This window comes from Mus musculus, chromosome 11, assembly GCF_000001635.26.
Source record: "Mus musculus strain C57BL/6J chromosome 11, GRCm38.p6 C57BL/6J".
NCBI classification, from domain to species: domain Eukaryota; kingdom Metazoa; phylum Chordata; class Mammalia; order Rodentia; family Muridae; genus Mus; species Mus musculus.
Genome location: NC_000077.6, coordinates 53,550,019 through 53,607,924, shown reverse-complemented (window position 1 = coordinate 53,607,924; position 57,906 = coordinate 53,550,019). Strand labels below are relative to the sequence as shown.

The window sequence follows — 57,906 nt, the reverse complement described above, 5'->3', positions numbered from 1 at the left end:
GGAGAGACACATTTTAATTTTTATGATTTTTGTGTGTGCATGTGTGTGGTGTGTGTGCAAATGTGTGCATTTGCTTGTGTGGGCCCACGTACACAGTCCAGAGGATAACATTGGGTGTCCTGTGCTATCATTCTGCCTTATGTCTTTTTTTTTTTTTTTTTGGTTTTTTGAGACAGGGTTTCTCTGTGTAGCCCTGGCTGTCCTGGAACTCACTTTGTAGACCAGGCTGGCCTCGAACTCAGAAATCCGCCTGCCTCTGCCTCCTGAGAGCTGGGATTAAAGGCGTGCGCTACCACGCCCGGCTGCCTTATGTCTTTAAGACAGGATCTTTCACTGAAACTTGACTGTGTCTGCCCCAGCAGTGCTGGGGTCACAGGCACCCTTGACCATGCTCAGCCTTTAGATGAGTGCTGGAGATGTGAATTCAGGTCCTGATGCCACCTTAGTAAGTGTTCTTGCCCCACTGAGCCATCTCCCCAACCCCAAGATATACTCAAGAGGGCACCAGGGCACTTAAACATTGCTAGTGGCAAAGAAAGCTGGGGCAGCTACTGCAGGAACTGTATGGAGGGTTCTGAAGAATTAAATATTATATCTCTGTTGGACTGAGAACCCAACAGAGATGCTTGTACATTCACAATCATTGTGGCACTGCACAGTCATGAATATATGGAACCAAGGCATCAACAGATAACTAGATAAAGAATATGTTGTGCATAGACACAATGGAATTGTGCTTAGGCGTGAAGAATGAAGTCATGTTTACAGAAAGTAGATGTAGTTGGAGATTATGTTAAATAAAGCCAGATTGAGAAAAAAAACAATTTTTTCCATTCTATGCAGAATCTGGATTTAAATCTGTATATTTAGAGCATGTGTGCATGGTTAAAGTGAGAGGGAATTAAGAGAGGCAGGAGAGGGGCTGGAGAGATGGCTCAATGGTTAAGAGCAGTGGCTGGTCTTCCAGAGGACCCAAGTTCGGTTCCCAGGGCCCACATGGCAGCTCACAAAGGTCCGAAGCTCCAGTTCCAGGGAATCTGACACCCTCACACAGACATGCAGGCAAAACACCAATGCACATAAAAAGAAAACTGAGAGAGAGAGAGAGAGAGAGAGAGAGAGAGAGAGAGAGAGAGAGAGAGAGAGAGAGAGAGAAGAGGAGGAGGAGGAGGAGGAGTAGGAAGAGGAAGAGGGAGAGATCATTAGATAGGGTGGGCTGAACAAGGAGAGTGGGAGAGGGAAGCTAATTAAAGACATTACTATAATGGTATATGTTAGCGGTCCTTCTAGGCTCTGCCCCAGGGATGCCTGGCTTACTATAAAAGGGGCTGTTTGCCCCCTCCTCTCTTACTCTGACTTTCTTCTCTCTCTGACCCCTTTCTTCCTCCTTCCCCTTCCACCTCTCCCTCACCATGTGTTTCTGGCTGGTCTCCCCTTCTCTCTCTCTCCCTCTCCCTCTCCCTCTCCCTCTCCCTCTCCCTCTCTCTCCTTCCCTGTCCCTCCCTGTCCCTCTCCCTCTCCCCTCCCTTCCCAACTCCCTTTCCCAAGCCCTAAATAAACCCTAATCTATACTAAACCCATCTTAAGGCTGGTATGCTGGTACTTAAGGGGGAAGGGCTGCCTCAGCATGGGCCCACAGAGGCACCACCTTCCACCTTCACCATACCTCAGCTCTATCAAACATATCCTTACCTCTTTCTTTTTATAAAACACAACAGTATATGTATATCAGGATGCCACAGTGAGACCATTTTGTATGCCAACCTGAAGAACTAACAGCAAAAAGGAGGCGGTCCAGCCAGTGAGGGCCAAGCCTTGCTGGAGATTAGAAGTGGAGGCTAGTATAGGATTTCTGCAGCATCTCCGGCACCAACTTTTAGGTTGGGTTAGGCAATATCCTCTTTGTTAAGATTGATATCGGACTCTGAGAAAATTGTATTCGGCTGTAAAGTCCCAGTTGAGTTCTTAGCTACAATCAGAGAGATGCAGCCTTTGACTAAACTCAAATTTCCCCAGCCCTCCCAAGGGGCTGGGGGAGGGAAGCAGTGTGGGAGAGCGTCTGATCTGTCCTGTGCTTCAGCGAGAGCCATAACGGTGTTTGGGTAAGACGACGTGATGTTCTGATAACACTGATAAAAGTGACTTGAAGGTTGGGTCGCAGGAAGCCCAAGATAAATGCTGAGAGGAAACAGGCTGTTTTTGAAGTAGCCCTCCTCACGATCACTTTCCCACACAGGGGAGGGAGGGAGCGCTCGGCTTCTCGAGGATACCTCATTTGCTTTGCAAATCAAAGAGTTGAAGGAGGAGCAATTTTGCTAATCCACTCACCAATTTGTCTGGAGGCTCTGCCCCTCGACCTGAAGCTCAGGCCGGGGTCTCAGTCTCCAGACCTGCTCTTCCTGGACTTGGACTGTGATCACCATTCATTCAGATACTACCTAGTTTTACAAATGACTTTGAGAGATTCACTGGAAAAGACGAGGACAGGAAACAGTAAGGTGACTAGCTTTGGTGGCCTCTGCCTGTGATCTCAGCACTCAGGAGGGGGTGGGTAGAGAGTCAAGATGATCAGAAACTGAAGGCTATCCTTGGCTACATACAGAGTTGGAGGCCAACCTGGGCTAAATGAATCAGTCTCAAAAAAGGGTATCTGGGATGCTTTTCTGGAGGATTGCAATTCAGTTCCCAGCTCCCATGCTGAGCAGTTTACTACTGTCTGTAACCCCAGTTTGAGGGGACCTGACACCCCCTTCTGGTTTCCATGGGTAATTACACTCATGTGTACATACCTCCCCAACCCACCCCCATTCAACACAAAAATAAAAATCTTAAAAGTGGGGAAGGGGCATGGCTGGAGAGCGCGCTCGGCAGGTAAGGTGCTGAGTGTGCCCCAGTGCTCTTGTACAAAGCTGAGCATGGCAGTATCCAGCCTGGGGAAGCAGAGAAAAAAGCACCCTGGGACTGATGGTCTGCTAGCCCAGCCTAACCAGCGAGCCCTGGAACAGTAAGAGGCCTGCACCTGCACACATGTGAGCACGTTATGTGTGCACCCCCAAACTACTGTCATTTGTCCTAAAGAAGAAAGGGACTAGGAAATGGTGATTCAGAATCCACCAGGCAAGAAGTAAGGAGGCAACCATTAGATCTTAACAGTTCAATCAATCAAAGAAAAACTTGAGGGCTGTGGAGTCACCTCAGAAGTTAAAAGTGCACTGGCTGCTCTTGTGGAGGACTGGAGTTTGGTTCCTAGGACCCACGTGGTGGTTCATAACTGTCCCTAAGTCCAGTTCTGAGGGACCTGATGTTCTCTCCTGACCACTGCAGGCACCAGGCACACTCACAATACAGAAGCACAGATTTGGGGACATGCAGACACATAAAACCACCCAAAATCTTTAAAAAGGAAATGGAAACCGTGAAGACATCCTCTTCCCAGAGGCCTCTGGGGCTGTCTGGAGTCTCACCTGAGTGTCCAGCCATTCTCCCCAACCAGGTGTATGTAATTCTGCCCTAACTGTACATCTCGGGGTCTTTGGTGGGGAGGATGAAGGGAGATGGTCCCATCTACACAGCCATGGCAAAAGTCAGCATCCCAGCCCAGCCACACGGCACACATGTGGTGCACACACGTGTAGGCAGACACTCACACACGGCAAAATATAAATGAATAAAGATGTTTTAAAAGACATTAGGCATGGGGAGGCATTTATTTCTCATCCTCCTGGGCTGCACGTACACACAGCATTGATATATACAGCTTGGACAAGTACAATTTATACATTAAATACAGCTCAAGTGTGGATTTTGAATTAACACAGCCAACTTTCTGTACAGTTTGTTTCCTGGTCGGTAACAGCATTACAGTAACACTACTCAGGGTTTCACTGATTCTAATTAGTCAGACTGCAGGGTCAGCTCAAAGGCACTAAGAAGAACTATGGGTTCTAGTATTTTAAGAAAAAGGAAGACAGAGAACAATTATGTATGTTAAGAAGGGGTGGAGGCAAAGCTCAGTGTGGTGGCTGGTGCATAAGTATGATCCCAGCAACTGTTAGATGGAGGTAGGAGGATAAGGAGCTTAAAGGCCAACCTGGGCTACACAGAGGGTTTGTGGCCAGCCTGGACTACATTGGACTCTATTTCAAAATGGAAGAGGGGAGAGAGGAGAAACTGGGCAGACACAGGTGTGTGTAAATGTAAACTCTGCCCATTCCTTAATTCACAGCTCTATAAGGAAAAAAGGTGTTCCTTGTGTTAAGAGTTCAAAGAGAAAAGGGGGATGGGCCACATAAACTTAAAATGGAAATAAAATCGCTGAAACTATAATTATCACTTTAAAACATGTTGCAGATGAAGTAACACTTCCCCCTCTCCTTCCAAACTAACCCTGATGTTCTGGCTGCCAAAAACATAAATTTGAAAATCACCTTTTCCAGAATATAAATGAGACAGCTTACCAGAGGATTCTGGGGGCAAACAGCAGCTGCAGAGCCTTCCTTTAAGCCAAGACTTAAGATCACAGTGGACACTGAGTGGAGAGAGCCTAACTGTCAGGGTATGTAAATGCAAAGCCAGCCATAACACACTATACAGTTCAAATAAATAAATACTACCTTTTAAATCAAAGAAAAAGGGCTATGTATCAATAGCCTATTTATAGATCTGTTCCACTCATGTAAATCTGTACATTTATTTTAAACATTAAGTTTGTCCTACATCTCTATCCATTCATGGAATTAACACTGAAAATGATTCCATTTGCAGATGAAGACAGAGTCCATGAGAAGCAGCCACAGCATGGCTGTGGCAGAAGTGGGCTTCCTACCTTCTTCAACAGACCTCCCCACCTGGTGAGAATCGAATTTGGTTTTTCAGAAAATGAACAATGTCCACCTGATTAGAGTTTTAACATCAATGCTTTAATAAACATATGGCTTGGTATGATAACATGCATCTGCATTCTCAGCACCTGGGAGGCTGAGGCAGAAGGATTACGACGAGTCCCAGGCCAGCCTGGGCTAACACAGAGACCCTGTCTCAAAAAAACAAGCAAGCAAATAAAATTACTAAGTCAAGATGCTTAGAGAAGCTTCTAAATTGTTAGTTTTATGGAGTTACTTGTGTTACTGATTTAACTAGATTTAATTTCTCTCATGTTTTAGCTTAATTCACAGCAGATATTCCTTCTAGGCCAACTGAACTGCTAAATGATAGAAACATGGACTTTTAAAATGAAGGCATATAGATTCTTCTAATTACTAACATGTAAATTTACATCATTGCGAAATTTGACGTCACCAAGATGCTCAGCTCACATGAGCCTTTGCAAGACACACACACACACACACACACAGAGCTCATTGAGTCACAGCAGGCCACACTCACAATAGAAGATGCTGCCGCACGCCATGCTAACACCAGCAGCCTGCACATCCAGGATACTCAGGGCTCTAATTCAGGAGAGCCTAAAACTGTCCGGCCATGTTTTCCACCTCTCGCCAGGGATGCCCCTCTGATCAGTCATCCGCAGCCACACAGAGCAATGTAGCTGTAAGTCAGTATTTATCCAAACTTGTTAAAATCATAGCAATTTAATTTATCCTCACGTGGGAAGTCTCAAAACTTTTGGAATCAATAGCTCAGAGTTGATTGTATAACTTCAAACTTGGGTTTAGGAAGCACATGACCTTCAAAAAATTATATACGTAAACAACAAAACCAAAACTTCTCTATTACAAGTTACCCTACTATACAGTGAGTATTAACGTTTTTATGTAGAGGAATTCCATCTAACTGGATTAATCAATGCAAGAAATCCAGAAGAGTATTTTTATATATAAAATTTATATATACAATAAAGAAAATTAAAAGGTTTTTTTTTTTTTACTTTGTTTCATTTTCTGAAAAATGAGACTGGTCTCATTTTTTATTTTTTTTTTTTATTTTTTTTTTTTTATTTTTTTTTTTTTCTTTTTTCTTTTTTCCGGAGCTGAGGACCGAACCCAGGGCCTTGGGCTTGCTAGGCAAGCACTTTACCACTGAGCTAAATCCCCAACCCCTGGTCTCATTTTTTATAGTTATTTCCATCAAACTTAAAATTCAGACAAGGAAGTGTTTGTAAGCTGTATGTCCAGGGAATGTTTTAGAATGTGTGTGTGAGCAAGGGTAAGTGGCTAATGCTGGCTTCAGGAGAAGTGGGGAGCCAACTTAGTAACAACAATGGCTGAATGTGGAGTCAGAGCTACAGAAGTGGAGGGTGCACAGGCGAGCACACAAACTGCATCTTCAGAATGTAAGCCTGCAGAGCTGTCAGATTTTATAGTTTTCCACAGGAGATCAATCAAGGTAGTCATTGCACACTTAGATGCAGTCAGGATGAGTGTAAAGTTGGACTGCATTTAGACAGGTCAGGCAGGTACAGAATCAAGTCACTGCTTAGATGGGCAGCCCAGACTGGCACAGGACACAGGACACAGGACACAGGACAAGGTGATCTGCTATATGTTGTGTGCAAACAAGACAGACTTGGTTCTAGTCTGAGATTCTGCTTGTCTAGAGCCACGGTAGTTGAATACATAGCTAAGAAACGCACATTCACGTACAACAACGGAACCCTTACTTCCTGCAGAGCAGTGTGACAGACACAGTGCGCCATGCCCAACGACCATGAGCTGCGGCGCACTTACATGTTACAGACACTTAAAGAGTCTAAAAGATATTAGGAAAATTGCTATTTCCAGTCTCTCTCCATGCTTTACAGCTTCCATTATGTGAACCATACAGTTGTCCTCGTGTCTTAATTAAGGAGTTCTCTCCAGGCATGGGACAGCACTCTTTTTATTATTTTAACTTTAATTCTGTACATTTACTGAAGTAAAGAATCAATTACGGTCTCAGGCTTTGCAGAACGCTTTCTGTTAAGAGAAGAAAAAAGTGCAAGGTGAGTGATTTTTCCCAAGAGACTGAACTGGCAGCAGTTCTGTGGCGTGGGTCCACGAATGGACCAACACTGCCCATGATTGACCATGGCAAAGTTTGACTGCTACCCATTTTTTCAGAGTAGGTCACCGAGAGCAAGCACGAGAACACGCACGGCATTCTAGAGTGGTGAGGCGCTGAGCTGAGCGGGGCAGACAAGGTGCAGTAGTCAGGAGGCAGCTAAACTTATCAGGGTGCCCCTTGGTCATCTCCTCCAAGGATGCTAATGGTACAGGCAGCCTCAGAGAAGCAGGAAAAGAAGTCACATTTCCCAGATGCAGAGCCTACAAGAGTATCTATCTCATGGGCCTTCTTTGTTGCTGTCCAGCACAATCAACTGCCTGCCTCTCGTGAAGCACTGCATGTTTCTCATTTCTTAGGAAAACTATAGGTTTGTTTTTCTCCAGGCCTGTTACAGAGTTGAGTTTGCATCGTATGTTGGCCCACAAGAATTTTCTTTACCTTAAGTTAAACAAGAGGCATATATTTTACAGCAGTGCATTACAAAAACTATATCAAAACAGCTTGCCAAATTATTTAAGATCTATACAGTTTTAGAAATGTAGCTGAGTACCCTGGATCCTCTTTTCAAAGACAATAGTCCCGCAATAATGGGGCCTCTGTCCCCAAACTAACAAGAGACAGAACCACCCTCCCAGCTTGCTCCAATGGCCTCCTCTGCCTGTCTCTCTGGGAGGCCAGCCAACCATCTCATTCTGATTTGCCCCGTTTGACTTGCTCAGAGAAAAGCATCTAACAGCAGAATGGGGCGGTGCTCAAGGGCATTTGTTACCACTCTTCCAGAGACCTGAGCTCACATCCCAACACCCACATGGTGGCTCTCAACCACCCATTCCAGGGAATCTGACACCTAGTACACATATAAACATGCAGGAAAAGCATGTGTATATAGATAAAATAATATTTATATATTTTTAAGGATTCCATGTGTAGATTCAGTTGGCATATGAACATTTTTAATCATCCACATGTGCTAAAGTACAAAGATCTTGTGTATTTAACATGCAGCTGACTCCTTTAAGCCATAGTTTAATGATTCCAGGGATTTTAGTATTACATTTAAAGACTATGTAATACCAATTAACCACCCTACCTGTAAAACAAAAGTCTTGTAACTGGCTCAAATTAGCTCAATATAGAAACACAAGGAGCATTAGCCCAAAGCCAGGTTTCCCACTGCGCTTATGTGACGAAGCACACACTACACAACATCAAAACTGGTGCTAGAGTCACACACACTTCTTGTGAGATCTAGGAAATCAGGGTCCTTGGGCATCAGAAACACTGACCAGCTAAAGACAGTCTTTTGAGAGTCAAACTAGGCAAATTAATTAGCATTTAAGTAGGAGAATCAGCATACAAATTACTTGGGACCCTGAACCAGAGAGTAGGTGGAGGGTAACTCTAGGAAAGAACCAGGCCAGCAAGGCTAGTCCTGTCCCTCCCATGGTAGAGTGCGGTTCCTTTTCCCTTTGGTTTGAGACAGGCTCTTACTATGCAAGCCTGGCTGTCTTGAAATGTGCTAAGCAGATGAGGCTGGCCTGGAACTCAGATCTTCAGGCCTGTCTCCCAAGTCCTGGTGGGTGTCTGCCACCACAACTGTCCCAGAGTACAATTCTTTATCTTTATCTTGCTTATCAAATTGTAACTGCAACCCTATAGGTGGAACAACAATATGAACTAACCAGTACCCCAGAGCTCGTGTCTCTAGCTGCATATGTAGCAGAAGATGGCCTACTCAGCCATCATTGGGAAGAGAGGCCTCTTGGTCTTGCAAATTTTATATGCCCCAGTACAGGGGAACGCCAGGGCCAAGATGTGGGAGTGATATGCCCCAGTACAGGGGAACGCCAGGGCCAAGATGTGGGAGTGAGTGGGTAGGGGAGCAGGGCAGGGGGGCGGGGGGTATAGGGGACTTTTGAAATTTGAAGTGAAGAAAATACCTAATAAAAAATTGGAAAAAGAAAAAAAATGTAACTACATAAAGAACATAATTGCAAACTATGTGCCACTTTAACAAAAGTTTGACTGCCTTTGAGTGTAGCTAAATCTACCATCTCAATGCTGTCACCTCAGGACACTGGCTGTGCTCACCTTCGCCCCATCTTTGGCCTTGCTTTCCCCTTGGAGGTCCGTGGCCTTTCTAACTTCATCAGAGACTGACGCAGACTCTCCTCTGTATAGGCGAGGTACACGTGGGAAAGGTCGACTTCAAATGGCTACAAGAAACACATGTAAGGCAAGTTAAACCAGATTGGGGGAAGATTTAAACATGTTGGACACTAGGCAGAAGAACCGCTAAAGACAAAACCAAATAATCTAAAGGTGTCTTCTATGCCAGTATGTAAACTGTACTCAAAGCTCAGGAATTAGAGGTGGAAAGTGGTGAAGAGGGCGCAGCAGAGTGACAGCAGGCCGTGCTCGTGGAAGGAGAGGAAAGAAAGGTGACTTTGCTGGAGAGCAGGCCTGTTCTAGCAGCCCCACCCAAGAGCCTCTACACACAAACCAGAGTCATGCAGTGCCCCCATCCTATAAAGGCAGAGGCCGTGTTTAAGTCTCTTACGTCTCTCTCCTTCTTGTCAGGGACTGGAGTTTGTTTCCTCATGTTATTTCCTGTGTAGGCCACACATTTCTTAAAAAAAAGAAGAGAGACACATCTGAATTAATCCTGTGACCTGGGAAGGGTGATGTGAGACGCTGATGGCTCGATAGTAATTATGAGGCTTACCCTGGAGCCCCAAGGAGCCCCAGGCCTAACCTCCTTCCACAAACGCTCTCCACATTGCTGTGAATCAGAAAGATATTCTATCCGGTACACTGAGCTCCATCTGCCCGGTCCTGCACCCGCCTCCTCCCACAGCAGCCAGCACACTCTCCACGATGTAATGTCACCACGTATGAAGGAATACTCACTAGCTGCCATTCTCCTATGTCTTCATTCCAGTGGACGTAGTTTTCAATCATTTCCTTCAGAAAGAGTACAATCCTACTTTTAGTTAACAGTTAAGGTACTGAAAAATACTGATAGACCCGTGTGTATAAAAAACCACATGGCTATGTGTGACATCTTCCTATACCTATGACTGCATCTTGCTCATAAAAATCCCTTTACTTCCTCATGCCTTTAAAGGCCTTGCATTTATCACTACTGCGTACCGTACATGATGGGTAGGGCCATGTCATGGTGCTTAGGTGGAAATCAGAGAACTCCTCTGTGGAGTCAGTGCTCTCTTTTTATACCTTTAAGGGAGTTTCGGGCCTCAAACACAGGCACCAAGTTTATATAATGAGCTTCTACCTGCTGAACCATCTCACTGGCCCATTAGACCCACACTTTCAGTGTTAAGTGAAAAAAAGTTGTTTGTAAACATTCTGTACTGCATTTTTGGTTTGGTTTTGAGACCGAGGGTTTCTCTGAATAACAGCCCAGGCTATCCTGGAATTCATCCTGGAGACCAGGCTGGCCTGGAACTCAGAGATCCACCTACACCTGCCTCCCGAGTGCTGGCATTAAAGGTGTGTACTATCGCTACCCAGCCTGCATCAAGCATTTAAAAATATATACTCCTTGGGCTGGAGAGCTGGCTTACTGATTAAGAGCAATTGCTCTTGCAGAGGTTCAGTTCCCAGCACCTACGTGGTGGCTCACAACTCTAATTCCAGGGGCAGCTGACACCTCATCTCTGTGGGCACTGGTCACTAGTCATGCCCACAGTACACATATATACATATAGGGAAAACATCCATATACATAAAAATAAATTTAAGTACACACACACACACACACACACACACTTCTTAGGAACACATGCACATACTATTCAACTACATAAAAACAAAAAGTTAAAGTTGGGATCCCAGGAGTCAGAAGGACAGAAAGGCGGGGCTGGAAGAGACAGAGAAACAGAAAGTCTGGGAAACCATCTGGCTAAGAACAGGTTACAGTCTAGATTTCAGCTCTGATTTTGGGTAATGAGTTAATGGAACTAGGGCATCCTGAAGTGTCCCAGAAGCCCAGAACTGATTCTGGATACTCAGAGTCAAAGGGGAAAAGTTCAGACAAATTTCTCAGATCTACACTGAGATTCACAACACTAAAAACAAAAACAAAGACAAAACACACATTAAAGTGTATTGAGATATGCTAGAAGGTGGGCTGGAGAGATGGCTCTGGGGCTAAGAGTGCCCACTGCTCTTGCAGACAACTGGTGCTCCTAGCACCCACATCCAGCAGCTCACAATCTCCTGGAACTCCAGTTCTAGGGGACCCAATACTCTTTCCTAGACTCTACGCACAAACCCACATTCTCACATAAACACAAACTAAAAACAAAACACAATTTTTGCTAAGGAAAAGATAAGATTTTTAAAGTTATGTTGATGATAACAATTACTACATGTTTGAAAATGATGACGTCTGGTTGTTCAGGGAAGTAATACATTTAGTGTTATTTAACTGCATACATACAGATGACTAGAATGGGCAATTTCATGTTCTGTCTATTTATACAGAGAAAGAGAAAGAGAGAAGAGAGAAGAGAGAGAATGGAGAGAGGAGAGAGAGAAAGGAGAGAAAGGAGAGAGAGGAGAGGGGAGAAGAGAGAGGGGAGAGGAGAGAGGGGAGAGGAGAGAGGGGAGAGAGAGGGGAGAAGAGAGAGGGGAGAAGAGAGAGGGGAGAAGAGAAAGGGGAGAGGAGAGAGGGGAGAGAGGGGAGAGGGGAGAGAGGGGGGAGGGGAGAGGGGAGAGAGGGGAGAGGGGAGAGAGGGGAGAGGGGAGAGGGGAGAGAGGGGGGAGGGGGGAGGGGAGAGGGGAGAGGGGAGAGGCAGTGGGCAGAACACACCCATCAAGGAGCTTCGCTTACTTTTTTTTATGTGAAAGTTATTTATGCATGGATTCTGTATATTTGATTGTGTCTGTGAACTCCATGCCTGCCTGATGCCTGTGGAGGACAGAGGAGGGTGCTGGATATTCTGGGATTGGAATTATAGATGGTTGGTTATGGGGAGCTGAGAATTGAACCTGGGTCCTCTGGAAGAGCAACCACTGACCCACCTCTCAAGCTCCCTCTCTACTTTCTGATACAGCAGCAAATGGACTGCTAGGTCTGTCACCTCCTTAAGCATGCAGTACATGAACCAAGGTCCTTCCAATGGGCTGACACATTCTTAGATACTTAGACACTCAAAAAAGAGAGTTACATTCTACAGAAAATTAACATATTTTATGTTGGCTAGTTTTACCAACTTGACACACACTAGAGTTATCTGTAAGAAAGGAATCTCAGTTGAAAAAAAAGTACCTCCATAAGAACCAGCTGCAGGGGGGCTGGTGAGATGGCTCAGTGGGTAAGAGCACCCGACTGCTCTTCCGAAGGTCAGGAGTTCAAATCCCAGCAACCACATGGTGGCTCACAACCATCTGTAACAAGATCTGACTCCCTCTTCTGGAGTGTCTGAAGACAGCTACAGTGTACTTACATTAATAAAATAAATAAATCTTTAAAAAAAAAAAAAAAGAACCAGCTGCAGGGCATTTTCTTAATTAGTGATTAATGGGGGAGGGTTCGGCCCGTGTGGGCAGTAACCTACCTGGACAGGGGGTCCTGGGTTCTGTAAGAAATCAGGCTGATCAAGGCATGAGGAGCAAGCTAGTAAGCAGCACCCCTCCACGACCTCTGCATCAGGTCCTGTGTCCAGGTTCCTGCCCTGCTTGAGTTCCTGCCCCGACTCCCTTAATGGTAAACAGTAATATGGAAGTGTAAGCCTAATCAACGCTTTTCTCCCCAAGTTGCTTTGGTCATGGTGTTCGATCATAGCAATAGTAACCCTAAACAAGACACTTTTATATGGCGGCATTAGTTCAAGCAAACTTTACAGAGGACAGTTGGAATGTAAACACTTAACATCTTAGTTACAATGGCTTACTCTCTAGCCTTCACCAGTGACCTGACGTCTGGATCAGAGTCCCCCCTCACCTGGTAATCCTGAGGTATGAAGTTATCAATGATGAGCATCTGAAGACGGAGCTCCCGGCTGAGCTGCCGGATGTTCTCCAGGAGGCCTTCGATCTCCCTCTGATGCTCCTGCTGGAGATCAGCCATCTAGCAGAGAACCCACGAGTGTAAAGGAAACAAGACTTGAAGCACAACGCACCTAGCCCAGGACTCTAGTCTATGAGGCCCAATAAAAACTGGCCCAGTTCAGACAGACTGACACCACCATTGATACCTTCATTGGCTATTTCAGGTCACTTATCTGGGGGGGGGGGATGTAGGGAAGCTTAATAAGTAAAATTTAAAATACACAGAAAGAAGTGTTTGTAGTGCTTTAAAACTGTAAACACACAAAGCCAGGGTGGGGTGGCACATGCCTTTAGTCCCAGCAGAGGCAGATGGATCTCTGAGTTCAAGGCCAGCTTAGTCTACAAAATGAGTTCCAGAACAGCCTAAGCTACACGGAAAAACAACAAAAACCAAACAAAACTGCAGGCACACATTAAGACTCTAAACTGCATTATGAACAATTTTTAAGACATCAACCTCTGACTTTGCAGCCATCAGCATGGTCCAGACTTTCTTTAATTTCTTGGTCTTTCCTTGTGCCTCCTCTTGCAGACTGGTATATTTTTCCTCGATGTCCAAGCGTTCTTGCTGTGATAAAAACAGGCTAACTTCAGAATAATTTCCTTAAGCCACAAACTCAATGTAACAAACGATCTAGACATTTGGCAACTATTGTCTTCGAAATGATCCATAGTCTGCTTTCCGCTTCGTTTGGGATTTTGGGCAAGGAGAGCATGCTGCACACACCACACTCAACATGGCTACCTCCTTTTCCTCCAGCTCTTTCCGAAGCTGCTCAGCTCGTCTCCTCCTCTCCTCCAGCTCCATGTTGGACTCCTCCAGAAGCTTCTCTTGCTCCTCAGCCTTGGCCAGCAGGTCCACGCCGCCGACAATGACCTTCTTTTCCAAAGCAGACAGCTTTTCCAGCAAAGACTGATGCTCTTGTCTATAATTAAAAGAGCATCCTAAAGTCTTGTCATCTGCTGTTCTAATCTCACTGCCCCAATTTAAGTGGGACTGAAGGTGCATGTGTAGAGAAACTCAGTCATGATCTCTCTCCAAACCATGCCACTACATGGCATTAACTCATTGCCTAAGGCATGATTCTCATTGGCCAATATTTTCTCCTACACAGAATAAATGATCAGAAAGATCCAAGTCTTAGAAATAGATCATACTCAGTGGACCCATCCACCCCAGAACAGCTATGCTGGAGATGAAAATCAAGCTCTTGGTTGTTTTTTAATTGGTCGATCTTCCTGACACACAATCCTATGAAGAACACTTGAGCCCGCAGTCATGAGGCCACCCCCAGCCCCCGCCACCACACTCACTGGGCTTTCAGAAGGTCCTTCTCCCGTCTCTCTAGTTCAGCTCTAGCCTTGTTTCTTTCTTCTTCTTCCATGTCAAGTTTGGTTTCCAGTGCTTTTCTCTCCTCGTCAATTTTCGCTTGCATTTCCACCATCTTATCTGGGGAAACTTTCTTTTTACCTATTTGAGTCATGTAATTGCAGCAGTCACTAAAAGCAGTCGGTGCTTCAGACATAAGAATCAGCTTAGTATAGCCATGCCTACGCTCAGTCATCAACAGAGAATGTTAAACTTCCGCTTCCACTTAGTAGTTCCTAGGATTTTTTAATTCATTAATAAATCCAAACTGTTACCCAACTGTGTAGTGACATGTAAAGGAGAAAATGAAGAGGAACAAAACAGATGTGCAGAAAACAGGGAAAGAAAATTAACAGGAAAGCCAAATAAAAAGCAAAGCCTGTGAGCCCCAAATAGCACACAGAAGCGAAAAGGGAAATTTCTTCAGTCACCGGCACGCTCGAGCTGTAAGCTACTTATTTAAGGCAGGCATGTCACACTGGAAAGCTGCCCTGATAAGTCACAAATGGGCCACCAAAGTAACTTACTATGTCAAACTAGATCCTCAAAGTCCCTAACTCATATTAACCATGCCAAGTATGACGTCAGCAGAAGTGCTATGAGCTACTAAGGCTAAAAAGCAGCTTCCAACTGACAGCAACGTCCTAATGTGTGCAGACAGATGCAGCTTGCTCACACGAAGTTCACCAGTGAATCTCAAAGTCATGAAGTTATATGAAAACAAATAACAAAGAAAACAAGCGCTACCTCAGTGGTTCTGAAACTGAGCAAATGACAATTCATTTGTGGTTGATGCAAGTTCTTAGAATTGTGTTCCTTCAGAACAACAAGCGTTTCAGAGAACTGTCAGGCCTGAGGCTCTCCTGAAAGCTTGTCATTCTCTACTTCCTTCCCAAGGGACAAGGACAGAGGATGATAAACTAATACCTCTACCCCAAATCCAGCCCTCCTGCTGAGAAGGAAAAGGAACCGAAAACCAATGGCAAGGGGACTACAGATCTAAGCAGACTCTTGCAGGAGCCGTGAAAGGCAGGACCATGCATAGGCTTTTTCAACTCTTACGACAAAATCACATTAGGAATTCAAGAGTTGAGCGGCATCGTTCCTTCTTCAGAACCAAAGACTAAAGCAAAATCTAAGCACAAACCAACGAGGAGCTCAGAGCTGGGACCCAGGGGCTGGGGTGGTGTGATTCACTGCACTCTGGGCCCGAGGCGGCCTGGGCCTAACGGCACAGCCATCTGCTTTGAACCTTCAGAATTATGCTGTACAGAATAGTCTTCACAAACAATTGAATTCTTACTCCCAATGAACTCCATGAAAAGACTTTCTATCAGCAATAATTTATTAAAAATTTGAGAAGAAAAGTCTAAGCTCAGGTTTACAGGAAGTACATACGCCTTAGATCATGTAACTTCCACCTCAGGGTTACAAACATTTAGAGAAAAATGGTAAATACGTTAAAACAAAAACAGCGTGTGTGGAAGGCCTGGGTACTAAGATCAGAGATGAGGTGTGCAGGTCAATATGGGAATGTAATTTTGGACTCATAGTGTTTTGTCTTGCTAATAGTTATAAACAGCTCCAAAAAACCCATTAGGAGGCAGTAATACAAAACAGGGCTGCATAGGAAGATGTATAAATGCTGTCTGTTGCTGAGGTGATTGTCTTACACAGTGATCCCTCCAAATCCGTGCTTTAGATGCAAGCGCCTCACCGTGCTCAAGAGGGTTTCATGAAGACACTGAGCACACAGCTAGGGTCAGTTCAAAGGTCCACACATTCAAGTCCCATGTGGCTCTAGCCAGAATCACTGTGACAAGTCACATTATTTTTTTCAAGTAATACTTTAAGCTAAATGTGACTGTGTAAAAATTTGGTGACCAAGAGTAACTTTTACATAGATCTTTAAGGAATAAATTTGTATCCCGTGCTCCCCTAGATATAAGCCTTAGCTTCCAGTAGCCTGCTCTCCACTGGGGGATGCTGTGAGGAGCCTGAAGCAATCTGCCTTCTGTGCCCTCAATGGGTACTTGGACCGCTCCAATGGCATAAGAGTCTACATATGCTTCTGAAGAGATTTTTTTTTTAAAGGAGATGGGGGCGTAGCTCAGTGCTTGGCCACCATGTGCAAAGCCCTGGGCTCATTCCCGGGACCACACGCAGTTTCACCAACCAAATCAATTAAAAAACAAAACAAAACATCGACCACAAAACCTCCAGAAGGTTTGGAAAAACCCAACCTCAGAAACTTTTCTAGTTTTCACTGATAAAATTTAGCACAAAAAGTTTAAGTAAATAAATCTAAAAAGGCATGTTGTGAGTATAAAAAGTATTTAGCTAAGTCAAAGAGAAGTAGTGAGCCTTCCAGTGCCCTGTCTGCCAGGGGCCACCGAAGTGAAGGTGACCTGATGGGGTGGGCATGGGTAGAGCTGCAGGAAGTGACAACCCGACTAATGTCACATGTGTCACAAGAACCCATGGTGTAGGCAATAAAAACTGACTCTTGGCCTTCAAAAGAGGAGGAAAATGCTGTCAAATCAGGTACAAGTACATTTTCAAAAACTGACTTAATAGGTCTTTAAGGATTTAGGGGAGAAGGCTTTTAAAATAGCTAAAATGGAATTGTTTTAAAAAGACAGATACTTACCTTGTAAAAATTATTAAAATAAAAAAGTCAAGTACTTAAATAAAAGGTCTTGAGAAAATGAGTGAGCGCACCAGGTGAAGTGCCAGCCAATCACACCAACCTGCTTGGTCTTGCAAAGCAGCGGTAAGGTAAGCGAGCCGCAGACAGGAAGCGTGTGCACAGAGATGGGGAGGGAAGAGAGGAAAACATTATTTCCTTTGTAAAACAGAGAAAACGTGTAACAGCACTCATTTAGCACGAGCACAGACATGAATCAAATAATCAAAACTGAAACAGAGCCGACAGAAAAAAGAAAGCATGTTCGTTCGGTAAGACAAGCACGAATGCTAGCCTCAGTTCACCCTGTGGTTCCCGCGCAATCTCAGGTGCCCACAGCGCCCCCTGCAGGTGGTACCGCTCAGAGCATGTGCTTATGCTGATGGGTGACAGACATGGAATTGGGAACCTGCTAAGACCTGGAAAATAGCTAGAAGGGCAAACGAAGTCAATTTTTAAAATTAGTAAATTAAAAGTAGCAAAGCTCTCATTGTCCATTTCCAAAATTTCCCAATTCAATGTTTTTTCTTCCTATATAAAAACCCATTACAGGTGTCCCCCATTTAAAGAAAATCTACCAGGTAGACCTGAAGCAACAAAATAGATAAACTAATTTACAGTAGTTTATACTGATCATGTGACTAACAAAAGGATTAATGAATTTTAAAGGCATTCAGTTCATAATATTTTATTTTCCAACTTGATTTGTAAGCAGCTCTAGTTACATAAAATGAAGTGCACCTGTATAGTAGCAAACTCCCATTCCGCCTATGGTGGATTGTTCTGGGTACTTAACGACTAGAGAAGAAAATGACAACTGATGATTCAAGCAAGGGACACTGAGCGGCCATTTGCATTTTTTAATGGGAGGGGGCATACACACAGTTAACACAGCACCCACATGCTCTCCACTCCCCAACACATCCATGTTACAACAACAGAAAGTAAGTGTTCACTATGCAAACAGCAATTAAAGCTTCTTGAATTGGAAAGAAAGGTCTTGAATTGAATAAGGTACAACTCATTTCACAACCCACTTTCATGTAGCTACTCTCTAAGAATGTAAGTTTTAGAACAGAAAACTGGAGAACAATGCTGCTGCCTGCTCAGGTACTTCTCTCACTTCACAGTTTATACACAAAACTGTGCTTCTATGTGATGTCTGAACAATGCCGTGCATTTTATAAGTTATCCGGGGAGGTCAGCTCTTCTGGTAACTTGCTTCTACAGTGTCACAGACACAGTGTCTTGAGATTCTTGAACTATTCCCTAGTACAGCTGAAAGCAACGGTCTCTGCCATTAGTCTGGAGCAGGTAAGGATACAGATAATGCTTTAAGAGACAGCAAGCTGCGAGCGAGCTGGGGAAGCAAGCATGGCTTCCATTTTCTTCTGAAAGTAGAAATAGACAAAGGTACATAGCGCTTTTCAACTTAATGGTTTATAATAAAATCTCAGTCTGAAGTAAGTCTGGACCGAGTTTATGAACTCTGTGACTGAGTTTTCTAATCACATCTCAGAGTCTTAAAAAGGACCTGGTACCGTAGCAGGGAAGCATGTGGTTGGCATGAAGCACCACTCAGGCTTCTCTCTCCGCCTCGGGCTTCACACATCGCTTTATCTGGAGCACGTATGGCTTGTTACAGTGTGTGCTGCTGCACCAACAAACTTTAATTTGTGCTTGTAGAGATTCAAGATTTGTTGTTTGTGTCTCTTACACCGACCAGAATTTAAAATGTATGAGGCATAAGAAAGAACCCTGTGAATTATTCTTTCACACAGCTTACTGGCTCTCTTACATTATCTCAGTGGCAAAAGCATGAATCTCTCTCCCACTGTCTCAAACATAGGCTCTGGCCTATGTTTCACAGTTCACTGACGCCATGGCAGGGTGGGGATCACATGCTTGTTCTACAGGGAGCCCAACATGGACCAGTCATGACAGGGAGTGGGGCAGCATCTCCCAAATGAAGCCCATGAGTGATGGAGAAGCCAGAGCTCTGTTAGAGAAGGTGAGGGCCGCCACTCACGAGGCAAGAACTCATCCAGGGGCTTCTCTATGACAGAACATGTGGAGTCTGAGCTACTGCTGCTGCTACTGCCTGGAAGACAAAGAAACGAGCCCACGGCAACCAGAGAGAGGAACAAGATTGAACAAGTACACAGAGAAAACCTGAGTTCTGCAGGAGGACTCAGGGGACACTGAAGCTTTGCATTCAAGCGCGACTCACTCCAGCTTGAAACTAGGTAGTCCCGCCACTGAACTCTCGCCACAAAGCCATGCATTTCTTTAAAGATCTGCAGCAGTGGCAAACCCCACTACTCATCTAAAACATAATTATTCAGAGGGTTGAAATGACAGGAAAGTCACTCGGTGACAGGCAAATCTATCTAAGCTGCTAAGGAGGAGAAACTGCTTTAAACCACAAAGTCACACAATTCACACTATAAAAATAAGCTGTTCTTCATCACAGACAACATTGTCTCCAATTCCCCTCCTCCCCTCGAGACAGCAGCTTTACTTCCTTATGTTTAAAGCTCTGGAGTATAACTGACGAGGATCACCGGAAAATGTGAAGCTTCTCAGGACGTGGTACTTTAAGATAGCTTTTTTGTTTGTTTGTTTGTTTGTTTTTCAAGACAGGGTTTCTCTGTATAGCACTGGCTGTCCTGGAACTCACTCTGTAGACCAGGCTGGCCTCGAACTCAGAAATCTGCCTGCCTCTGCCTCCCAAGTGCTGGGACTAAAGGTGTGCGCCACCACGCCCGGCAAGATAGCTTTTTTAAAAAAAAAATATTTTATCTATCTATCTATTTATTTAATGTGCACTGGTATTTGAGGATGTCAGATCCTCTGGACCTGGAGTTTCAGACAGTTGGGAGCTGCCATGTGGGTTGCTAAGAGTAGTCAGTGCTCTTAACCGCTGAGCCATCTCACCAGCCCCTACTTTAAAATATCCTAACATATTAAACAGTGGCACTGTTTTTCTACATAAAATTTACTTTTAATAAGTCTATTATCTGCTTTCAGGTCAGAAAACTAACTAGCTCTGAAAGTCAGGGACAGCTGACAGTTTTTGCAAAAGGCCCAACAGCCAGGCCACATGCTTTAGTGTGAAAGAGCCAGAGACCACAAGTAAACAAATGAGCATGGCTGCTTTCAAACACTTTATTTACAAAAGCAGGTTCCACAAGGATCTGCCCAGCACGCTGCAGTCTGCCAACTCCTGCCCTACAACGGTGCTTTTCCCCTGAAGGTTCTGATTGTACAGAATCTTCAGTTTCGACTTAGGCTTCCCCATCAAGCAGTAAGGGGTCTGTTTTCAACAAGAAACGATTTGGTTAACTATGAATGTGCACAGCCTGCAGTAGCTGAGGAGAGGTCTGAGTGTGAAATGAGGCAGGGACATCCTTTTCTATGTGCTGTCTGCAGCCTCCTCAGCACCACAGGCTTACAGGGTAAGAATGACCCACGGTTCACAAAGAAAGGAACTCGAGGAAAACCTGTAGTCCTCATTCAAATTTAGCTCTGGGCACATGGCTTTTAACAACTAACATCCCTTGAAAAGAAATCCCACATTGTCCTAATCTCAAAAGCAAATAGGTAACTAACAAAGATGTAAAACTGCCCAATGCTGTGTCTACTACCGCAGAGTTTTACAACTTAAAATTTTACAAGCGATGATATGGCATCCTAGGTGGCAAGATAAACAACAAGTTTACAAGGTTAACTGCATGTAGCATGCACTCCCTGTTGGAACCACTACCTTAATTAAAAACAGCAAATAAAAAGTGGCCACTGCATCATCAGGGGGCAGCTCTAGCCAGTTCCAACTGGTTAGAGCATGAGCAAAACTTACCCCTTCTCTTTTTCTTTTTTTCTCCATCTTCTCCAAGTTCACCCTCCTCGTCATCCTCCTCTGACCCACTGATGTCAGAGCCTGACACTTCTTCCCCTTGGAGAGAAATTTAACAATGACTTTTAGTCTGTTACCATGCCATTATTGGCTATTTAGAAAACACCTTTATCTGTTCTCTTCATTAAGTTTTTGTTGCACCAAATGCAAACTGAAAATCCATTTAAATGTTCTGGATAGTGTATCCGATGTTTAAAAGGGCAGGTGGAGACTGCAGGATTCCTGGAGTTTGCTAACAAGCTAGCAATTCACTTGGTGAAGTCCAGGCCAGTGAGAGATCCCGTCTTCCCCTGGTCCCAAAAGGAACACCACCTGCACTGTCCTCTTGTCTCTAAGCCTGTGCACATGTACAGATCACATGCAACCACACACACTATGTACATGGACATTTTATTTTGAGACAGGATCTCACTATGTCCTGTCTGGCCTGGGACTCACAGCACTCTGCCTGCATCTGTCTCCTGAGTGCTGGGATTAAAGGTGTGTACCTTCATGCCTACCTAAAAATTTTATTTTTACAGAATAAAAATCTGATCCATTGTGAGCATAGCTTTAAGCACATACAAGGATCATGAACTAGCATTTGCTTTTTACAATTGTGATCTGAAGAGCTAGAGAGATGGCCCAGTGGGTAAGAGCACTGGCTGCTCTTCCAGAGGTCCTGAGTTTAATTCCCAGCAACCACATGGTGGCTCACAACCATCTGTAATGAGATCTGATGCCCTCTTCTGGTGTGTCTGAAGACAGCAACAGCGTACTCACATACATATAAAATAAGTAAATAGACTTAAAAAAACACACTTTTTTAAAAATTTAAAAAATGAAATTGTGATCATTTTGGGGAGCATTTTCTCCTGTTTTCTGCTGAAGATTTCTACCTTTGTTTTGAATTTTATGTACATGGGTGCTTACATGGCTGTAAGCCACTGTGTAGGGACTAAAAATAGAAAGCAGGTCCTGTAGGAGAGCGGCCGCTGAGCCTTCTCTCCAGCCCTGACATTTATGTTTTTAAAGAGTCGCAAGTCTTTGGGAGCTACTGAGTGAGACTCTATATCAAAAAGATCAAGAGAACGAACAGTCATAAGCTGCCATTTCACACAGGGCCTCACTGGAGGAAAACAGGCAAAGTCTGAGTAGCGCGCAGGTTGGTGAGTGGTTCTGACTCAGCATTTTCTGGGCTCAATAACAAGACTCTGATGTGAGTGATGCCACACATGGGCAGATGGAAACCATCTGTACTATATGAACTTTGACATGCCTCAAATAATTTTAAAATACATTTATAAAATTATTATTTTAATGCTTTTGCCTACATTTTATTGTTTATGATCATTCTATTAACTAGATCATAAAAACAAGAGCACGGGGTCAGAAGGACACAATAAAGTGAAGCCTGTCACAAACAACATGACTGTCGGTCGCATGACTGCCTCTGGGCACATACATGCACGGCACCATCTGCACAGACTTGACTCTGTGTGTATCCAATGTGCAGTCACACCATTCACACGAACCAAGAGATGCAGCAACTCACACCGGAAAAGAGGACTAGAGACACAAAACCGTGTGGAGGCGGGATGAATCCTAGTGATCTAAGCTAGAGAGAAATTCTAACAAGGCCCCGCACAGACGAGCCCTGAGCCCTTACACTGTGAACAAGCCCAACACAGAAGCACAAACAATGCACAATTTTTTTCCTTTTGTGGGGTGCCTAGCAGAGTCAAATGTCAACTTTTATCATGTACATTTTATCTATAAAGATATGAAAAATAAGTGAATCATCAAAATAAAGGCATGTGCTCAGCACTAACTGGGGCGTGAAGTATCTCAGAAACAAACTGGCTATAAATGCCACCTAGTGGCCATTTACAGGTGGCCAGTTCCATTATCTGCAAGGCAGTTCTCTCTGCTTTTTCTCAGCATCTGGCTTTTCCCCAGACACATTCGCAGCAGGTTGGCCTCTCTGCATTTCCCCAAGACTCTAAAGGCTTGGTCTACAGGCCCTTCACACAGGGAGCTAATACCAGCCACAGCTCTTGTGGATGGTGTGGGAGTGTCCGGAAGTGACCAGGAAGCTCCTTACCACCATCACTTGAGACATCATCCTGGAAAACATTTTCTTAGAAAATACATATTCCTCGGAAATATTACTTTTAAATATCAATGTTAGGGGCCAACAAATGGCTCAGCAGGCAGTATATTTGCCATGCAAGCCTGACATCAACTTGAGACCTAGAATCAGAGTGCCAAGAGAGAACCGGCTCCCACAGGTATCCTCTGACCCAAATGCACTGTGGCCTGTGGGTGCTTGCACTCACACATGTCCAACACACAGAGCGATACCTTAAATATCAATGTCAGAGGCTACTGCTTGACAGGAAGCAAGTGCTGTGGTCCCCAGCTGACAGTGATCTCTGTGAGAAGTTACCTTCCTCAAGCTTTTTCTTCAGCTCTTCGATTTCTTTCTGAAACTGGCGGAGCAGAGCATCCTTTGGGTCCTCATTGATTCTCGCTTTGTTTTTAATGTTCTTGGCGCGGTTGGCATACCGCAAGGTGCTGATAGTTTCATCATAATTATAATCTGCTGGCCCAATATTTGCACACTGTTGAATTAGAAATGTAAATCAGTCTACAGTTCTAACACCGCCGTTACCAAACACACTTGAAGCACACATGCGAATAGGCCTTCTTGAAAATGGCGTCAGTCATAAAGGTGTGGAAATGATACAAGCGTGACACATTACTTACACAGTGTATTACACAGGAAGAGGGACTGGTCTGTGAGGTGCGACTCACGCCAGTGACGGGCATTAGTTAGGATCTTTGTCTGCCTCTGTGAACTAGCCGCCCTGCCATCTTACCATCATGGTTTTTGAGTTCCCTCCTAAGGAGTCCTGCAGGAGACGGGTCAGTTTGGAGTTCCGATACGGCACGTGAGTGCTTTTTCCATCCACCAAGGCAGAAATAACGTTGCCCAGGGTAGACAATGAAAGGTTGATTTTGGTAGCTTCCTTGAGGCGCTGTCCTGTGGCTCCAGTTTTTGCTTGTCTTTCTGACCCCTAACAATAAACAGATTAAAAAAAAAGGCGGGGGGCTAATTTTTTAAAATTATCTCTGTATAGCCCTGGCTGTCCTGGAACTCACTTTGAAGGCCAGGCTGGCCTGGAACTCAGAAATCCACCTGCCTCTGCCTCCCAAGTTCCTGGATTAAAGGCGTGTGTGCCACCACCGCCCAGCTCTGTTTTTTTTTAAGTAATTTAAAATATCTCATATGACATCTGAAATTCACTTCAAAATAAAGAGGGAAGAAGTGAGTAAGAATAGACAAAAAAAGCCTGGCGAGGGATTGACAGATGTTGATGGTGTGTGACATAATGATACTTTTAGATATCCCATAATAATAAGCACTTTGAAATTTCATGTAACTATACATGTAACCTCTGAGTTAATTTTTATTAACAGGCCATTGGACCCCAGAGAAGAACTTAAGTAGCATCTGGTACTTACAGCCAGATCCACAAGGTGGAGCTTGCCCATCCTGACGTGCATGTTCCCGTCCACGCCTTTCTCACTGCACTCTATAGTAATTGTAAAGATGGCGTGGGATCGGGAGCTGTGCTCGTTCATATTAGTCGCACCGACAGAACCTTTAACAAAGAAAAGAAACAATGTTAACGCAATGCCCTTATGTCACTTTGTTTGTTTAGACAGGGTGTGCTATAGCCCAGGCAACCCTTAAACTTTGGTCTCCTACCTCTACCTCTTGACTACCACCAGGCCTATCTTATGCAGTACAGGGAATTGAGCAAGGGCTTTATGTTAAGTAAGCACGGTACCACCTGAGCTATCCTCAGCCCAGAGAGCAGCTTAACTCATTAAATATCCAGAACATTTAAAATGCGTGGTTTCATCACAGTCAAAGCCACTGATTATATCTATTAACCACAGGTTATTTTGGCCATTGTATACTTCTTTTATAATTCACACTATAACCAAAGTATCTATAAAGTACTAACATTATAACATAATCACAGCATAAAATTCTGTACTTCACTCCAAAATACTATAATTTAAAGATTGTAACTATCTATGAAACTGAACATAGTAGTGTCTACTTAAGAGCCTAAAGCAGGAGGGCATGTCAACTCAGGTGACCCAGGCCGCCTCAGCAACACAGCAAGACCTTCTCTATTGGGGAAAAAAAGATTACATCACAAAAAAACAAAAAAACCACGCTCTGCCAGTGCCAGACAAATACAGAAGTGGATGCTCACAGCCAGCTAGAGGAAAGTACCAAGGAGCTGAAGGGGTCTGCAGCCCCCTAGGAGGAGCAACAATATGACCTAACCAGTACCCCAGAGCTCCCTGGGACTAAATCACCAATCAAAGAAAACACATGGTGGGACTCATGGCTCCAGCTGCATATGTAGCAGAGGATGGCCTACTCGGTCAGCAATGGGAGAAGAGGCCCTTGCTCCTGTGAAGGTTCTATGCCCCAGTGTAGGGGAATGCCTGGGCCAGGAATCGGGAGTGGGTGGACTGGGGAGCAGGGAAGGGGATAGAGGATTTTTGGAGGGGAAACTAGGAAAGGGGATAACATTTGAAATGTAAATAAAGAAAATATCTAATAAAAGAAAAAAAGGTATTTAGATAAAAAAAAAAAAAAAAACCCTAACAACAACAACAACAACACCCTGCTGATGACTCAACCCTCCTTAGAGAATTATGTTTGGGACTCCAAACTACAGAGTGACTTGCACACACGCATCAGGTGTTGCAGGGAGAATCAGCGCAATACCGTTTGAAAGGGTGAGTAGCAGGAAGACCTGGTACAAGGCTGTCACTCTACTCTGGGAGAGCTAAGTTACTAAGCAGCCACTGAAGATATGAGGCAAATCCACAGCCATTAACATCAAAAGAGGCCAACACCACAGGAACTTTTCACGACACTAAGATCTGGGCCTGATGGCACATGCCTTGAATCCCAGCGCTCAGGAGGCAGAAGCCAGTGCATCTCTGTGAACCTGCTTCACCTACTATCAAGTTCCAGGCCAGCCAGAGCTATGTGTGAGACTGTGTCTAAAAACAAAAACAAACATCTTAACACATGCTAAAACAGGACAGAGGTTCATTTTTTGTAATCCTAGTATATAGGAGACTGAGGCAGGAGGATTACAAGTTTGAGGCCATCCTGGGCAAGATAGCTCTGACTGGCCTAAAACTCCTATGTGGACAAGACTGGCTTCAAACTCAGAGGTCCACCTGCCTCTACCTCCTAAATACTTATATTAAAGGTATAAGCCATTATACCTGGTAAAATGTTTCTTCTCTAGAAGAAAAATCTAAAACAATTACTAGAAAGTGAAAATGTTATTTAATTTTGCTTTTCTTTTCAACAGAAGTGAAACAGTATAGATTCCAACTAATTCAGACAGAGAGCCTAGGTTCACTCACTCGTCCTACCACTTGGCAATTCTATGACCTTAGAGATGGCATTTAAACTATGTCTCACTCTCCCAAATCACCATGGACTCCAGGGTAGACTAAGCAATAAGCAATCATTCCCATAAAGCACACAGCAAAAGCACCTCCTACTCGATAAGTGTTCAGTCAAAGTGCTACCAAACTTAACTTGCCCAGTAGTGGTGATGGTGGTGTATGCCTTTAATCCCAGCATTCACAGGCAGAGGCAGGTGGATTTCTGAGTTTGAGGCCAGCTTGGTCTACACAGTGAGTTCTAGGGCAGCCAGGGCTACACAGAGATACCTGTCTTGAAAACAAAACAAAAAAAAAATTAACTAGCAAAACTACTTCAAAGACTGGCACTATTAGAGACTGGAGTGCTTGGTGGTACGCGTGTTTAATACCAGCACTTGGGAGGTAAAGGCAGGAGGATCTGTGAGTTCGAGGCCAACCAAACAGCCAAGGGTATACAGAGAAAGCCTGTCACAAACAAACAAACAAACAAACAAACAAGCAAAGAGGCTGGAGAGATGCCTCTGCAGTTACAGAGTGTTGACTTTTCTTCCAGCAGACTTGGGTTTGGTTCCCAGAACCCACATAACTCATCACAATTGTCTGTAACTCCAATTCCAGGAGATCTGATGCCCTCTTCTGTCCTTTGTGGGCACTGCATACATGTGGTGCACTTACATACATGCAGGCAAAACATTCATACACATAAAGGACGGGCTGGCGAGATGGCTCAGCCGGTTAAGAGCACTAACTGCTCTTCTGAAGGTCCTGAGTTCAAATCTCAGCAACCACATGGTGGCTCACAACCACCCAAAATGAGGTCTGATGCCCTCTTCTGGTGTGTCAGAAGACAGTTACAGTGTACCATGTATAATAATAAATAAATCTTTGGGCCGGAGCAAACAGGGACTGAGCAAGCGAATTGACTGGAGTGAGCAGGGTTGACTGGAGCAAGCAGGGCTGATCATCGGAGTTGACCGGAATGAGCAGAAGTCCTAAAATTTCAATTCCCAACAACAACATGAAAGTTTACAACCATCTGTACAGCTACGGTGTACTAACATACATAAAAATAAATAAATAAATCTTTTTAAAAATACACATAAAATAAAAATATTTTTTAAAAGACTGTCACAAAAAGAAACTTAATCAGTATGAAAAACAATCTGCACTACTACTGTTCGTTCAGATATATTTCCTAGATAATAATAAAATGAGTGGTCTTAAAACAAAAACATTCGACAGGCAGTGGTGGCACACGCCTTTAATCTCAGCACTGAGGAAGCAGAGGTAGGTGGATCTAGGTGAGTTCAAGGCCAGCCTGGTCTACAGAGCAAGTTCCAAGATAAACAAGGCTACACAGAGAAACACTGTCTCCCAAAAACAAAACAAAACCAATAACTAATAATAATAAAATAAAAGACTAAACTTCAACCTCTATAGGGCAAAAGCCATCTTATCTGCTTCTGGACCAGCATTCAGACAGGCGTCCCATCACGGTAACACAGCACACTCTCGACCAGCCCTCAGACAGGCGTCCCATCACGGTAACACAGCACACTCACGGTTTTTGTGGCCTAGAGTCATGATTCTATCCATGTCGTCAGCGTTGTTGACTACATATGCTGATAAGTCTTTGATATATACTCCCACATCAGGCCTTTCTTTAACCTAAAATACAAAAGTCATGCCTAAGACTTTTATAACGGTAAGCGTTCCAGATACTCAGAGTATCCACTGTCACCCAGGGGTATATGGTGGGGTACAGTTATGAACCGCACCTCCACTCACAGAGGTGACAAAGCCTAAGAACATACAAGGGAAGCCCACACACAAAATTATTTGTAATGGGACCACAAAGAAAATACAGGACAGTCCAAGGAAAGAATTCATGGTTCTCTCCTTCCACCCTGTGGTCTCAGGGATCAAACTCAGGTGCTCAGGCTCAGCGGCAAGGCTCAGCGGCAAGGCTCAGCGGCAAGCCCCTTTACCTGCTGAGCACTTGGGAATGGATTCAGGGACAAGCTGGTGAAAGGAACAGGGCATCTATCACAGTTCTAACCCGACTCAGCAGCCACGCTTTGGTGACTTATGCTCAAACGGGACTGCACTGACATATGCAGTGGGTTTTAAAAGCACCTTTTATAGAAAAAGAACCTTAATTTGGCAGGCATTCTATTCCGATTTTTATTTTAACTCTAATTCCATCCTTACCTCTAACCTCTGGGTCTGATCTTTACCCAAAAGGTCTCGAACTTCTTCATTATATATCTCCAAGTATGACACTCGAACCAAAAACCTGTAAGGACAATGGTGGAACACTCAATGTCTGAAAAGTGGTTATAATTTCCATGCCTCTAAGTCTTTCCAGTCGGAACCTCTCACTATTAGGAAACGGAAGCACTCTTACCTTGTGTCGCCCTCTGCTTTTGCGATGTGACCAAATATGTGAGCAAATGAGTTGGGGATGACCCCTCTGAGCCCCGGTACTGCTCGAACGCCTTCCATGGTGAAAGTCTTGCCTGTCCCAGTCTGTCCATATGCAAAGATGGTCCCTGAAAATGGTGCAGACCATCGGTTACTTCTGCAGTCTGATTAGGCTTCTGACACTGTTATGTATCATATTCCCTGAATTAAAACTGCATTCTACACCTGGGCACAATGGCACAGATCTATAATCCCAGCAGTAGACAGGAAGAGGTGGGAGGTCACTGCAAGTTTGAGGGTATCCTGGGCTATATGGAACATTCTAGGGCAGCCTGGGCTACATAGTAAGACTCTATCTTTAAAAAAATTAAACAAAAACATATTCTAGTATATGTTTGGCCTTTAGTACCAACATGTATAATAGGTGTTATGCCAAATAAGCAAAATGTTGTTAAAGCACCATGATCAACAAAACACCCCTAATAATCTTTATAAAGTATCCTAAGCCCTAAATGCAAAATTCTTACATGTCTGGGCATGGTGAGAGGCAAATGGGTTTCTGAGATTTTGAGGCCAGACTGGTCTACATAGTGAGTTACAGGCCGGCCAGGGGTACACAGTGAAATCCTGTCTCAAAAAAATAAAAAAGAAAAGATAGGACAGGACAGGACAGGACAGGAGAGAAGAGAAAAGAAGAGAACAGAAGAGAAAAGAAAAGAAAAGAAAAGAAAAGAAAAGAAAAGAAAATTCATGTTGTAATTAATTCTAAGAGATTAAATTGGAGGCAGTAAAACACAGCAAAAGACTGCAGCGCAGACCTCAGAGCAGGAGCAGCGGTCTGAGTCCATCACACCTGGAACTCTTTAGCCATTTGACCTTAGATTAACTTACCAGAGATAAAACAAGAGTGAGATGACTTGCTCCACACATCAACAGTAAGAATCAAAGGAAGCTACTAACATCAAGTAATCAACACATACCTGGTTGAGAATATTGATAAAATGGTATTTTCTTCTTTTTAATCCTAAAATAATTCACTATTTTAAAAGAAACGGTCTAAAGTAGCAGTTGTAAAATACTATTAACTAGAAAAGTATCATTACTATAGGCAACTGGTTATGACTCATACTTCTTAAATGTACCTACCCATTTAACAAGTACTCCCCACACATACCTAAGCATGACACGGGACCAGGCATCAAGGACAAAGTGACAAATAGGGCGAATACAAACCCTGGTCTTATGGTGGAGAAACAAATCGAGACAGAAGTACGAACATAAACCAGGTAGCGGGTGGCAGAGAAGGAAGAAGAGAGATCAGGAAATTCTTTCCACAAGAGGAGAGCTTACATGAAGATTCAAAAGGTCCAAGAACCAGAAGGTGGCGAGGAGGACGGAGGGAGACTCCTAGGAACTGAAGACCCAGGATGGGAGAAAGAGATGGAAACTGAGGATGGACCCACAGAGAGCAGAGACTCAAAGGACCCTGATCACACTAGCTCACGGTGAAGCCAGTGTGACCATCCTGTCAGAGCTGCGGCCTCCAGATCACTGTGGCGCCAAGTGCCAGGACACTGTGGAGATGTGGCGAGTTAGAGAGCTAGAGTGGCTGGCCAGGACTCTGCAGAGTGGACCTGAATATGGATGACAGGTTCTGAGAGACAACAGTATGGCATCCCAGTCCACCGGCTTCAATGCGTTTAGCTCTGTCGGGGACAGCTGCACTGAGAATGCTCTGCACACACTACATTGGGTTCCATCAGAGAGGTCTATACTTTGCTGTTGATTTTGCTGTGAACCTAAAACTGAACTAAAAATACAGTCTATTATTATTTCTTGATGTAGGGTCTTGCTATGTTTCCCAGGCCAATCTTGAACTCCTGGCTTAGGGGATCCTCCTATCTTGGCCTTCCAAGTAGCTGGTATAGGCATGCATCACTGAATCTAACTACACTATTTTAAAACAGGTAAAGATTAGTAACTACCCTTGCAAATCCTAAACATTACACCAAGATTACATCAGTAATGGAGAATGAATTGCACTGTATTCCATCATTCCTAAGTATTATCTCTTCCAAATTGTCCTACGCTTACCACAATTTCTAGAGTCAGCACAAGACAATGGAAAACAGGTACAAAGTCCTAACAGTCAAACACCACTTGTAGTGGCTATTCCTGGTTGTCAACTTGACTCTATCTGGAATGAACTACAATCCAGATTTGGAAGGCTCCCCAGTGACCCTTATCTGGAGGCTGGGAGATAGAAGTTTCTGACCTGGATCTTGGCATGGAGATCTTGAGGCATAGTGGTTATGAATTCCAGAAGATTAAGACAGGGAGATCTCTGAGTTCAAGGTCATCTGGGATTAAAGGTGTGGTGGTGGTACACACCTTTAATCTGAGCTACACCTTCTGCTGGAGACTACATAAAGACATTGGAAGAAGGAAGGCTCTTTTTCTTCTTTGCCTGCTTGCCCTGTGGGACTGAGCAACTGCTAGATCCTTGGACTTCCATTCACAGCTACTACTGACCATTGTTGGGAGTTGGACTGCAGGCTGTAAGTCATCAATAAATTCCTTTACTATATAAAGACTACCCATAAGTTCTGTGACTCTAGAGAACCCTGACTAATACACCATTCTTCACAGTATTTATTCTGTTAACTCAAAATTACAGCAGGAACACTTTTGATTCCAAGCAAGATTGAGTATCAAGGACTCTATTAGCCATCCTGGCTAGAATTGAAAGTAGAAAAAACCCCCGAAAGCAACAGTTTTCAAAACAATTAGTTAAAAAAACATTCTAATTCAGGTGTGGTAGCATACACCTGTAGCACTAGCAGACAGGAGGCAGAGGCAGGTGGCTCTCTGTGATTTTAAAGGCCAGCCTAGTCTACACAGTGAGTTCTAGGATAGCCAGGGCTATGTAGAGAGAAAAACAAAAAAACAAATGAAATTCATGTGTCCATGTTCCTGACACCCTGAGGAAACTCTCTTCTACTGAAAGCCAGGAACTGGCGGGGGCCTTGGTGGGTGTACGAGTGGGAGGCTTCTGCAGGCTCTTCAGTCTCACCTGAGGGCTGAGGCTGGGCCTCACTCACCCGGATCCCTCAGCCTACAGCAGCCAGGCTGATGCCTCCTGCATGGGGTCAAACACAGAGCTTGGTAAAGAACAAGTCCAAGTCACAGAACCAGAGAGGGACACAGGTAGAGAGCAGCCGACTTCCTATGGGATCCCCAGAGCGACACTAGAGTCTGAGGAGAGGGCTGCAGAGAGAGCAGGGCCCTTTGGTGGCGGATCCTCCTTAATTGTCTAGCTGAGTTGTTGGAGTGAAATTTATGTGCATTGTGCAAAGATTATGCTTACATTACTCAAATGCAGATACCCCAAACCAGAAAGAATAACTTCACAATAAAAAAGTCACCAAGATAATAAAAAATCCTAACCATCTCTACTCCTTCTCACAGAGCTCCAAAATGGAAGGAAGAAATGGGAAGCACAGCAAGGTAGTCCACACGGTTACTCACCCCAGCACTGGGCTCAAGGCCACCAGGGTGCAGAGTTAAATGCTGTCTAAAAGAAAGTGGGGGGGGGGGGGTGCTGGAGAGATGGCTCTGCGGTTAGGAACACTGACTGCTCTTCCAGAGGTCCTTCAATTCCCAGCAACCACATGGTGGCTCACAACCATCTGAAATAAGATCTGATGCCCTCTTCTGGTGTGTCTGAAACATACATAAACTTTTTTAAAAAAATTGTTTCTAAAAAAGGCAAATTCCGAAAATGTACTCAGAAATTTCTCAATAATTGATAGAAGAGCTGAACATACCAGCAAACCAACTGACTAAAAGAGGTTAGCACCTCTGCCCCAACAGCAGAACACACAACCTTTTCAAATACACATAAAGCATTCAATGATAAATGACATTCCAGGAAGAAAACAAGTCTCCATAAACCTCGTAAGACTCTAATCCCATGAAGTTCGTTTGCTAAAGTGAAATTTGGCAAGAATCTAAAGAAGAACGTCTGGGACAACCTCAAGACATCTAATAACACACACAGGGAGAGGGTCAGAGGCCACCAAGGCGCCGGGGACAGACAGGTCAACTGGTAAAGTGCTTGCCACACAGGCACAAGGACCTGAGTTCTATCACAACATAAAAAGCCAGAGGTGGTGGCAAGGGCTTGGATCAAGCACTGGGCAGGTGTGGGCAGAGGGTCCCAGGCACACGGGCACACACATGAAGGTGCAAATACATAAATGTGCACGAACACACACACACACACACACACACAGTAAAACAGAAAGCACTCTGAAATGGATGTAAGTGAAATCATGGTCTGTATATGGAAGTCTTTTAGATGACACTGAAGCAGTGAGTGGGTGGGAGCGGGGCATGTCACTAAACTTCTCTATGGGGAGGGTGAAAAGTCTCCAAACCCTGACCCCAGTTCCCACCTTAAAAAAAACAGAGGCCAGGCATAGCAGTGCCGCATGCCTTTAATCCCAGTACTTGGAAGGCAGAAGAGTCTCAGTTCTAGGCCAGGTTGGTCTACATAGCAAGTTCTAGGACAGCCTGGGCTACATAAAGTCCATTTCAAATAAACAAACAGAAAATAAAACAGAAAGAGCAAATCCAAAGTCAGAAAAAAGAAGCAAATAAAATCATAACAACAACAAAAAGGACAGAAAATATGAGACAACACAAGAAAAGTGAAAAATAGCCAAAGTATAAACTTCTAGTCAGCCTAGGCAGGGAAGGGAAGACTCGGATCATCATGAAGGGGTGAGAAAGGTTATTGGAGCTTCAAGAACAGAGAAACCCTTCCTGATTAAAATGACAACTGTTGCCTTTAATTCCGGCATGCAGAGGCAAGGCAGGTGAATCTCTGTGAGTCCCAGGACAGCCTGGTCTATAGGGTGAGTTCCAGGACAGCCAGGAAATGGAGGGAGAGTCCCTGTTTCAAACAAACAAGCAGAAAATAAAACAGAGACAAAGCCAAAGAGAAATGACACGGAGGAACCCTGTCTCAAAAACCAAGAGAGAAAACAAGAAAACAAACTAGCATCATCCGGATACTCAAACTAGAAAAAGACATTTCCAGAAAACTGTGTTTTATATCTCTCGTGAACACAAAAATTTTGAATAATAATTTGGCAAATCAAATGTAACAATATTTGAAAAGAATAATAATTCATGACTAAGTGACAAAGCTGGCGTCACTTATAAAAACCTAGTGACAAACTTCAAAAGAACAAAACTGCATTTGAAAATACGTAATATTACATTCCTGCAAGAAAGGACAGACAGACAGATAAGCAAAACAAACACCTGTGAGCAAACTGAACTAGAAGGGAGGTGCTTCCTCAGTCTGGCTGAGAATGTGTGTGGGAACCTACAGCTAACATGAGATTCACAGTCAAAGCAGGAGCAGGGCACTTGCTCTCTCCAATTATGCTCTACATTTATTGAATTTTCTGGCCAGGGTTTCGGGCAACAAAAGTAAATTAAAGGCAAAAGACTGCAAAGAAAAGTAAAAGCTGTCTTTACTGGCAGACAATGTAATTATGCATGTAGAAAATCCTGGAGAATTTTTTTTTAAAGCATAAAGGTCTAGATTTTGATTTCCACCCGCTAACCTGGGGCAAACACAGAAATGTGACAAGAATTTTTAAGTTTAGCAAGGTTGCAGAAATGAGGTTGATATGAGACAGGACTTTGTGTCTTTGGGATGCTAATACCAAAATGATGGTAACAGATGCTGGGAAGGGAGCGGAGAAACTGGACCGCTTACGTTGCTGGTAGGAATGTGAAATGGTGATGTCACTGTGAAATATACGTTGGCAGTTCTTCAAAAGGTCAAAGAAAGTAAACCCATGACTCAGCAACTCCACTCCTAGGTGTATATGTTCAGAAAAGCTAAAAGCTTGTACAAGAATATGCTAAACATTACTCCTAATAGTTAGCTAGAAAGTAACAACAGCCCAAATGTTCAACAGATGAATGTACAAACAAAAAGTATCTATACACGGGAATACTATTTGGTGATGACATGAATGAATAAATGAATGAATGAATGAATGAGTGAATTGAATACTGATACACTCTACGTAAGAATGAGCACAGAAAACACTGTGCTTAATGAAAGAAGTCAGATAAAAGACTATGCGGAATGTGAGCCACTTTTATGAAATGCCAGAGCAGGAAACTCCAACAGAGCAGTGGTGTTGAGCGGACTGAAGTGACTGAAATTCAAATTCCCTCTTGGGTTGCTGGAAACAGTCTAACAACAGGAGGTGGTGGCAGTCTGTACCCCGTGATCCACTGGAAATATTAATCCTATACTGTAAACGATGAGTGGATTTATGTCACTTAAAATTTTAACTTAATAAAAATTATTTTAAAATCAAATGTACTTCTGTGTATTAATAACAATACTTAATTCCAATATAAAATTATGCAGAAAATTCTATTCATGACAAAATGCCAAGAAGTTGGCAAGAGAGATGGCTGAGTAGGTAAGACACTGAGTTTGATTCCAGGAAGGCAGGAATGACTCCCCCAAGTGTCTTCTGATTGCTACGTGAATACCATGCTGGGGCTCACATGTCCCCACATAAGGAATTTCTTAAGTTCGTAAGAATAATGTAAAACTATTAAAAGAAGTGAAAGAGTTTAAGCGAGCAAGACATAGTCATGGTAATGAAACGGAAGACTCAATACTCTCTGTCAATCGAGGATTTAAACACTATTTTATACTCAGAGATCTGCCTGCCTCTGCTCCCAAGTGCTGAAATCAAAGGCACAATGCTGGAGCAACTGGAGATACACACACACACACACACACACACACACTCTCTCTCTTACCATTTGACAATCCAGTTTCTAGGTAGCTATCCAAGACAAACTTTACATCTTTACAAAGGCATACAGCAGCATTATTTATCTAACAAAAATCTAGACTTCAATCCACTGGTAAATGGGCAGTGTGTTACACATATTCAATGGAATACAGTTCAGAAGTGGAGGCTAGAGAAGCAGGAAGGAGTTCAAGAGTTTAAGGATAGCCTCAACTACTAACAAATTTAAGGTTATTCAACCTGGAATATATGAGAACCTGACTCAATAAAGCAACACAATTTAGCAGTTAAAACACACACACATACACAAAAACTAGGTGCAGTGGCAAGCAACACAATTCAGCAGTTAAAACACACACACACACACACACACACACACACACACACACACACTCCCAGCACCTGGAGGCAAAGGCAGGAAGATAGGGAGACCTCTTGAGGTCAGCCTGATCTACAAAAGACAGCCAGAGCTACAGAGAGAAACCATCTTTAAAAAAACAAAACAAAACCAACCATCCAAAATAAAATAAAATAAGATAGGGGCTGGAGAGATGGCTCGGCAATTTAAAGCCTTTACACTTTTCCAGAGGACATAGATACAGTTCCTAGAACCCACATGGTGGCTCACAAATCCAAAGCCTTCTTATGACCTCGGAGGGCACCAGGCACGCACATGGTCCACATACTTACAGGCAAACACTTACTCATACACATATATAAGAATAAATACATCTTTTTTTTTTTCTCAAGTCACGAAGTTACTGATGAAGTCAGGTAAGTTCAAAACATTACACAAAGAGAAAGAAAACTGCTTTTTAAAAGGTAGCATTTTATGGGCTGGAGAGGTGGCTCAGTAGTTAAGAGCAGTGGCTGCTCTCTTGAGGCCCCAGGTTGGATTCTCAGCACCAGCACCTACATGGTGGCTCAAAACCCTGGAACTCCAGTCCCAGGACTGCCCACCCTCTCTGACCTCCACTGTAAGCATATGGAACAAGCACAGACCTACATGAAGGCAATATACTCCTACACATAAGATGGCATTTCGTGGCATCATTTAAATGCGTTTTCAAAAGGACAAAACTACAGTGACGCCATGGCAGGTCAATGGACGCAGGTGGGAGCTGCAAGAGGGTGGAAAGGAGCGCTGCAGGGTGATATTAGTGTTCTAGAACAGGACCTGGGTGAGGCCTCACAACCGTCTATGTTACCATAGCTCATCAAGCCATAGCTGCGATACGTAAACTACCGATTTTACCGGGCATTACTTATGCAACAATAAAAGCAAGCTGCACAGTCACTCACCATTGTAGCCTTCCAGAACAGAATCAATAATTGGTCTTGCAGTTAAGTTATACACATCAAGTTGTTTACTTTCTGGTCCAAAAACAGTATCGAAAGTAAATGTCTTTGGAGGTTCGTTGGAGGAATCGGTCTTATGGACGGTGATAGTTCCCCTCATTTCATCCACGCTGACGGCCTGTCTATAGCACATTGACTTCTCTCTCTCATTGAGAGGCCGGCACCTAACCACCACCTTCACATTATCGCAGCTTTCCGGCTTCTCCGACTTATTGATCTGGTGGAGACAGTGTTTACAAAGAGTGAGAAGAACATTCCTTTTGCTCTAAATATAGTTAGAAAAGTCTACTTTTCCACCTCAGCATCCCGGATGTGCTAAGACTTTACAAGCCTTCGATAAATGCAATTAAAGATCTCTACATATACAGAAAGGGTTTATAGGTATACAAATGGAGACTGTTTCTTTTGCAGTACAAAAGAGGGAAGAGAAAAACTCTAATTTACATCTGAAGCAAATGCTTCAAGTGGAGAAAATGAACTAGTTAGTATACAGGCATTAGCTCAACAGTCCACACAGCTGAAGTTCCTGCCTGAAAAAACAAACAAACAAACAAAAACAAACAAACAAACAAACAAACACGCGTGAAGTGGTTGACAAGCTTTATTAAGAATCTGAGGTCGGACTGGAGCGATGGCTCAGTGGCTAAGAGCACTGGCTGTTCTTCCAGAGGTCCTGAATTCAATTCCCAGCAAGCACATGGTGGCTCACAACCGTCTGTCATGGGATCCGATGCCCTCAGAAGATAGCTACAGTGTACTCATATAAATAAAATAAATAAATCTTTTAAAAAAAAAATCTATGAGGTGAAGCTGTGGTACATACCTTTGATACCAGAACTCCTGAACTCCTGGAGGCAGAGGCAGATGGATCTCTGTGAGTTTGTGACCAGCCTATATAATATAGTGAGACCTTGTCTCTTGCTCTCCCATGACATCTAATTTCATTTCCTAGAATGCATCTGTAAGATTTTTACCATGTGATACCTCCATATACGGCTTTCCTCTCCACCCAAGACAAGTTAAGGACGGAGAAGGCCAATGACATACAGAGAAAAATGTCTTATGAACGTTTATATGAAGTTTTGATTGTCAAAATTTTACATGACAAAGATCCTAGGACTGCCATGAATATGTTTCTCTCCAGTTTGGCCTTCATCACCCTAGGCTAGGTAGCATCACCTGGGCCTTCGTTCGTCGACTACCTACATTCGCTCCTGAATCTAATTAAACCACCCTTCCGTCTGCCCTCTTACACGATGGTGTAAACACAAATCAAATCACATTATTCCCCATGTAAAAATCTCCCCAGATGACAAGCCAAAAATGTTTAGGAGGTACAGAAAAGCCTCTAGGCTTTACCAAATACTCTTCCTCCTCTCAGAGTTTCGTGATCTCCTCTTCCCTGCGGACTTTCCTCGAGTCCTTCGGTCTAGAACATTCCTCATGCCCTTCTTCACTTAGGTGACATCTACTTATCCTTCAGTTTTCAGCTCAGCAGTTCCCATGGGAACACTTCTCTGACTAGGTCAAATGCTTTTTCTATTTAGTAGACTCTGAGAGAGAGCTTTTAAAGAATACATTTTGACTCTGGGTTGCTCCTTGACTGATGTCTGTCATGGTATATTCATCTGAGATTCAAACAAGGAATCAAGGGTCTGAATTCAACCCATAAAATCCTTTTATTTGCCTCAAAGTATTTTTGTTTTGTTCTGATACTGGGTCCCATGAAGCACGGGGCAGCCTAGAATTCTTTATGAAGCCAAGGATAGCTTTGAACTTGAGACAGGATTTCTATGTGTAGCCTTGGCTCTCCTGGAACTTACTCCATAGACCAGGCTGGCCTTGAACTCACAGAGATCCGTCAGCCTCTGCCTCCCAAGTGCTGGGTTTAAAGGTGCCACCACTGCCCGACCAGCCTTAAACTCTAAATCCTCCTCCCTCAACCTTTCAAAGTGTTGGCCAGCTGGCTCAAAGCATTTTTAAGTATTTTAGTCATCTGCTAAAACTGAGAAACTTCACAAATATAGCAATTTAAGTCTTTTGAAAACAAAAGTAGATCTGTTATCTGTAGGCCAGCATTCCTTTATGGAAACCTTTTCCAATTCACCAGATCCAATTTCTGCCATATGCAGATTACTCACTTCATTTATTAAGGCTGTCTTTTCTCTGTTAAATGTATATGGTTTTCACCTCTTCTCCAAAGTCAAAACTTTGGTAATGAGGCTGGAGAGATGGGCCAGTGGTTAAGAGCACTTACAGAGGACCTTACAGAGGACCTGGGCTGAGTTTCCAGCACCCACATGGCAGCTTACTACTGCTTTTAACTTCAGTTCCAAATAATTCCATGCACTCTTCTTCCTTCCCCTGGCACGTGGTGCACATACATACATACATGCAAACACTCATACACATAAAATAAAAATTGAATTAAAAACACCTAGCACAACCTTACCGCCTGCATAGTTAACATATATACGGCTAGTGCGCAATCTTTGTTGAATATTCATTATTCAATAAAGCAATAAATATAAACAAACACTGAGCATTTTGTGCTAAATGTCAAGCCCTGTCCTTCAAGTGTCCTGTGCATTAATTTATTTTGCCTTGATAAAAACCCCAAGAAGGAAAGTTTAAATGTGTAGGAACTAAGGGCCCAGACGCTGTAAATAACCATCGAAGGCCCCATAACCAATATATAATCTACCATGGCTCAAGTCTTCTCCAATGGGACTTACAACCACCCCCTTATTATGGCACGATAACAATCCGTGAAATCCTAGGAGGTAACCAAATCGCCACCGCATACTCGCACAAAGACACCTACAGGTTACATTCTGCACCATAAGCTAAGGTGCCCGCTCGGAATGACAGCTTATACCCAGGGAAGTAGGGGGCCAGAGCGTAGACTCTGGGGTTCCGAGCATCCGCAAGACCATGGTGGCCACGCGCAGCCACCAAGCCTCCACTGTCCGCGCGGTGCTTTTCTGTCTGGCAGAGCAGGCCTGGCGAGATGCAACGCGTTCCGGGGCAACTGGGCGGGTCCCGAGCGGCCCCCGATGCGTCCGGACCCCAGCCCCGCCGCCCCACCGCCCTTCTCCTCCAAGGCCTCCCGGCCTGGCCACCCTGCCCCGCCCGCCGCGCGCTTCTATGGCAACGGCCGCGCCCCCGAGCAGGGCCGACACGATGAGCCGAAGCCCCCGTGGCCGACTGTCCATCCTCACCGGCATGGTGGCCGCGTCCGGTGCTCCGCCAACGTCCCCACTCCGGATGCAGCCCAACAACACCGGGTTTGGGGGCGAGGCTGGCCACAGGCGACCGCAACACCTTAGCGCTCCAGAGACTGCGGCTCACACAGCTACAGAGGGCAGTGCGCAGGCGCACTCTGAGCTCGCCCCGCCCAATCTCGGGTGTCCTGGGCTCTTGAAGTACGCATGCGCAAGGCCTTTCCGCGTCCATCTCCATGGACGCTAGACTGGGGCAACGCCTGCGGGGTGCTGCCATCGCTCTGCTCTGTAAAGCTGGTTCATGTTGAGGCCACCAGGACATCTGACCCGCTCAGACTGCCAGGAGCTTCCGGCGCTGGCAGTGTCCCAAATATTGAAAACAACAGTGGACAATAGCGTACCAGATTCTGATGACTCCTTATTTTATGAGGAATATCAGGGGTTGGGTTCTGTTTATCTCTACTATCTGTCTGCACCAAAAGTTTGAATGAACAGGACCCTGATCCAGCCATATGAGGAGAGAGCGGAGACCAAGGAGACCAACAGGCCAGGAAGGTAAAGGGGGAAAAAAAGTGAAAATGACCAGCAGAGTCAAAATGGATGGATTATATAGGGAAGGACCCCAGAAGGGCAGCTCAGCACCTGGGCCGGAAGGTTCACGGGGTGGACTATGCCAGCCAACCCTGTAACAGGTAGGGACTGAGGGATGCTGGGAGCATCCAGGTCTGCTTTAATATGTGAAAAAGGCACCTCAACCATTTGTTGGGAGTTTGAGACCTAACTCAAAGGAGAAGCTCCGTCTAAATAGCCATTTGCCCAACAGAACTGCTTAGGGTTTCTCAGTTATGGGAGAGTTTGTTTTGTTTTTGGTTTGTCTTGGGGGGGGGGGTTTCTCACTGGATAGACCAGGATGACCTTGAGCTCACAGAGATCTTTTGACTCACGAGTGCTGGCATTAAAGGCATCTTCATCACACCCGGAAGTTATAGGAGAGTTTAAGTTGCAAGTAATTATAAAGTGTGTTCTGTGTTAACATTCAAAATGTTCATCTTGGGTCTGAAGAACTGGCTCAGCAGTTAAGAATGCATACTGATCTTGCAAAGGGCTGGAGTTAGGGTCCCAGCACTCAGGTCAGGCATTCACAACTGCAGCTCTAGGGGAATCCCATGCCCTCTTTTGGTCTCTGTGGGAACTGTACTCACATGCATATATCCACTCATAGAGACACACATATACTTAATTGTAAAAAAGTCTTCTTTTGCTGGGCAGTGGTGGCGCACCCCTTTAATCCCAGCACTTGGGAGGCAGAGGCAGGCGGATTTCTGAGTTTAAGGGCAGCCTGGTTGACAGAGTGAGTTCCAGGACAGCCATGGTTACACAGAGAAGCCCTGTCTCAAAAAAAAAGAAAAAAAAAGTCTTCTTTCAAAACTTCCTCTTCAATACATCACAGTTAGTCTTGACTATTAGAAACATGTTTTGTATTACTTCTCAAAGATGCTGAGTAGGAGAAGGTAAAATACCCATTTCTTATGGTCATGTAGACCACCATTGCACAGCTGTTGCTAATAAATGACAACCCCCTATCCTTTCATTACAGTTTTATACTTATTTATGTAAGTGTATGGTCCAATACGCATATGCCACAGCTCATATGTGTGGAGGTCAGAGAACACCTTTCAGGAGTTGGTCTCCTCTTCTTCTTTCCCTGTGTGACCTCACTGATGGAGCTGAGGTAGTCAGACTTAGTGGCAAGCACATCTACCCACTGAGCAATCTTGCTGGCCACTAAAGTTTTTGGTTTTTTTTTTTTTAAGATGTCTCTATTCTAAATGAGTCTTGAAGTGGAAAGTTCTGGTTTCCTTGGAAAGTTATGCCAAGCAATGTTTTGCTGGGGCACAAAGGTGAAAGGATGTCTTGCTAAAGCAAACACGTGAAAGACTGTTTTCCTGAAGCAGACACAGGTGAAAGGGTGTTTGGATAGAGCAAACTCATGAAAGGACCTGTGATGAAGGAGTAGAAACATGACCCCGCTGACAGTGGGAGACGAGCACAGAGCACTGGTTTGATTTGCTCCACCTCAATATTCTTCTCTAACAACATTCATGTATTGGTTCGCCTTACATTGAGCTCAACTCTGATACTGAGAGAAACTCAACAAAGAAACTGCTCATAAGGTTCCTATGGTAGCTTGCTGCGTCTAAGGCCTCTCCTCAGGCCGGTTGACAAGCCTGGCAACTTCTCCAGGATTGAACTACAGTTGCTGGTTCGTGATTGGTGTCTGCCTGCCAAGAGGACTGGAATGTAGTTGTTGGTTCATGGTTGGTGTCTGCCTGCCTAGAGGACTGGTCTGAAGCTGCTGAGTTGTATTTGGTATTTGCTATGGGACTGATCTGCTGACCAAGAAGATCAAGCTCACCTCCAAAGAACTATCGTTGAACAGGTCCACTTCCCTCCATCCTAATAACGTGTCTCTTCCACTCCCTCTGCTGAGTGGTAGGCTAGAGGAGAGGTTGAACCCTTCTTAAAAGTAGGTTGCAAAAAATTTATGCTACAGAATTCATGTTCCTAGTTATGCCTATTTTACCTTGTAAGATCCTGCATTTGAATGTATGTTACATTACATCATACTATACTACACAGAGCTATATAGGCCACCACGAGCCTCTTGAGGCTAGACACTTTAAGATGGTTTTTCCTCTTTGTGTTACTTCTCTGAGATAGTATTTGAATGTTTGCTGAAAGACTGAAATGAATCCGTTTCGAGTATATTGCTTTATGTTCAAATGCCTTCCACTGATGTAAAGGTTTTTGGTTGTGTAAAAAAATCAAATTATTAATACTATACAAAAGTTAACATAAAAGAAAAATGGCCATCATACATCGGATCCAGAAGCATGGGGAGCAGGCCTTCCAGAATGACTGCGCTTGTAAGTTTATTTCCTGTACCACCAGCAAAAACAGAGCTACTTTGGAGTAAGTCCAGAGTCTCACCTGTCTCACCACAGCCTAGTGCAGAACCTGGCCCAGAAGAACCAATGATCCACCCTCCTTCCACCCAACCTCTCCCCTGAGCATCAGTCCACTAGGTTGCATAACGGATATTTTAAGTTTATTCTGTCAAAGTTTAAGTCCTGTTCCCCAGTCCTCTTGGCCTCCCTTCCTCCACACTATCCCTGTCACATATACACAGAAAGGCTCCATCTAGGCTTCCTCCTCTCAACTAGAAACAGAATTCTGACAATTGCTCTGCTCAAACCCCAGTGTCTCTCTTCCACCCCAATCCCAATCCTTCAACACAGCCCATTGAAGAATCTGCCTTAGCCGGGCAGTGGTGGCGCACGCCTTTAATCCCAGCACTCGGGAGACAGAGGCAGGCGGATTTCTGAGTTCGAGGCCAGCCTGGTCTACAGAGTGAGTTCCAGGACAGCCAGGGCTACACACAGAGAAGAAAAAAAAAAAAAAAGAATCTGCCTTAGAGTAAAACCAGAGCTTGATTCTTACCACTGTGGTACACTCTCCATGCCTTACTATACTCAGAGTCGGTTTCCATAACAACATCTTCGAGGGGCAACAACTGTGCCTTGGTTGAGTCCTTGTCTAGTTAGCCCGAATCCCTGGGTTCCGTTCTAAGCACCACCACACAAAGCTGGCACAAATGGGCAGAGGCAGGAGAATCGGAAATTCAAGGTCATCCTCAGCTCCATGCTATGTCTGAGACAACCTGAGATCCAGGAGACAAAGGAGGTCAGGTGTGGCAAACCCAGAACTTGGGAGAGGCAGAGACAGGTAGATAGATACCTGTGGCTTCAAGCCTAGGTGTGTATGTATAGTGAGTCCCAGGTCAGAGCTGCACAGTAAGATCTGTCTCAAACAAAAACAAAAAACAAAACAAAACAAACAAAGTAATGAGGGTCTGGAGAGACAATACAGTGGGTAATAGCATGGACTGCTCTCCCAGAGTTCCTTGCTTCAATCCTCATTCCACATGGTTACTCACACTGTAACTCCAGTTCTAAGGGATCCAGTGCTCTCTTCTGGCTTCCTTGGGCACCAGGCATGTCCATGACACGCATGCAGACAAAACCCTTATACATATGAAATAGTAATAATGGTTTAAAAAACAAAGAGGAAGAAAGGCAGGAGAAAAAGTGGAGCAAGGGATGAAAAGGAAATTTCTGGTTTCTTTAGACTCAGCTGTGTCATGCAACGGTTTTCTGGAAGCTGTCTTCTGGGAGGATGTTTTTGCTGAAGCGGGACACATGAGAGGATGTTTTGCTGAGAGCAGACACGTGGTGTTTTTCTGGAAGCTGCCTGGTGAAAGGACATGTGATTTTTTTTTTTTTTTTTTTGACTTTTTGAGACAGGGTTTCTCTGTGTAGCCCTGGCTGTCCTGGAACTCACTCTGTAGATCAGGCTGGCCTCAAACTAAGAAATCTACCTGCCTCTGCCTCCCAAGTGCTGGGATTAAAGGCATGCCACCACTGCCCGGCCGACATGTGATGTTTTGCTGGAGCAGACATGTGATGTTTGGAAAGGGTATATGTATAACCCAACAGACAGTGGATTATGCTCTGGTATTGATTTGCCTTGCTACTCTTTGCTGGTCTTCGTTGGTCTTTGCTGATGCCGGTCTTCACTGAAGACATTCTGGCATTGGTTTGCCTCGCCTTCTTCACTGATCATTGCTTGTCGTGACTTCATAGAGAGAAACTCACCAAAGAACTTCTAGTGATATTCTGGTGGCATCTTGTGGCTTTTGCAAACTCAGGCCAATTGGCATAGCCTCACTGCCATTTTCTTCTGGCTCAAACTGCTGTTGCTGATTCATGAACGGTGTTTGGAAATGGGTCAAGCTACTGCTGCTGATTCGTGTGAACTGAACTGCTAATATCCTCACAACGAAGATTAGAATTACCCCCCAAAGAACTACTTCTAAACAGGTCCACATCCCCCTTTGTCCTGTTATCCTTTCTTTTCCACTCCCTCTGGTGGATGGTGGGCTGGAAGGGAGGTTAAAGCATTTAAGAACCCTTATTAAAGTAGGTTTTGTAAAAGCTCAGCCTACAAGGGGAGAGACTCAGCCGGCACAGACTTGGGCCGGGGAGGACCCTGGATCCAGTCTCCCATACGCGTGGAGAAAGGACTGTATTTTCAGCACAGGACCTATGGGAATGGTGTTAAAACATGGAGTGGATCTTTTTCCTGCCCTAAACTCTCTTTGATTTTCCACCTCTCAGAAAAAGCCACAACCATCCCTCTGCCTCTCTGTCCTCCCTCTGGGTTTATCCAAGTCAGCCCCAGATGGCCTCCCCATTTCGTTCAACATCCCAGATATGATTTTATCTCAGCAGGCAAGGCTTGTGTGCTTGCAGATAGGAACCAAGCAACACAACTATAAAGAACTTTAGCTGGGCATGATGGCTCATACATGCAATCCCCAGTATTCAGCAGACTGAAGCAGGAGGATCGTCTGTGAGTTCAAGAATGATCCTGGATTCTAGAAGGAGATTCAGGACAGCAAGGGCTAGAGAGTGAGACACTGTCTCAAGAAAACCAACAATTTTCCTTGATATATTGTGCAGATTTTTTTTCCTTTTAATTATGAATGTAGGTTTTTCGACATTTTCTTTCATATGTATGAGTGTTTTTCCTGTGTGTATGTATGTGCCTTTGGAAGTCAGAAGAAGGTATCGAATCCCATGGAACTGATAGTTGTCAGCTGCCATGTGGGTGTTAGACACCAAAGTCTTCTGGAAGAATAGCCAGTGCTCTCAACCACTAAGCCATCTCTCCAACCCTTACTTTTAAAAATCATTTGATCTAGGTGGATAAGATGAGTTAGCACATAAAGACACTTAGTGCCAAGTCTGCCAGTCTGAGTTTGATCCCTGGGACCATAGAGAGAAGAAGAGAACTGACTCCCAAAAGTTCCAGACTTCCAGATGCACACGGTGGCCCATGCTAGCACTCATGAGGGCACATACACACATTCCCAAATAAGTGAGGAAATATAATAAAAATACATTTTAAAAGATCACCTGGGGGCAGGGCTGGAGAGATGACTTAAGAGTTAAGAACACCGACTGCTCTCCTAGAGGTCCTGAGTTCAATTCCCAGCAACCACATGGTGGCTCACAACCATTTGCAATGGGATCAGATGTCCTCTTCTGGTGTGTCTGAAGACATCAACAGTGTACTCACAATACAATAAATAAATCTCTTTTTGTTGTTGTTTTTTTTTTTTTTTTTTTTTGAGACAGGGTTTCTCTGTATAGCCCTAGCTGTCCTGGAACTCACTCTGTAGATCAGGCTGGCCTCAAACTCAGAAATCTGCCTGCCTCTGCCTCCCAAGTGCTGGGATTAAAGGCATGCACTACCACCACCCGGCATAAATAAATTTTTTAAAAGAGTATATCATCTGGGATCTGGGAAAGGTGGTACAAAACTTTAATCCTGTCTCTGGGGAGGTAGAGGAAGGCATGTTTCTGTGCGTTTGAGGACAGCCTGGTCTATGTAGTGAGTTCCAGGACAGCCAGAGGTATGCAAAAAGACTATGTCTCAAAAAAAAATTTGAAAGTCATTTGATCTACACATTAGCCTTTTGAAATAGGTAGTAATCGTTTTTCTTATTTTACAAATAAAATGAAGAACGAGGCCTTTAGTTATATAACTCTTTCAAAGTCGTGTACACAGACAATGAAGCCCAGATACAAACCCGGGCTCACCAACAAGCTCTTCCTTGAGATGTCCACCTGACTCCACTCCTTCAGAGTCTTTGTTCAGAAAACATCTCAGTGAGCCCCAACATTGTCCTACTTGAAAGTTCCCCAGACCCAGTTCTCCGTCTCTCTTCTTCCTACCTTATATATCCCTGTAGTTCATCTGGTGGTATACATACAGATTGTTGAAACTGTATTCACAAGCTGGGCAGTGGCAGCGTATGCCTTTAATCCCAGCACTTAGGAGGCAGAGGCAGGTGGATTTCTGGGTTTAAGGCCAGCCTGGTCTACAAAGTGAGTTCCAGGACAGCCAGGGCTACACAGAGAAACCCTGTTTTGAAAAAGAAAAGAAAAGGAGAGAAGAGAAGAGAAGGGAAGGGAAGGGAAGGGAAGGGAAGGGAAGGGAAGGGAAGGGAAGGGAAGGGAAGGGAAGGGAAGGGAAGGGAAGGGAAGGGAAGGGAAGGGAAGGGAAGGGAAGGGAAGGGAAGAGAAGAGAAGAGAAGAGAAGAGAAGAGAAGAGAAGAGAAGAGAAGAGAAGAGAAGAGAAGAGAAGAGAAGAGAAACAAAAACAGTGAAAAAAAGAGGTACTTGGATGCAATATTTTCGGTCTGCTGGCAGTGTGCTATCTGGGGTAAACAGATATTTCTTCATATTTCTCCAGGAAAATCACATGATCTTTTTTTTTTACCAGGATGGACTGACCCTTCTGACTCAGTGAGCCAGAAATAAATACTTTCCTCTTTAAGTCTATTATGTCAAGCATTCTGTAAGAGTGACGAGAAAGCTAAAACAAAACGCCATGACCTATTGTTGCCTTAAAGTTCCACCCCGTGTGACCACTCTGATGCAATTGAATTCCAGTATGATTTTTCTTTTGGAGAACAGGCATTCAACCATAGCCATTGTTAAGAAAGGATACTGAGAAGAATGGCTTTCATGTGGTTGTGAATTCTACCAAATATGGTTTTACTTATGAATACCCCCAACAACAAGCAACTCAGGGGAGGAAGGGGTTTATTTCAGCTTACAATGTCAGGTTGAAGTCTCTCATTGTGGGGAAGTCAAGGCAAAAACTTCCAACAACTAGTCATATTCACAGTCAAGAGCATTATAGTCAATTCCTTACTGAGACTTTCTTCCCAAGCAATTCTAGGTTATTGACAAAACCAAATATTGACAAAGCTAATTATCACAAGATCTTAGCTAGAAAAAGGACTGGAGGGACCAAGAATGTTAAACTACAGGATTGTCTCTTCAAAGGGAGGGATGTGCAGCCTGTCATTTACCCAGAAGGCTGGGAGTGGGCGTGGTTAATAGCCTGTGTGGCCCAAACCACACCAGATCTTCCTCCAGATCCTTATCATGAATGTGGAAATCTATATCACCTATCTTGATGGAAGATGTCACGTGCACTTTACAGAGAGTTTTGATGTACTCATGTCGCAAGCTTTATTGCACACATGGACTTTTTTTTTTTTTTTCTGAGACAGGGTTTCTCTGTGCAGTCCTGGCTGTCCTGGAACTCACTCTGTAGACCAGGCTGGCCTTGAACTCAGAAATATACCTGCCTCTGCCTCCCAAGTGCGGGGATTACAGGCGTGCGCCACCACTGCCCAGCACACATGGACTTTTTTATTATCACTAGAAAAGATTTCTCCAAATTGTGCTGTGCTTAAATACACCAACATTGGCTACTTAGTTACTACCTTCTTGCCTCCCACAGATTGTTACTCTGCGGATTGTAGTGGTCACAGAGACCCCACACCATCAATAGTGTTAGGGAGCAGTTGGAAATATGTTTACTGGGTCTACAGGTAAGAAGAGTATTTTTGTTTTAACTTTTAGGAAGGAAAGCACTGTTTATATGGACCAAGTGGTAGAAAAGTAGTGCTATGCTTGGACACACTGTGTAGCTCTCTCCTGCTCAGGGTTTCACCCAAGCTGGTTGTAGATATGAGGAATGGGATAACATGAAGCATAAAAAATTGTTCTGGGATGGGAGGGTAGTTTATAGGGAGAAGCAGGGCTAACAGGACAGACAATTACAAATAAACACAAAAGAAGCAGACCTAACGGGTCACAATGATATTCTCTCTCTCTCTTTCTCTCTCTCTCTCTCTCTCTCTCTCTCTCTCTCTCTCTCTCTCTCTCTGTGTGTGTGTGTGTGTGTGTGTGTGTGTGTGTGTGTGTATGTGTGTGTGTGCTGAGGGAGGAGTGCTGGTACATCTGAGCTGGTGTCTGACCTTCCCATGGCTGACATACATGCATATACCCTGCTGACCTGCTTAGACGTGAACCAGAACCTACCATGTTTGTTCTATGATGAATTACTGATCAGCCTGCTAATACAACTTAGAATCTAGTACTACCCAGCTCATTGTGTGGCTAGCTGTACTACACAAACCTTTGATGGCCCCCATCTCTCTCTCTCTCTCTCTCTCTCTCTCTCTCTCTGTGTGTGTGTGTGTGTGTGTGAGAGAGAGAGAGAGAGAGAGAGAGAGAGAGAGAGAGAGAGAGAGGCTGTGTATGTGCACATATGTGTGGGTGTCTGGGGGCGACCAGAAGAGGGTGCTGGATCCTCTGAAGCTGGAACTATATTCAGTGTGTCAGCCTCCTGACTGGAAACTGAACTTTGGCCCTCTGCAGGTGTCGTAGCAAGTGCTCTTAGCCACTGAGTCATCCCACCAGCCCTATAGTCTTTTAATTGGCTTTACCTGTAGTACATGAATGAATTCCCTTATCTCCCCCCCACACACACACACCTTGCTGTAGTTTAGATCCTAAACATTTCCGGAAGGCTATGTGTCTCTGGGATAGCTTTGTTAAAAGATGGTGGTACCTTCAGGAGATGGGCCTTACAGGAGATTCTTAGGTCATTGGAGGGATGCTTTCAAAGGGACCCCTGTTCTTTTCTGCTTCTCTTTTTCTCCATTGCTTGATGTAAATATGTTTGCTATGCCACACACCCATACAATGAGATACTTCGTTGCTACAGGCCCAAAACATGAAAGCTAATCAACCTTAATCTTGCAAGCTGTGAGCCTAAATTGCCCTTTCTCTTTGTAAATCATCTCAGAGGTTTTATTATCGGGATGGAAAGCTGTCTGATACACCCCTCTGTCCCCTAGACTTTGAAATTACATTTAGGACATCTCAGAAACTTTCTTTTTATAGGGACTTATTGCATCTGCTTGTCTAAGAACTTCTTTTATCATCTAGTTCTCATAATTTGAGCTTACTGGTTTCTTTATGCCACTGTGACCAAATACCTGTTTGAAGTAGCTTCAGAGAGGTTTATTTACACTGGGCAGTGGTGGTGCATGTTTTCAATCACAGTACTCAGGAGGCAAAGGGAGGTTGATCTTTGAGTTCAAGGCTAACCTGTTCTATAGAGTGAGGTCCAGGACAGCCAGGACTACACAGAGAGAAACCCTGTCTTGAAAACCCAAGATATTGAAGAATAAAAAAATACTAACTGCCCTGAGAACATGGGCTCCGGCCCCCGGCCCCCGGCCCCCGGCCAGATGTCCTAATTCCCTGGAACTTTTGGGAAAAACAACCACAAAAATGTTTCAATGTCCCAGGTGCCTTGAAGTAAATATCCACCCCTAGACTTCCTCTATTTCCTCTCCGATCCTCCCCCTAGGTTGTGGTTTTTGCCTTTATAAGCCTGCTGGAAAATAGGGTTGGGGTCAGACTCCTCTACCCCTGCATGGTGTATGAGTCTCGGCCTCAGCATACTGGTTTGTGTGCCATTAAAACCTCGTGTGTTTGCAGCAAGCTTGACTGTTGTGGCTTTCTGGGCTCGTGATCCCTGAGACTTGAGTGAGGGTCTCCCTTCGGGGGTCCTTCATTTGGGGGCTAATCACGGGATTTGACGACCACCTAGGAGTCATAACGTCACTTGAAGGTAAGGCATTGTGTCTGTCTTATCTGTATTTCCGTCTGTCTGAATTCTGGCAATCGCAGTTTCGGTTTTGCGGACATTCGTTTGAATCGGCACTCCGGGAGGGAGTGCAGAGTGGATAAGAATAGACGTATTCAGGTGTCCACCGTCTGTTCGCCCTGGGAGACGTCCCAGAAAGACAGGGGGAGGACCAGGGACGCCTGGTGGACCCCCATCTGGAGACCGGGGGGGGGGGGGGGGGGGACCGACTCTCTCCCTGGCAATCTGAGGCGGCAAGGGCGCCGCGGCTGGTCCACAGTGTCTCGATTTTTTTTCTGGTCAACTTGGAATAGGAGACAGATTTTCTCTATTTCAGTAATTGTCTTTTGTCTTGTCTTTGTCATTTGTATTATAGATTTAGAAATGGGACAGACTGTGATGACCCCCCGATGCTAACCCTTGACCACTGGACGGATGTTAAGACTAGGGCTTATAATATTTCTGTTGAAGTTAGAAAAAGACCTTGGCAGACGTTCTGCTCTTCGGAGTGGCCCACCTTCAGAGTGGGCTTGCCGCAAGATGGGACTCTTAATCTTCCCATCATTTATGCTGTTAAGTGCATTGTCTTTCAGAACCCTGGGGGCCATCCAGATCAGGTCCCCTATATCCTGGTCTGGCAGGATCTGGTCCAAAATCTACCACCTTGGCTCAAACCTTGGCCACCAGCGGTCCGCCCGCCCCTCCACATATTTATCCTGAAATTGAGGAGGTCTTTCTTTTAGATCTCCAACCACCCCCTTACCCTACCCCTGCCCTTCAACCTCTTCCTCCAGCGCCCCCCCCCCAGCCTACAAAAGGGGCTGGTGATAGTGGGCCAGTGGCTGGCACCCAGAGTCCCCGGGGCCACAGTCCGGATGGAGCTGGCCCTGAGCCGTCCTCTGTGACCGCTTTGCTGCTCCGGGCAAACGTTGGTGGGCCGTCCCCCGGACCCTAATGAACTTGCCCCTCTTCAGTACTGGCCGTTCTCCTCGGCCGACCTCTACAACTGGAAAACTAACCACCCTTCCTTTTCAGAAAAATCCGTCTGGGCTCAGTGGCCTCCTTGAGTCCCTAATGTTTTCCCACCAACCTACGTGGGATGACTGTGAGCAGCTCTTGCAGGTCCTCTTTACCACAGAAGAGAGAGAACGCATCCTTTTGGAAGCCAGAAAGAATGTTCCCGGGCTGGATGGAACCCCCACTTCCCTCCCTAATCTCATTGATGCTGCTTTCCCCTTAAACTGCCCTGACTGGGACTTCAATACTGCTAAAGGTAGGGAGAGTCTTCTGGTCTACCGCCGGGCTCTAGTGGCGGGTCTGAAAGGAGCCGCCAGGTGTCCTACCAATTTGGCTAAGGTAAGAGAGGTTATTCAGGGTCAGATGGAGCCCCTGTCGGTTTTCCTAGAACGACTGATGGAGGCTTATAGAAGGTATACCCCTTTTGACCCCACTTCAGAGGAGCACCAAGCTGCTGTAGCCATGGCCTTCATCGGTCAGTCTGCCTCTGACATTAAAAAGAAACTGCAGAGGCTAGAGGGGCTCCAAGATTACACTTTACAGGATCTTGTGAAGGAAGGTGAGAAAGTATACCACAAAAGGGAGACAGAGGAGGAGAAACAGGAAAGAGAAAAGAAAGAGGCAGAGGAAAGAGAAAATAAGCGTGATCGCCGCCAGGAAAGGAATTTGACTAAGATTTTGGCTGCAGTAGTAGGTGAAGGAAAGCCAGAGAAAAGGCAGTCAGGGTACCTGGGCGACAGGGCCAGAAGACCTCCGGAAGGACAGAGACTCCAGCTTGAAAAGGATCAGCGTGCCTATTGCAAGGAAAAGGGACATTGGGCCAGAAAGTGCCCCAGGAAGAGCAAAGGGTACCTAGAGTGTTGACCCTAGAGGAAGACTAGGGAAGTCAGGGCTCGGCTCCCCTCCCCGAGCCTAGGGTAACACTCTCTGTGGAAGGGACCCCCATCGACTTCCTGGTAGATACAGGAGTAGAACACTCAGTCTTGACCAAACTGTTGGGACAATTGGGATCAAAAAGGACCATGGTAATGGGAGCCACTGGCAACAAATTTTACCCCTGGACAACGAAACGGACTCTAGAAATAGAAAAAAACCCAAGTAACTCATTCCTTTCTTGTAATTACCAAATGTCCTGCACCTCTGCTGGGAAGGGATTTGTTGACTAAATTAAAAGCACAGGTTCAATTTACTCCTCAGGGACCTGAGGTCAGTTGGGGAAAGGATTCAGTAGTATGTTTGGTTTTGGGTACAGAGGAGGAATACCGTCTCCACGATCAGGGACCCAAAAAGTTGCCCTCAGATGAATGGCTGATGGCTTTTCCTGAAGTCTGGGCAGAACAAGCAGGTATGGGACTGGCTAAAAGGGTGCCTCCAGTAGTGGTCGACCTGAAGGCTGCCTCCACCCCTATATCGGTAAGGCAGTACCCCATAAATAGAGAAGCCAAAGAAGGAATTAGACCACACATCCAAAGACTGTTACAGCAGGGAATTCTGGTTCCCTGCCAGTCCCCATGGAATACCCCACTTCTGCCTGTCTGCAAGCCAGGAACCAATGACTATAGGCCAGTGCATGACCTGACAGAGGTCAATAAGCGGGTGCAGGACATCCACCCAACGGTGCCAAACCCTTATAACTTGCTGAGTTCCCTTCCACCAGAACGCTGTTGGTACACTATGCTAGATTTGAAAGATGCATTCTTTTGCCTTCGGCTGCATCCTACCAGTCAGCTCTTGTTTGCTTTCGAATGGAATGACCCTGAAGGGGGACACACGGGCCAGCTGACTCTACATGCACTAACCTTGCTTTTGGCCTCTGAAGCTCTGCTTCTGGCTAACTGTTCTTGTTAACTGACGTGTGTCAGCCCAGTACATGGTTTCTGTGCTTAAAAGCTTACCCTGAGAGGGGCTGGTGAGATGGCTCAGTGGGTAAGAGCACCCGACTGCTCTTCCAAAGGTCGGAAGTTCAAATCCCAGCAACCACATGGTGGCTCACAACCATCCGTAACAAGATCTGACTCCCTCTTCTGGAGTGTCTGAGGACAGCTACAGTGTACTTACATATAATAAATAAATAAATAAATCTTTAAAAAAAAAAAAAAAAAAAAAAGCTTACCCTGAGAAAGGCTCAGGGCTACACTGAAATCCCAGACACTCAGTGTAGTCACTGGTCAGCTAATAAAGACTTTCCATTGGCTTACAACCATGTCCGAGGAATCTTCTCTGGGAAACACCCACAATATTTCATTCCGTTTCCTTCATGACCCATATTCTCCCAATGCCCAGAGTCCTAGATAGTCATTTTCTGTCTCTGTGCCTATTCTGGACATTTCAGGCAAATGGAACCACATCATAGGTGATTGCTGTCATACCTTTTGTGTTTGCTTGTATGCATATATGAGCACCATGTGAGTGCCCAGTGCTCATGAAGGCCAGAGAGGGAGAGAGAGAAAAAAAAAAACCCAAAGCATTGCCAACCCCAAGGTGAGGGTGTAGTTGAGTTGGGAGAGAGCTCACTCAGCATGAGAGCCTGGCTTCATCCCTAGCACCATCTCCTGGGGATGGCCTTAATCTCAGCACTTGGGAAGTAGAGGAGATTCAGAACATTCGAAATATTACCTGCAAATACTCCTTTCCATCATTATTCAACATCCCAAGGCTGCTGTGGTGGTCTGAATGAGAATGGCTCCCACAGGCTCAGAGATTTGAATGCTTGGTCACCAGGGAGTGCCACTATTAGGAGGAAGTGTGTCACTAGGGGGTGGACTTTGAGGTTTCAAATGCTCAAGCCAGGCCCAGTGTCTCTCTCTCTCTCTTCCTGCTGCTTGTGGATCTGGATGTAGAATTCCCAACTATTTCTCCAGCACCACATCTGTCTGTGTATCTCCATGCTTCCCACCATGATAATGGACTAAAAGTTGAAAACTAAGCCAACCTCGATTAAATGTTGCAGTTGTCTATCATGGTGTCCCTCGATAGCAATAGAACATTGACTTAAAATAGCTACTATGTAAGTGGATAAATGCAAAAAGTATTGAACTACCCTTAGAGGGAAGAGATTATCAATTTTTTTCTTTGAAACAGGGTCATGTATAGCCAGGCTGTCCTCAAGTCCACTATGTAGCTGAAGATGACCTTGAACTTCTGATCCTCCTGCCTCCATATCTCAAGCTGCGATTTCAGGCATGCACTACCACACTGGGTTTGCTTAATGCTGGGAATCAAATCCAGGGTGTTGTGCATTGTGGGTAAGCACTCATTCACAGCTGGGATTATCACCCTTTTAGATAAGCAGAAACCCAGATCCTGATGCCAATGCCCAATAGAAGTGCGAACAGTAGGTCCAGAGCCATCTCAAGACAGAGGAGCGCTTTCTTGACGCTCCTCCAGTTGGTCTCATGTCCTCAGGTCAGTACAATGAGGTAAGATGCAGGATATATGTCCAGGCACTCCAGACATCCCACAAGGACTGGGGGATTCTGTCTGTGGCACAGGCCTGTTTAGGGAAGATGTGTGAAGCTTGGGTTTAGGGAGGAAGAGCAGAAATCTCACCCTCATTAGTGGGTTCGGACTTTCACAGTCCTAGGTGCCTACTGGCACGGCGAGGGCTCAGATGCAACCGCCCAGCAGCGGGGCAAATAAGCTCACAAAGCCCGACCCTTCCTCATACGTACCCCAGCTGTAAGGTCATAACACGCGGCTGTGAAAAGCCAACCTGGATCTAGGCTCCATCATGCTGGTGCCTAGGGTGAGAGAGACTTTTTAAGTCATCTTGGAGTCTTGAGTAGGCTCTGCTCTCCTGGAGGACCTCTGGTGGCCTTTCGAGGAACAGCACACATTCTGAAACTTATATCATGTCTATCATGGCAGAGCTCCAACTGCCCGCGGCCTATGCTGGGTCTCCACTGGCTGCTTCCTAATTCCCCGCCACTAGCCCTCCTGCGCAGAGACATGTGCCTGTGGCTTGGCAACGATCCATCACCTCCTCCGCGGTGCTCAGGCCCTGCGCTGTCCGGTGTGGTTTCCCTCACCTAGCCAGCAGGTGTTTCTGCCTTAGAACAAGCCACCGAGGGCTGCTTAATTACATCCGGGTTTAAAATATGAAAGCCCCTTTGGTTACCTTAATCAGGAGGCCCCTGCCACTGCTGGACCAAAACTACCTCCAAACTTGGTGCTCCCCTCTTCGATTCTTTTCCCAGCAAGTGGAGATGTGCCACACCTTGCAGAAAATCCTCTCCAGGTTCCTAATGCTAAGAATAGCTTCCATTTTTCGGGGGTATGTATACATATATAAACTCTGGTCCTCTGCGTGAGCCATGTGCAGTCTTAACTGCTGCAGCATCCCTCCAGGCGTTCCTTGCTGGCCACATTCAACCTGGCGATCTTCCTTTTCCCTATCTTCCTACAGTTTCAGTAAAGGTAGGGAGGCCTCTGTGGGACAAGTGACTTCAAGTCTCTTCCCAGAAACTTGACTAGATTGTGCCCATGAAGTTGCTACTTAGTGACTCTGAGACCCCTCTCTGAGGGTAGCAGGGGACCCGAGAAGAGCAGAAGCTCTGAATGGGCTCCAAGTTAGCGTGGCCATCCGAGTTTTACTGTTGCTTTCTGTCAGGAGATGGTTTCCCAGTCACCTTCCCAGATCTTTACATTGTCCTCTGACCCCTTCCACTTGGAGGATAGGGACACTACTGTCATCTCTCCAGTGCCTTCCCAAGGCACTGTCCAAGGAAGTCTCCAAGGAAGGAAAATATGGCTTGTGTGTCCAGTTCCAAACCTTCAATACAAATGTTTATTACAATATAATTTGTGGACTGGAGAGATGGCTCAGTGGTTAAGAACACATTCTGTTCTTGCAGAGGACCTGGGTTTCTTTCCTAGAGCCCACATGAAAGCTCACAAAAAAAAAAAAAACAAAAAAAAAAAATCTAACTCCAGTTGGAGAGGATCTGTCGCCCTCCTCTGGCTTCCTGGGGCACCTGCACTCATGTGCACATACCACTACACACACACACACACACACACACACACACACACACCACACACACCACATAATTTTTAAAAATCATTTTTTAAAGATACACTTTGTGCCCTCTAAAATTTCTTTTTGCCAGACCAAACCTCAAGTGAATGACCTTTAAAAGAAGTACCTTTGAAGGCTATAGTAATATCTGTTTCTCTCAAAATGTAGGACTAAATCATGAATGCCCTTGATATTTGGAAGTCAGCAAAGTCTTCTGAAGATAAAGCCGGTTGTGTTGCTTTTGGTTTGGTTTTGGTTTTGACTTTCAGAGACAGAATCTTGTATAGCCAGGCTGGACTCGAATTCACTAGAGAGCCAAAGCTGACCTTGAACCCCTGATCCTCCCGCCTCCCCCTTCCCAGTGTTGGGAACCACCATACCTGAGAGAACATAGTTTCCTCAGAGCTGAACCATCTTCAATAAAGGCTGAAGGAAGTGGGTGGGGCTAAGGATCGGTCGGTAAAGCGCTTGCTGTGGTGTGAGGACCTGAGGTGGATTCCTGGACCCATGTTTTAAAAGAAAGCTGGGTGTGGTGGAATCACTAGGGATTGCTGGCCAGCTAGCTCATTACTTGACAAGTTCCAGGCCAGGAAGAGATGAAAGGCCTGTCTTAAAAAACAAAAGGTGGTCGATACCCAAAGAATGATATCCTCTGGCCTCCACATGCATACACACACATGCACACCACACACATATACACATGCATACATACATAAACACATACACACATACATACACACATACACTCATACACACACACACAATATACAATACACAATACACACATACATATACACACACACACATACCCCAAAGAGAAAATAAGGTCGAG

General features: G+C 44.8%; 1 protein-coding gene and 1 long non-coding RNA gene across 7 annotated transcripts; one reads left to right on the top strand and one right to left on the bottom strand.

The window, feature by feature from the left end:
* Positions 1-3,676: 3,676 nt before the first annotated feature.
* On the bottom strand, positions 3,677-42,224 carry Kif3a (kinesin family member 3A). 6 transcript variants are annotated; one of them, XM_006532325.4, is made up of 19 exons: positions 40,394-42,224; positions 37,116-37,389; positions 28,937-29,081; positions 28,741-28,825; positions 28,092-28,197; positions 24,559-24,698; positions 23,913-24,110; positions 23,480-23,654; positions 20,995-21,090; positions 19,165-19,236; positions 17,200-17,208; positions 14,395-14,551; positions 13,826-14,006; positions 13,538-13,648; positions 12,974-13,099; positions 9,913-9,966; positions 9,563-9,631; positions 9,094-9,218; positions 3,677-6,914 (listed from the first exon to the last, which is right to left on the bottom strand). In XM_006532325.4, exons 1-19 carry the CDS (start codon positions 40,397-40,399, stop codon positions 6,866-6,868), a joined length of 2,178 nt encoding a protein of 725 aa, XP_006532388.1. In that variant the 5' UTR covers positions 40,400-42,224; the 3' UTR covers positions 3,677-6,865. The 6 variants fall into 6 exon arrangements, with proteins under 6 accessions (XP_006532388.1, XP_006532391.1, XP_006532389.1 ...); XM_006532328.4 differs by lacking the exon at positions 12,974-13,099; XM_006532326.4 differs by lacking the exon at positions 17,200-17,208.
* A430108G06Rik (RIKEN cDNA A430108G06 gene) lies at positions 40,612-43,271 on the top strand. The gene is made up of 2 exons (NR_168001.1): positions 40,612-41,088; positions 42,211-43,271. It is a non-coding gene; the product is annotated as an RIKEN cDNA A430108G06 gene (long non-coding RNA).
* Positions 43,272-57,906: the final 14,635 nt, after the last annotated feature.

Bases quoted from the DNA above. Each gene is read 5' to 3' on its own strand.
- Kif3a (XM_006532325.4), bottom strand. The intron at 28,826-28,936 runs GTAAGAGTGCTT...TTGTCCTTACAG, and splicing joins AAAGCAGAGGGCGACACAAG to GTTTTTGGTTCGAGTGTCAT. The intron at 9,967-12,973 runs GTGAGGGGGGAC...CTCTTTCTGAAG, and splicing joins TCATACCTCAGGATTACCAG to GAAATGATTGAAAACTACGT.